A 72089-nucleotide genomic window follows, 5' to 3' on the forward strand; every position below is an offset into this window, starting at 1 on the left:
ATTATTTAATACAAGCTAAAAAAATTCTGTAAAAGTGAAATCATTTGAAAATATTTATTTAATGCAGACAGCCGAGAAATATTATTATTATTTAATACAGGCAGTTAGAAAAAAAGTGGGCCGTGTCAAGTAGTAACACCACACTTAGTTGACAGTCACTGTATGTTGCAATGCTGACAGAACTGCACATCAGCGCGGCCGGAGAGCAAAACGGTAAGAGTGTCGCTGTCCTCAGCCAACCAGAGCAAATGAACAAGTGGCAAACAGGCAGCAAACACTCGTTTCCTCGTTACATTTGGGTTGTTCTCATCAAGAGAATCTGAGAAAAGAAAGTATAATTACTTATAAAGTTTCAATTAAGTACCGTAAGAAGGTAGCAAAAATATATTTTTATTATGAAATTTGAAAATAAATACGGGACATTTGGGTGTCCCTGAAAGGTCAGTACAGGACAGGGGACAAAATGATCAAATATGGGACATGTCCTGTATATAAGGGATGTCTGGCAACCCTACCTTTAACGTCACTTTTAGCACTGAAAGAACTTGCAGTCTACACAGATTAGATAGTTGCACTTATACAGAATGTTTGACTTTTAATTTCATTTAACAACTTTAAGAAATTTAGTGACTTTCACTAACTACTGAATGTACATCAGTGTAGAGACTTTCATTAATTAATGAATTTAGTTATTGACTTTTAGGACTTTCAGTAGATAATGAATGTCATGTCTATCTGTTACAGTACCTATAAAAAGAATTCACATTTTAATGTTATACAGCTTTGAATCACAATGGATATTTGACTTTTTTGACACTGATCAACAGAAAGAGTCTTTAATGTCCAAGTGAAAACAGTTCAAGATCAGATATAAAACACAGAATAACCGATTGCATAATTTTTCATTCCCTTCAAGTCAGTATTTAGTAACTGTCCCTTGGTAGCCATGACATCCTTCAGTCTGTGTGCTTTGCAGATCTGGACACTGCCATTTATCCCCATTTTTTCTTGCGGCTCAGACTCCCTCAGGTATCATGGAGATTGTGAGTGACGGCCTTTTTCAAATCCAGCCCCAGATTATCACTGAAATTGAGATCTGGACTCTGAGTCGGCAACTCCATGACATTCATATTGTTGCTTTAAGCCATTCATGTGTAGCTTTGGCCTTGTTCTTGGGGATGTTGTCTTGCTAGAAAACAAATCTTCTCCCAAGGCACAGATTTCTTGCAGGCCGCATCAGGTTTTCCTTCAGGATTTCTCCATATACTGCTGCATTTATTTCACCCACACAAGCCTTCCAGGGCCTGCTGCAGAGAAGCATTAGCACAGCGTGATGCTGCCACTGCCATTCTCCATGGTGGACATGGTGGGTTATTAATAATGTGCAGTGTTCAAACATAGCATATAGTCGGATAGCCAATAAGATCAATTGTGGTCTCACCAGATAATAGAACCTTCTCCCAGCTTACTTCAGAGTCTTCCATGTGCAGAGATGTCAGGTGTGTTTTTTTTAACAGTGGCTTTCCCTTTGCCACTCTCCCATAAATCCACGACTGTTGTTCTCTGCACAGTCTCGCCAATCTGATCCACTGTAGCTTGTAGCTCCTTCAGAGTGCTCACAGGTCCCTTGGTGGGTCCTTTGCTAGTCCACTTCTTTCACGGTCACTCAGTTTTTGTGGACAGCCTGTGCAATACTATTTAAATGCTGTAATGATTGATTTAACCGGACTCCAGGGGATATTCAGTGACTTGAATATTTTCACGTTACATGCTCTAACTTGTGCGTTTCAGTCACCTTTTCACAGAGATTCTTGGAGTGTTCTTTTGTCTTTACTGGCACCATACTGACTTACCACAAGTTGGACCTTCCACGTTCTGCACTTGAAACCCCAGACAGGTGACTTCCATTGAACTAATTCTGTGACTTATGAAACCAATTGGCTGCTCTGGTGAAGATTTAGTAACGTCATCAAAAAAGGGGGTGAATACTTATGGATCATTTTTTAAAATATATTTTATGTTTGTAATTATTTTAGACTTCTTTGCAGAGATCTGCTTTCCAATTGACATTGAAAAGTCTTATTCTGGAGATCAGTGTTAAAAAAAAACATATTCAATCCATGGTGATTGAATGTTATGTAGCAACAAAATGTGAAAACTACAAAGGGGTCAATACTTTTGCATAGGCAGCGTATTTTCTAAGTGGCATGCAGCAAAGTGTGAAGATCCTTAGAGTAAAATAGCACACAATAATCAGTACTGTCTACAACAGCAGTGAGTCAGGCACGAAGAACATTTGACAAATGTTATGCTGTTCTTCAAGTCAAGCAGCTGCCAGCTTGGTATCAGCACATAGTTGTCCACTTGTCATGATGTCATATAGGTGGACACTACTGCGCTTACATAACATAACACAACTCATTTATGCTTTACTTTTGCTGACCTTTTAAGTATTCAGCACCTTCCTGACAAGAAATGAGAAGTCAAAATAAGAAGCGAGGAAGGTACTGAAGAGCAAATGCTGCAGCAGGCAAGTGAATGGCTCACTCAAAGCAGTTAGAAGGTTTATTCCCTCTTTTGTAAAAGATCCTCTTTTTGTGGTTTTTCCATTGTGCTTGGGTTGGCTTGTGTTTGGTTAGTGGGAGTGTGTGCGTGTAAGTGAGTGGGCCCAAATACTGCTGTGACAGGCTCTGGTACCCCCAGCCAATATGGGCCCTGAATTGGATTAGATAGATTTTAGAATATTAGATATTACTGATTAATTCCTCTGAAAGGCTCTAAATAGTTTTTAGTGCTCCATAATGATCTATCCATGATACAAACCATGTCCTAATGATTTAGTTGGGCTAGCTGTTACTTTGGCTAATTATTGTAATACTTCAGGGACACGTGCAAAACTAAATTCATAAATTCTTTAATTAATTATGACAACAGACACACGCCTTCTTTGGATGATGGTGATGGTCTACATAAGCTTGTAGCAAACACTGTGTGCTCTGTTAGAGGTAACGCTTCAAAGGGCCTCTGAGCATCTTGTTGCCGTGCAACTACTGTGTTTGTTTTCATCTCTCATTTCAAAATTTAATTACAGAGGCTTAAATCTGGGATGCTTTAAAGATATTCTGGTCTGATTCTGAACATGCAATGGGAAGTGATCAAAGACATCTTAGAGCGGCTCTTCTTTTTATTTATTTGTTTTTTATATTTATTTTGGTCATAGTGGTTTTCTGACTAAAGTCATGCCTCCCACTGAGGTGGCCTGCTTGAAGTGATTTGAATGACATTATCCTGAAGAACTATGGGAACCTCGGATGATCAAACAGCATCACTATGCACAACCTCACGCACGAAGCTAGTTTTGTCAAAAACAGGCCATTCAGCCCAATATACTTTGTCAGCTAAGTTTCCCAAATTTAAAAGTATCTATCTATCTATCTATCTATCTATCTATCTATCTATCTATCTATCTATCTATCTATCTATCTATCTATCTATCTATCTATCTATCTATCTATCTATCTATCTATCTATCTGACTGCCATTCATGTCTATGTATAATATAGTGCCTTTCCTATCTATCTATCTATCTATCTATCTATCTATCTATCTATCTATCTATCTATCTATCTATCTATCTATCTATCTATCTATCTATCTATCTATCTATCTATATATCTATATCTTATAGTGCCTTTCATTTCTATCTATCTATCTATCTATCTATCTATCTATCTATCTATCTATCTATCTATCTATCTATCTATCTATCTATCTATCTATCTATCTATCTTATAGTGCCTTTCATTTCTATCTATCTATCTATCTATCTATCTATCTATCTATCTATCTATCTATCTATCTATCTATCTATCTATCTTATAGTGCCTTTCATTTCTTTCTATCTATCTATCTATCTATCTATCTATCTATCTATCTATCTATCTATCTATCTATCTATCTATCTATCTATCTATCTTATAGTGCCTTTCATTTCTATCTATCTATCTATCTATCTATCTATCTATCTATCTATCTATCTATCTATCTATCTATCTATCTATCTTATAGTGCCTTTCATTTCTATCTATCTATCTATCTATCTATCTATCTATCTATCTATCTATCTATCTATCTATCTATCTATCTATCTATCTATCTATCTATCTATCTATCTATCTATCTATCTTATAGTGCCTTTCATTTCTATCTATCTATCTATCTATCTATCTATCTATCTATCTATCTATCTATCTATCTATCTATCTATCTATCTATCTATCTATCTATCTATCTATCTTATAGTGCCTTTCATTTCTATCTATCTATCTATCTATCTATCTATCTATCTATCTATCTATCTATCTATCTATCTATCTTATAGTGCCTTTCATTTCTATCTATCTATCTATCTATCTATCTATCTATCTATCTATCTATCTATCTATCTATCTATCTATCTATCTATCTATCTATCTATCTATCTATCTTATAGTGCCTTTCATTTCTATCTATCTATCTATCTATCTATCTATCTATCTATCTATCTATCTATCTATCTATCTATCTATCTATCTATCTTATAGTGCCTTTCATTTCTATCTATCTATCTATCTATCTATCTATCTATCTATCTATCTATCTATCTATCTATCTATCTATCTATCTATCTATCTATCTATCTATCTTATAGTGCCTTTCATTTCTATCTATCTATCTATCTATCTATCTATCTATCTATCTATCTATCTATCTATCTATCTATCTATCTATCTATCTATCTTATAGTGCCTTTCATTTCTATCTATCTATCTATCTATCTATCTATCTATCTATCTATCTATCTATCTATCTATCTATCTATCTATCTATCTATCTATCTATCTTATAGTGCCTTTCATTTCTATCTATCTATCTATCTATCTATCTATCTATCTATCTATCTATCTATCTATCTATCTATCTATCTATCTATCTATCTATCTATCTATCTATCTTATAGTGCCTTTCATTTCTATCTATCTATCTATCTATCTATCTATCTATCTATCTATCTATCTATCTATCTATCTATCTATCTATCTATCTATCTATCTATCTATCTATCTATCTTATAGTGCCTTTCATTTCTATCTATCTATCTATCTATCTATCTATCTATCTATCTATCTATCTATCTATCTATCTATCTTATAGTGCCTTTCATTTCTATCTATCTATCTATCTATCTATCTATCTATCTATCTATCTATCTATCTATCTATCTATCTATCTATCTATCTATCTATCTATCTATCTATCTATCTATCTATCTTATAGTGCCTTTCATTTCTATCTATCTATCTATCTATCTATCTATCTATCTATCTATCTATCTATCTATCTATCTATCTTATAGTGCCTTTCATTTCTATCTATCTATCTATCTATCTATCTATCTATCTATCTATCTATCTTATAGTGCCTTTCATTTCTATCTATCTATCTATCTATCTATCTATCTATCTATCTATCTATCTATCTATCTATCTATCTATCTTATAGTGCCTTTCATTTCTATCTATCTATCTATCTATCTATCTATCTATCTATCTATCTATCTATCTATCTATCTATCTATCTATCTTATAGTGCCTTTCATTTCTATCTATCTATCTATCTATCTATCTATCTATCTATCTATCTATCTATCTATCTATCTATCTATCTATCTTATAGTGCCTTTCATTTCTATCTATCTATCTATCTATCTATCTATCTATCTATCTATCTATCTTATAGTGCCTTTCATTTCTATCTATCTATCTATCTATCTATCTATCTATCTATCTATCTATCTATCTATCTATCTATCTATCTATCTATCTATCTATCTATCTTATAGTGCCTTTCATTTCTATCTATCTATCTATCTATCTATCTATCTATCTATCTATCTATCTATCTTATAGTGCCTTTCATTTCTATCTATCTATCTATCTATCTATCTATCTATCTTATAGTGCCTTTCATTTCTATCTATCTATCTATCTATCTATCTATCTATCTATCTATCTATCTATCTATCTATCTATCTATCTATCTATCTATCTATCTATCTATCTGTGTGTTGCTCGATTAGTGCTGCCTGGGGTGGGCGTGTTCGAGTCGTGGGAAGCCGACGGGCGTCGAGGTCTCTGTGTAAGTCTCTTACTTTTTCTCCTTTTTCTTTCTCTTAGTTGTTTTTCTTAGTGTTTTGTCTTAGAATTGTTTTTTTTGATAGCTTTTACTGTTTAAGACGCGGCTTTGGCGGTTATCGCCATGGCCGTGTCCAAAGGCAGGGCTCCTGGTTTGTTACCAAAGGCATTTGAAAATCTTTCACGCCGTCATGGCGCAAAGGTCCTGGTGGACCCCCAGGTTTCTGCCGAAGCATGTGTGGTGGGAGTAGGAAAAGTTGTCGGTTATAAAAATGTCCTATCCGCCTCCAGAATGAACAAGGCTGTGGTTGTTTTTTTTAAACGACGAGTCTCTTGTAAATACACTCGTTGAAGAAGGGGTTGTTATTAATGGCGCATTAGTTCCTGTCCTGCCGTTATCAGCGCCTGCGAAGAAAGTTATTGTTTATAATGTTCCACCTTTCTTAAAAAATGATATTTTACTAAGGGAATTGAAACGTTATGGGCAGATAATGTCTGATATAGTATTGATCCCACTTGGCTGCAAGATGCAGGAATTAAAACATGTGGTCTCCTTTCGGAGACAAGTTTATATGATTTTAAATAACATGAATGAGGAAATAAACGTGGCGCTCAGGTTTAAGGTAGAGGGCGATGATTATGTAGTATTTGTCACTTCAGATACAATGAAATGCTTTAACTGCGGCAGAGCTGGACACAAGGCGGCACAGTGCAAACATGAGCCTGGGGTGCTACCGGGCGGCTCCGCTCAGATTAAGGAGAACAATGACGGGGTTAACGATGAAAACTGCGAGTCTGAGTATGAAAGTGAGGTGGACGATATGGAGGATGATGGGTCTGAGTGTACTGATCGGTTGGAGGGTGCGGGTGTTGTGTGTGATCGGCCTGCAAGCTTTCTGTCTGTAGACGCTCCAGAGAAGAGCGCGCTTCTTGTTGCCGATGAAAAGCCGGCTGAAGCCGACAGTGCAGTGTGTAAAGTAAGCACAGAGCCTGAGACCAGTAGCAGTGAGGGGACGACATTGAACGCTCTTTCCGAAGGAGTTGCGCCAGTCGCCACTGCTGTGAACGAGTCTCAGGTAACCGATGAAACTGCACAAGTTCAGGCCGCTGAGAACGCACTGCTGACGAAGCAGAGCTCGGCGCAAGTCGTGGAAAGGCAGATGAGTGAGAGGCCGATGGACGAGGTGTGTGCCGTGGAGAGTGGGAGTGCAAGTGTGAGCGAGAGGGATGAGAGTTTCAAAGTGCCCCGTCATAAGCGAAAGAATAAATCGGAGAATACGAAGTCTGCAAAGAAAAGCCTTGTGTCCAGCGAGCCATCCAGTGAACGCAGCCACTTGTTTAAAAGTTACAGTGACTGTGATGTGGGCGACAGGGAGGATGAGGGCAGTGACACTGACGCCTCCGTGAGAAGCGAGTCCTCATCAAGGTATACACTCGGAGGCGGATACAGCACCGCAAGTATTCGGTATTTCTTGGAATTTATTGAGGGCAAGAGAGGAGTTAAAGTGGAGGAGCACTTCCCAGATGTTCAGCTCTTCCTGGTGTCAGCACAGAGGGTGATGCGCAATGCCGTACAGCTTGGTATGGACCAGAAAGAGTCCGTGAGATTAAAGAATCTGATCAGTAGGGTTAGGAAATCACTGCTTTAATCATGATGGAGGTAGTTCTACGTTTCTTTTATTCGTTTGTGTTGTGTAATTTATTGGTCACTCCCTTGTGCTTTGTATTAATGGACTCTTTACATATTGGGAGTCTAAATGTAAATGGGTGTAGGGGAGACGCAAAAAGGGCTGCTGTTTTTGATTATTTAGGGCAAAAAGGCCTTCACATAGCACTACTTCAGGAAACACACACCGATACTAGGAATCAGTCGGACTGGCTACGTGAATGGGGGGGTCAGGCTGTGCTTAGTCACGGATCCCATATCAGTGCTGGGGTTGCTGTGCTGATTTCCAAAACTGTAAATTTACAGATCACTAATATTAGTGAGGTGGTGGCTGGGCGCCTGCTGATGGTGCAGATTAAAGATGGCGATCAGGACCTCGTGTTCATTAATTCCTATGCACCAACAAATGGTCGAGAGAGGATCTGTTTCTTTGATTCATTGAGAAAGGTGGTGGAATCGTTTATTAATGGAGAAATTCTTCTACTAGGAGGGGATTTTAATTGTACAGAAAATGCTCAACTGGATCGAAATGGTACTGAGCCTCATCCAGCTTCTGTCAGAGTATTACATACTTTATTACAGCAGTCAGATCTGGTGGATGTATGGCGGAATAATTTTCCTACAGATAGACAATACACCTGGGTAAAGGGGGGGGGGGGGGCGCATTTCAATGGCACGGTTAGACAGGTTTTACTGTTCAAGGCATCTTCTGAATACAATCACCACTACTTATATCTGTCCTTTCGGTCTTTCTGATCACTCGCTAGTAGCATTAAAGCTCACCTTTTCTAAAAAACTTTTATTCAAGTCTTTCTGGCAATTCAATGTTTCCCTGTTGGATGATTCGAACTTCCTTCAGTGCTTTGAATTTTTCTGGCAGCAATGGACCCTCACTAAATCCAAATTCACTTCCCTCAAACAATGGTGGGATGTCTCAAAAGTACAGATCAAAGCTTTTTGCCAACAATACACCAAGCAAGTGACGAAGAGGAGTGTGGATCATATGAAAAGCCTGGAGGGGGACATCACTGAACTACAGGCTACTCTTCAAAAAACTTTTGATAAGGATACCTTTGAAATTTTAACAGCAAAAAAACATTCACTGTCTCAGCTTCTGGAGTTGCAGGCTCAGGGGGCTTTAGTGAGGTCTCGCTTCCAGAATCTGAATCACCTGGACGCACCCACAAGGTTTTTTTTTAGTCTTGAAAAGAAGGAAGCACAGAGCAAGACAATCCATATGCTCCGTGACACCAATGGTCAAGAACTGTGTACTACAGGGGAGATAAGAGACTTTGCTGTATCATTTTACAAGAATTTATTCAAGGAGGAAAGCATCGATGAGGCTGCAATGTCTGAGTTTTTGGATGGTGTGCCAACAATTTCGGAAAAGTTAAAATTACATCTGGACACCGAGATTACTCTGCAGGAACTCTCCGACTCGCTGTCTAATTTAAATGTTGGAAAGACTCCGGGGATTGACGGGATTCCAACAGAATTCTATAAGCAGTTTTGGCATCTGTTGGGACCAGACATGATTACAGTGTTTCTGGAGAGCATTACGGTTGGTGAATTACCACTGAGCTGCAGAAGAGCTGTCATCGTTCTGCTACCAAAAACAGGGGACTTGTGTCAAATCAAAAACTGGCGTCCTGTGAGCCTATTGTGTACAGACTACAAAATCTTTTCAAGGGCCTTGGCCAACTGCCTGAGGAATGTAATGGACTCCATAATTCACCCGTGTCAATCATACTGTGTGCCAGACCGGTCAATTCATGATAATATTTTTGTATTGCGGGATGTTATCTCAGCATGTAATCTGTGTGGGGTTGATTTGGGGATTCTGTCCCTAGACCAGGAAAAGGCTTTCGATCGAGTAGATCACCGATATTTGTTTAATACATTGAAAAGTTTTGGTTTTGGGGACAGTTTTATAAATATGATAAGGCTATTATATACTAATATTTTTGGAGTTTTAAAAGTCAACGGTTCGTTGAGTGCCCCATTCTCAGTAAACAGAGGAATTTGACAGGGCTGTGCTTTATCTGGAATGCTATATGCTTTATCAATTGAACCATTTTTACGTCAGGTCGCAGACTGCAGGGTGTGGGTTTTCCTATGTGCCCAACTGTTAATTTTAAATATTTGGCCTATGCTGATGATGTTGTCATCTTTGTCACATCAAATGATGACATTAAAATGTTAATTTCATGTCAACAAGTATTTGAGAAAATATCGTCAGCAAGAATCAACTGGGCCAAAAGTACCGCTTTTTTGATTGGCTCCTGGACAGCATGTTCACCACCAGATCTGCCCTTAGAAATGAGGTGGGACAGAAGGTGTTTTCGATATCTCGGGGTGGTGATGGGTGCTGAGGGGGTGGACAACAGTAATTGGGAAGGATTTTTAGATAAAGTAACTATGAGACTGAACAAATGGAAGTGGATTGTGTCTAAGCTGTCTTACAGGGGACGTGTGATTGTAATTAACAATTTGATAGCCTCTATGCTCTGGCACAAACTTGTGAGTGGGGACCCTCCTCCTGGGCTTTTACACAGAATCCAGAAACTTCTGGTTGATTTTTTTTGGGTGGGCCTACACTGGATTAAACAAAGTGTACTGTTTTTACCTTTGGAAGAGGGTGGTCAGGGGCTCATTGATGTTGTCTCTAAAGTTGCACAATTTCGACTTCAGGTTCTGCAGAAGGTTTTTTTTGTTTCTCACCCTCTGAGTTGGAGAGAGATGGCGATGGGTTTCTTCCGCCGAGTGGGAGGCTTCGGTTTTGATAAACAACTTCTGGTGATGAACATTCACAAAATGGACCTGTCCAGCCTACCCCATTTTTACAAGGGAGTCTTATTAACGTGGCACTTTGTTTTTAAAAGAAACTTTGCTACATCTGGTTGGTTGGCTGATGAGCCTTTAGTTTTCAACTCTGTTTTTTCATGTCCTGTGTTGTTAAGTGATAGTTTTGTTAAAACACTCATCACACATCAAATACTTACACTGTCCCAAATTTATGATGACAGCAAGAAGTCCTTTATTGACCCAGCAGTGCTATCTTCAATACTGGGGGTCAAGTCAGTCAGAATGCTTCAGAGTTTTTTATCATTCATGGCCAAAGATTATCATCGGCTGAACAACTCGATTAGAGCAGCAAACACGGAGATGGAGGTCTGCCCTGCTGTTGATCTGTCCTCACTCACCGATAATACGATCATGACATTCCATAAAGGGGAAGTCGTGAGTTTTAAGTCTCTGTCAAAGGGGGACCTTTATAAATATTGTGTAAAAACTGTACACTTTGCAGCACTAAAAACAGCATGTGACACACCATGGAGAGAATATCTGGGGGTGGAAGGTGGGAGTGCACCTGCTTGGAGGGAGCTATATAAGCCCCCGAATAAGAAAAGAACAGCAGACTTAGAATGGAGAATTCTGCATGGGATTGTTGCTACCAATTCCTTTTTAAAAATAATTGAGCAGAAAGAGGATGATACTTGTGTATTTTGTGGACAAAAGAAACTATATTCCACTTATTCTTGAAATGTATGAGACTTAGTTTTTTTTTCATTTTTTTTAGTGAAATATGTAGAAGGTTAATGGGGAAATTTAACATTATCATGTTCATTTATGGAACAAAATATAATAAGGAAAATCGTCAAAAAGTTCAGCTATTAAACTATTTATTGGGTGAAGCAAAATTAGCAATTTTAAAGAGTAGAAATAATAAGCAATCTGGGACAGGGGCTACTGATGCTGTGATGATTTTCAAGATAAATGTACGCTCCAGAATAATAATGGAATATACGTATTATAAATTGATGAATACATTAGATTTGTTTAAAAATGTGTGGGGGATTAAAGGGTTGCTTTGCTCAATTGATGATGGAGAACTAAAAATGAATGTATGAGACATTATTGAAGTTCTCCTTTTTGTGTTTTCTTATAATGATGTAAAATAGATGAGCTAATCGAACGGTGTAACATCATAATGTTTCTGTTGAAGTTATGATTTGGGACTTTTAAGTGCTTGTTTGATACGGGCTCAGGGGGTTTAAATTGTAAATTAGAAGAATGGAAAAGTTTTTTTGGATCATTTCAAATTAATATAAGAAATAGTATATCAAATACGGACTGCAAGGGAATTGATTCTCATTTGATGCAGCAGCCTGTAAAATTTGGTTATATGTTACCTGTTATATATTAATTTGATTTATTGCTATTTGATCAATAAAGGTCTTTTTAAAAATAAAAAAAAATATCTATCTATCTTATAGTGCCTTTCATTTCTATCTATCTTATAGTGCCTTTCATATCTATCTATCTATCTATCTATCTATCTATCTATCTATCTATCTATCTATCTATCTATCTATCTATCTATCTATCTATCTATCTATCTATCTATCTATCTATCTATCTTATAGTGCCTTTCATTTCTATCTATCTTCCTGAAGGTGCTGAATGTATTTTTGCCACTCCACTATACTGCCTTTCAGGTTTGCCTCCTTTCCTAAAACTACTGGTGTGAGTGTTAATGAGTCTTCACCGATGAGCCGGTACTGTTTTGCCACAAAGGAGAAAAAAGAAAAGCGTCACCCATTACTGTACCAACATACCACCCAGCCAGACCATGCCCATATCATGTGTCTGTTCTTACATTTCTGAACTTGCTTTATCTATTATTGGTTCTTGAGGAGCTGAAGACTATCCCAGTAACAATGGGTATAAGCAGGAATCAGCTGTAGATGTGACACCAGTACCTAACAGTCCACATTCCAATGGACACTCACATCAGTGAGTATGTGAGTGTGGAGAGAATAATAGAAACACCTCACAATATACTAAAATCAAGATCCTAGTAAGGAGCAAGGCCAATCTTTGCCTTCAGAACTGTTTTAGTCGTTTTTGGAATGCTGTCAAATTAAGTCCTCAGCTGTGTGTAGTGGGAAATGCTTATAGAAGAAAAGACTCTTCAAGGGATGAAAGAGGTAGAATTCTGCTTCACACTGTGCAATCCAGAACTTCCAATTAAGATTTAAAAGAATGCATTTGAGTTCATCCTGGTGTTTATGAAGCTACGAACTCAATTCGTTAGCAAGGGCTGGTTGTAACTCAAGTTCGTTGTAAGTCAAGACTATTTTTCCCATAAGAAATAATGGAAATACCCGTAATGCGTTCCGAACCTCCCACAGCAACACTTACTTAACCTTTTCACAATAAAAAGGGTTGTATAATGTACATAATTTACCAAAACACCAATAATTTTTCTAATGTACTAACCAAAAAGTTATAAAAAGTGCCTAGTCTACCAGAAACAACAATTTCATACTGTACTCACCATTTAAGTTTACATCTTTGGGCTGCAGGAAGGGAGGAGGAGGAGAATGAAATGGAAGGTGGTTATTGTTTGGAAGGAACCTCCTTATACAAATCTTTTCTTTGTAAAATTGTCGAGATGGTGGATTTCGACATGCTGTACATATTAGCGAGATCGGTCACACGAACACCACTCTCATATTTCCTCACAATTTCCGTCTTCGTTTCGATTGTGATCGCTTTCTTTACCTTTGTTACCTAGTCTTCCTTCCTTAGCAATTATAGAAAAAAATTATATAAATCACTGCACTGACCGAAATTACGTCCACAAACACATGTATCTGGGCTCCGAATGACGCTTACAAATGCTCACGGCTGTTTGTTTACAATCGTGCAAGCGGATACACGTGACCGCATTCAGGTCGTAACGCAAGATGTTGGTCGTAAATCAAAACAAAAATTTTGGTCGTAAATCAAGTTTTTCACATGTCAGGCCGGTTGTATATTAAGGGTCAACTGTATTCTTGAATTTGTTTATTAGAGTGCATGGTGGAGTATCATCCTGAAATAGGCAAACATCATGTAAGAACAGCCATTGGAAGTACTTAGTCCTATAAAAAAGTCCTTGTATGACCACGGGGAGTGAGTCATCAGCAGAACAAAAGATTGCTGTCAATACCATTATGATCAACTGTTAAACTTCTACCATGTTTACCAGTTGGTAACAACATTGTTTACTCAAGGCATCGTTCTCTAAACATCAAGTTGACTAATCTATCCATTGCTCCATAGTCCAGATTTTGTGCTCCTCAGTCGTACATTTTTGTGCTTTGGCTGAATGGCCAATTGCAGCTTTGTTGAGTCCAAGATGTCCAAGATGTGGACATGATGACCTAATTCTGTGCTGTTTCTGAGACAGTAGTTTTATTTTATTTAGAAACTATCCTGGAAAAAGTATGTGTATCTCTGTTGGTGAGTTTTGACCTGTGACCACTCTTTGTCTTTGTTGATGCAGTTTGTCCATGTTTGTCATATGCTGTCAGTTTTATAAAAAGTTCCCTTTGATGCATGACATCATTTTGCATCTTTCAAAACAGATGCATGTTGAATTCAGCCATAAAGTATATAGCCTTTTTGGAAAGTCACATATTTGTCAGACATCTTTATAGTTAACACATACTTCTAACTGACAATCAGCTTCTTATGCATCACAATTTCCACTTCATTTTTAATTGTGATTTAGTTCCTTCAAAGTTGTTTTTTCACATGGTGTTTCTTTCATTTTGTCCACCCTCTGTACTATTCTCAACATAAATACATTTGACAAATGTTTAACATTAACCTACAAAAAATATTAAACCAGACTGTAGTCTGATGTTCACTGCCAGGCATAAAACTGCTTTCAGACATTCATGTGAAGAAACTCCACCCTGCCTTTGCCCCTCCCATTATATCGTCAGTCAGATGACACCAACATGTATAGTTCATTTATAATTAGTACTGCTTAAAGTATTCTGTCAGTAGGGAGAGCACAACAAATGGGGTAAGTAAATGGTGGAGAGCAGAAAAATGTGTTGTAACATTAGAACCTGTAAAAAAATATAGCAAGAGGTAAATGGATAACACTTAAGCCCAGGGAGCCTTTTTAAAGCACATTATAAGCCTTTTTAACCAGATGTAAAACAGTGAAAAACTGTAGGAACATACTTCAAGGGTCTTATGTATTATCAATATCATTGGATGAACTAAACTACAGTACTTGAAAACTATTCTACATGTGAAGTGTTTCTCTTACTGTATGTTCTGCATTTAAAGGACTAATATGCTTGCTAGTATATTAATTGGTCTTTTAAAATAACAATCAAAGACCAAAGTCTGCATTATGAGATATCAACACCACCTGAAACCTATGTTTGTCTTGTTCATTTTGTTTAAATTACTCTGTTTTATTAAAGCCTACCTTGGTGTTGGTAGCATATGGCACACGACACTAGTTGGCCTCGCTCATGTGCTCTGCTACTAGTCATTCAATATTCTAATCATGAAAAAAGAAAGAGAAATGCATGGCTAGTAAAGCTGACTATTACAAATGATCTACTAAAGATGTAATAAAGAAAGGGCTACTAATATGAAATTGTACATTTTAAAATAGGATGGGTATAAAATACTTAACTTTTTCTCTGTTGGATATTTCCATCTTATCTATTTTTAATAAGCCATCTGAATTACTGCCATTCTTCATTACTTTAGGTAATCCATACACTCCTGTACTTACTTTTAATTCTCTAAACTTTTAATTTATGAAAGAATACTTACAAAAGTACTGGGAACTGTTGGGACTTGTGTCATCTGACATCTTCATATTTACTTAATACTTCATGAAGGCATTAATGTTGACCATTCTATCTATCTATCTATCTATCTATCTATCTATCTATCTATCTATCTATCTATCTATCTATCTATCTATCTATCTATCTATCTATCTATCTATCTATCTATCTATCTATCTATCTATCTATCATATAGTGCCTTGTGTATTGATCTGCATACTATGTAATACTATTTATATATATATATATATATATATAATATATATATATATATATATATATATATATTATATATATATATATATATATATATATATGTATGTATTAGACAGTGTTAGACCCCCCACCCCACCCCATTGGGAATTTTACAGGGGATATATTTGGCCGTTTTACACTGATAAAGACTCTTTAATGTGAATGTGTAAAGTGGTCTAACTTAATTACAAACTAATCGATCACAGAAGTGTTCACACTCTTCAGCTCAGTTTTTAGTACTTGTACCTGCACCTTTTGCCGCCATTTCAGCCTTCCGTCTGTGCGCATAGGTCAGCTTTGCACAGTTGGGCAATGCCATTTTGCCCATTCTCTCTGCAAAACTGATTAAATTCTCTTAGATTACATGGGGATCATGATTGAACAGCCTTTTTCAAGTCTAGCCACAAATGTTCATTTACAAGTAGATTGAGATTTGCACTCTAACTTGGCCTCTGCAGGGCATGAATGTTGTTGTTTTTAAGCCATTTCTGTGCAGCATTGGCTTCATGCTTGGAGTTGTTATCTTTCTGGAAAACAAATCTTCTTCCAAAGTGCAGACTTTTTGCAGACTTGCATCAGGTTTTCCTTCAGGATTTCCCTGTGTTTTGCTGCCCTCATTTTACCTTCAGAAACCTTTCAGGGCCTGCTTCAGAGAAGCATCCATCCCCACAGCATGATGCTGACAACATTACACTTCATGGTGGGGATGGTATGGTTTTTAAAATGTGCAGAGTTTGGCTTACATTAAACATGGCATTTAGTTTGAAGGGCACAAAATGCATTCTGGTCTCATCAGGCCATAGAACCTTCTTTCTGCTGACTAGAGAGTCTCTCATGTGCATTTTGGAAAACTGACCCGAGTTTTTCTACCAGTGGCTTTCCCTTTGCTGTTCTTCTTTAAAACTGTGACTGATGAAGCACTTGGGCAACAGTTGTTGTCTGCACAGTATCTCCAATCTCAGGAACTGTATCTGGGAACTACTTCAGAGTTCTCACCAGTCTCTTGGTGGCCTTCCTCAATAGTCGTCTTCTTGTATATTCACTCAGCTTTTGTGGATGGTCTGCTCCAGACAGATGTACTGCTGTGCCATTCTATCTCCCATTGTTAATGATTGACTTAACTGGACTCCAAGGGATATTCAGTGGCTTGGATATTTTCTTGTCTCAATCCAGCTTCTATTTTTCAATCTTTTCTCAATGTTGCTTGGAGTGTTCTTTGTCTTCATTGTGTAGGTTAGGGCACCATACTGACTCCCTACAAGCTGGTTGTTCAAGATGCAGTGCATTTATACTATGTGGTCGAATGAGGAACAACAAGTCCAACGGATATACGTTGGGGCTGTCCTCATTTAATTAAAGTCAACAAAAAGTAAAACAAGCGCTCAATTAAATGGAATAGAAATCAAACGGTAACAAAACATAGAGAGCAGATTAAAGCTTACGGAAATTTTCCTTCCTGGAAATCACAAGATAGGAGCAACATGATGCCTCCTTACAGCGACTCCGTGCTTTATAGGTGGGAGACCTGAAAAGTTGGATTCACTTCTCTGCACTGTGGAGGGAGTAGAAGAGGACATGATTAGTGTCAGTGCCCCCTCTCATACCTGAGTGGTACTACATACCTCGGATGAGCCCGTGGGAGCAATCCACTGACACACATGCATGACAGTGCAATGAATTGACATCTCAGACAGGTGATCTCCAGTGAGCTAATCATGTGACTTCTAAAACCAGTTGGCTGCACCAGTGATGATTTAGGTCTGTCACATTAATAGGAGTGACCACTTAGGTCAGGTCAGGTTGGGGAGCATGCACTGGTACAGTGCGTTGCCACAGCCACCACATGATGAAACAGCTTGGGATCCTGGTTGACAACCCCTGAGGCAGACATGTGGTCTAGTCCCACCCTCTGGAAATGACCCTCTATCTTCTGCAGCCAGGTGTTACGTGTGCATCTCCTTGGATTGGTCCAGCCAATTGGGTCCTCAACAATGATGATCTTACGAACTGGATCACGCTCGGGGAATTGCTCCACATGGCCATTGTGCCATAACTGACGCTCCCTCACAATGCAGGTAATGGGCCTCATTCAGGACTCCATGAGCAACCGCTCATTCGACGCAAAGTCAAACCAACGGTACCCAAGGATTTTCCGAAGAGACACAGTACCAAAGGAGTTGAGTCTTCATCTCAGGTCACTGGATAGCGTCCAAGTCTCGCAACCATATAGCATGGCAGGAAGCACCAGGACTCTAAAGACTTGGACCTTCGTCCTTTTGCATAGATATAGGGAGCACCACACACCCCTTTCCAGCAACCTCATGACCCCCTTATTAGATGTGAGAACTTCCACAAGGTGAATACATTTTTATATGAATTGAAAATATGAGACCAAGAAAGTGAGCATGACTCACAACTGTAGTGACTTTGACTGCATTATTATAATGGTGCTTGATATTCCAGCATCAGCCACAATGCCAAAGGAGTTTTCATGAATCCCAGTGTTGCATTTGAATAAAGAGTGAGCCATCAAAAACAAAAATCCACATATAGCACCCTTTTGGTCAGAAAACAGATTGTTGATGAAAGGTACTGATAGAATGTGTATGACTTTACCTGTGGAGTAACACATAGTACAGTATTGGCCAGAATGTACAGTACATACAGTTTTTGTCATAGCTTTTCATAGATGAAGTTATGTAACATAATTCCAAAATAAAAGCATGTTTAAAGTGTGCCAAGAAATACAAACACATGACACTGGAGAATGAAGTACACATTTCATGATCTGATGAGCACTCATTAATGGTGAGGGGAGGACCAGGATATGACTGAAAACCTCAGGGCCCATCCAGGGAAGACAGCAATGTAGGATGGCGGTAGTAATGTAACAGTGTGTGCCTTTTTCGTGGCACTTTTTGGTCCCCTTGATACATGCAGATTAACATCCACATTCCTAGACATCGCTTTGCCCCAGCGCCTCCTCCAGCTACTCCAGGTGGATACTTAGATAGATAAAGTATCTATCTATCTATCTATCTATCTATCTATCTATCTATCTATCTATCTATCTATCTATCTATCTATCTATCTATCTATCTATCTATCTACTCTATCTATCTATCTATCTATCTATCTATCTACTCTATCTATCTATCTATCTATCTATCTATCTATCTATCTATCTATCTATCTATCTATCTAATCTATCAATCTATCTATCTATCTATCTATCTATCTATCTATCTTCTATCTATCTATCCTTCTATCTATCTATCTATCTATCTAACTATCTATCTATCTATCTATCTATCTATCTATCTATCTATCTATCTATCTATCTATCTATCTATCTATCTATCTATCTATCTATCTATATCTATCTATCTATCTATCTATCTATCTATCTATCTATCTATCTATCTATCTATCTATCTATCTATCTATCTATCTATCTATCTATCTATCTATCTATCTATCTATCTATCTATCTATCTATCTATCTATCTATCTATCTATCTATCTATCTATCTATCTATCTATCTATCTATCTATCTATCTATCTATCTATCTATCTATCTATCTATCTATCTATCTATCTATCTATCTATCTATCTATCTATCTATCTATCTATCTATCTATCTATCTATCTATCTATCTATCTATCTATCTATCTATCTATCTATCTATCTATCTATCTATCTATCTATCTATCTATCTATCTATCTATCTATCTTCTATCTATCTATCTATCTATCTATCTATCTATCTATCTATCTATCTATCTATCTATCTATCTATCTATCTATCTATCTATCTATCTATCTATCTATCTATCTATCTATCTATCTATCTATCTATCTATCTATCTATCTATCTATCTATCTATCTATCTATCTATCTATCTATCTATCTATCTATCTATCTATCTATCTATCTATCTATCTATCTATCTATCTATCTATCTATCTATCTATCTATCTATCTATCTATCTATCTAAGGTGTTCCCAGGCCAGTCAAGAAATATAATCTCTCCAGCATGTTGTCAGTCAGCCACAAAGTCTCCACTCAGTTGGACACAAGCGAAACACCCCCTACCCCCTAAGGGAGGCATCCAGAAGGCATCCTAATCAGATGCCCGAACCACCTCAACTGGTCTTGGCTCATGAATCATCACCTTATCGTGGTGGAGGGGTTCATGTGTTCCAGTGATCCTAGGAGCTATATTGTCTGGGCAATTGCCCCTGGTAGGGTCAGCGAAGGCAGATTGGTCCTAAGTGAGGGGCCAGATTCATTTATTGATTTCTATGAAAATTGAAATCAAGGATCTGGTGATCAATTTTGTCACCTTCTCCTGTAACACGTGTCCCCAGACAGTCCCACTGACTGATGTTTACTTGATTATGTTGACCTCATTTGTAAATCACTTAGGACAGAAAAGCTTCTGCTTAGCAAATGAATGTAAGGACTCAGAAGGCTGAATGGAATCATCTACTGCACTCTCAAAAGGAGAGGAAGAATGCAACTGGGGCATTGAGGCAGACTCATCTTCACTTTTTAAAACCCAATTTTTAGAATCATTCTCTCTAATATACATGCAAATTACCTCCTATGCATCTTATCTGCCTCGCAGTAATGAGAACATGAGTTTGCGTCCCGGATCCTCTCTGTAGGGAGAACACTTTGAGTAGTGAGAAAAGCACTTTATAAATGTAAAGAATTATTATTATTACTCACCCAGATAAGGGAAACGGGACACTGCCCTGGAGCCAGACCTGGGTGGGTGGGCCCAATGGTGAGTGCCTGGTGGTTGGGCCTTTACCCTATGGGACCCGGCTGCATACTGCCTGAAGGAGCAACAGGTGTTGATTCTCCAGTGGGTCCACCACTTGCAGGAGACGTCATGAGGGTCTGGTGCATTGTTTATTTGGGTGGCAGTAAAAGGCAGGTGTTCATTTCAGGAACACTGTGCATTCTCCCAAACATAACTCTGGTAAAGCAGTTGATTATTGTTTTTGTGCTTCATTCTAGAAGATTTGATGGTGGCCACAGATTATTTTGATCAAATGGTGGTGGTACAGAAAACTGGAAAACAAATAAGAACAGAAAAGTATATCATACTGTGATACATAATACAAAAAAGTGGCTCATCTCCACTGAGACGACTGCATTACGTGGTGAAGAGAAAAATGATTACATTTGGTACTTCCATGTACAGAAGATGCTGAAAGTGATTTCCTTGTGCGTGAATACATCTCTGTGCCTGTTTCAGCATGTTCATGTACACTCTTTGCAACGTCACAGGATCAATTCTCTGTATCGCATTTTCAACGATCAACTGTAAACTTCATTTACAGTCCGTGGATTTGTCACATACACGCAGTCCTTTAAATAACCCCACAAGAAATAGTCGCAAGTTGTTAAGTCAGGCGATCATGGTGGCCATAAACCCTTGCTAATAATCCTTTCGTCAGGGAAATGCTTCCGAATAGTAGCCATAGATATGCAAGAAGTATGGCAAGTCGCACCATCTGCCACGACAAAAGTGGCTTCCAGGGGTCAGACAGCAAGGAAACAAGGCAGGCGACATGACCGCAGCTGCCTATCTGCCGGCAGACGAGACAGGAGTCGTCTCGGTGGAGGTGGGCAACCCTGTAGAATGTACTAGAGCTGGTGCTAAAACACAGCTATGAGAAAGCCAAATTCAAAAAACTGGGTTTTTAAGGAGCTTTTTAAAATGTCCTATGGTATTAGCCTGGCGTATCTCTATTAGTAAGACATTCCAAATTATTGGTGCATAACATCAAAAGGCCACCTCACCACATGTATGCTTAGCTCTTAGAATAACAAGATCTACGAATACAACTAGGAATACAAAGGGAAAGGCACCCCAAAATATAAGTAGGAGCAAAATTATTGAGCGCATTATATAATATTAATGGTACTATATTTAAATTTTTTTTCTAAAGGTAACACAGGTAACTAATATAAATGATGCTAAGACAGATGAGATGTGCTCTGGTTAAGATTCTTGCTACTCTATTCTGAATTAACTGCAATTAATTCATGTCTTTCTCAGGTAATCCATTACAGTAATCTAGTTGGCTAAAAACAAAAGTGTAAGTTCGTTTTTCTGCATCTTGTGATGTTATGAGAAATTTCAGGTTTTTTTATTGGTTTAGCTGGTGAAAGTTACTATTCATTCATTCTGAAATGCAAGTAACAGATTGAAGCTGAGGGCACAGAACATTAGGATTTTGAACTGCTACAGATACGTAAAGCTTCATGTCACCTGCATAACTCTGGTAGTTCACCTTGTGTTTCAAGATAATCTGTTTTATCGACTGAAAATAACAGCAGGCCCAGAATAAGATCCTTGTGGTATACCACATACAGTAGAGTCAGACAGTATTCAGACCCCTTTACTTTCTGCATACTTTATTGTGCTGTAGATGTTTTACATGGATATATTTGCCATTTCTGCCCATGAATAACCAACAATCACAAAGAGAAAATCTGTTTTCAGAAAGGTCTGCAAATTTACTACAACTCCACACCTGACCCTTTATTATGGCACTCCAAATTGTGCTCAGGTGCATCCTGTTTGCTTTAGTTGTCCCTGAGATGTGTCTAGAACTTGAGTCCACATGTGGCAAATTGAGTTAATTGCACATTATTTAGAAAATAACACACTCGTGTATATAATAGTCTACAATTCACACTGCATGTCCAAACATAAACCAAGCCATGACGTTGAAGGGGGTCACTGTAGACCTCCATGACCAAATTATAGTTGGGCATAGATTATTGCATGAGTAAAAAACATTTCTATAGCTTTGGCTGTTCCCAGGAGTACAGTGGCCTCAATAATTGTGAGACAAAAACATTTGAAACCATCAGGATTCATCCTAGAGTTAGCTGTTTGGCCAAATTGAGTAACCGGGCAAGAAGAGCCTTGGTCAGGGAGGTGACCAAGAACACAATGGTCTATCAAAGAGGGTTTCAGAACTCCTCTGCTGAGATTGGAGAACCTGTTGGAAAGAAGAACATCTCGGTGGCAATCCATCAATCAGGAGTTTCTGGTAGAGGGGCAAATGTGAGTAAAATGCATTTGACCGCCAACTTGGGAGTTTGCCACATGGTATTTAAAGGACTCTGGTCTAATGAGATAAACATTGAAGTCTCTGGAAGAAGCTTTGTGCCTGGTACAGGCCAATACCATCCCTACAGTGAAGTGTGGTGGTGGCAGCATCATGCCTTCGGGGTGCTTGTCAAAGACAGGGACAAGGAGACAGATCAGAACTGAGGGAAAGATAATTACAGCTAAGAAAACCTACTCCAGAGTGCACATGACCTCAGACTAGGTGACAATTTACCTTTTATCATGACAATAATAACATGAAACATATAGCCAAGACAAAGCTGAGGGACTTTGTGACAAATCTCTGACTGTCCTTGAGTGGCCCACCCAAAGCCCAGACTTGAACCCCATAGCACATCCGTTGTAAATGTTGTTGAACAATATTTAATGTGAAGTTCATGATGCAGATTATTGATTTATGATGGGTTACATAACTTCATAAATACAGTATATAGTTTAAGTTTAAAATACCTTAATTTAAAATGTGATGTGTATAGTAAAGTTGCATGTTATAATTCGTTTGTTATTGTTAAATGACTTTAATATAATATGTATGTAAAGTAATGTGTCTTGCGAGAACGCACTTAGGAGTTTTCGAGAGAAAATGAGAAAGACCATGGACTTCAGGTGAGCAGATGTCTCTCACAAGGCTCTGCCATGTTACATTTAAAGTTAAAACTATAGATGTCTGAAGCTAAAGCAGACAACCAAAGTGACTCAAGGATTTAAGGACCTCTTTCATGACAAGTGGCCAAGGAGGTATTTTATTTGTAAAAAGTCTTTTGTTTCATGTTTGCACTAAATGTTTTGTATTTCATCGCATGTGCATGCAAGTTACTGTGTGTTTGCTAATGTGTTTTGTACTGATTACTCACCATGTAGTTCTCATGCCATGGTGGCATGACTGTGTGAGTAAGACAAGCCCAATCAATAAACACCCGTTTCAAAGAACCCAATCTGTGTCTGTGTTATTGTGAAGAGAGCTACATCCGTTGCAGAGACATGAAACTGGTATTTTATGAATGCTTCCCATTCAGTATGATGGACCTTGAGAGGATCTGCCAGATAGAATGGAATAAACTGCTCAAATCCAGGTGTACAAAGTTTGTAGCGACTTCCCCCAGAAGACTCGAAGCTGTAACTGTTGCCAAAGGGTCTTTTACAAAGTACTGAGTTAAGATTCTGAATACTTCTGAAAACATGTTTTCTCTTTTGTCATTATGGGTTATTGACTGTGACAATAATGGCAAATGTCCATTTAAAATTAAATGTTAGTACAAAATGAAGGAGTCCAAATGCTTTGTGAATCCACACTGTAAAATATCACAGACCCCTGATTTACAGTCACTACAACTAGCAAGATTTTGTTTGCTAACACTTCTCTTCATTTCCTTACCTTCTATTTCTTTTTTTTGTTTTTAGTAATACGTCATTGTTCAAAGCATGGAGATGGAAATTATACAGCCAGACCAATACTGCGGTAGTTGATTTTGGATAAGCGAGTGGGATCCCTTGTATGATCTTGACTGTTTCAGCCTCTTTGACAGACACAGAGAGAGGGAGAGGAGAGCGAGAGAGGGGAGGGCCGCAAGGAGAGAGTCCAGCCCACAGGGTACACTGCCTCTGTCTGATGTGCCTGCCTTCTGCTCCAAGGCTTCAAATAATGCTCAGATTGATCACAGGCAAGCAGTCTTTGTTGGCTATTCCCACATCACACCATTTGAAAGGAGAAAAAAAGACATCTAAAGATTAAAGAGATACCTGCTTCTGATCAAGACCTGCTGCAAAAAAAAAAGAACAGAAAAGAAAACAGCATTCCCTGAACAGCTACTGAGAGGGGAGACAAAAGACTGGATGACTTTATTATTGAGCTTAAAAAAAGAAGTTGACTTTAAAGTGAAATTCAACACTACTGAAATGGACAGGAGCTAAATGACAGACTGGTGCAGGTGCTGGATACGTCTGTTAATGGGAGTGTTGGGCACAAAATAAAAATAATACTGATGACAAAACAGGTCCTCCTCCTGCTACTGTTTTCAACTCGCTTGTCGCAGGATTGTGATTAAGACACACATCGGTGCATCTCTAAGGTATTAAGCTCAGTTGAATTATAAGACGCTTTGGGGAAGGATTTGACAAGGAATAAGGTAAGAAAATCACAAGTTCTATTTTCATTTCATGTTTTGTTACTCTTTTGGCATTAAGCTAAATCTTTATGAGAATAGTCACCTGTGGCCACTGTGACTGACTGGACAGTACAACTTTTCACTTATAATAGTTATTGTGATTTATAAATAACAAATTTAGGAAAAATCACAGATGAGTAGAGTTACAATCCTGTGTTGGTATGTGTCTAAGTAATAAATAATAATAAGGAATAGTCGCAGATTTACAACAGAGTGGTTGGTTATTTAGAGCACTAACGTATTTTAAGTACAGCTGGATATGTTACATAGCAAAGCAAAAAACAATGTTAAGGCAGAGCTATTTATAACGTGACCCAGATTTGCCGTATACGATATGATGAAGAATTTTGGAGCAGCTGGATCCTTTCAGACTGGAAGGACATATACAGTAACTCACTTTTAATGTTCACTGCTGCCTCTGCTTCTTCAATGAAAAGCTCTAAAGCAGATGTTTTTTGATTGCCTCATAAAGTAATTAGATATGAGTTATTTTGAAATATTATTTGATTATATGAATCTAGGAAGCAAATAAATTATCTTTATTTTATCCATCCGATTACTGAACCTGTTCAATTCAGATTTGGGGTTATGGGGAGCCTATCGCAAATTAATCTGCGCTGCATCCCAGACGGGATGCCAGTACACGACAGGACACCCTCAATCACGCGACCACACCAGGCCAGTCTGGCAATGCTAACTAAACTAACCTACAATTCTTGGAGATGGAGAAGGAAAACTGGGGCATCCAGAAGAAAACAGGGTGAAACTGCAAACATCATGCAGAGGGTGAGCTGTCTGGGGTTCAAACCCCATCTTGAGGAGCTGTGGTGCAGCAGAGGTAACTACTGTGGCAGAAATCTTACTGCATTTGAAACCCATTAGTCTATTCTGACTGGGGCTTGCTCCAACTTCCCCAAATCCCTACCCTGGATTAGTGAGTTAGAAAAATGGACGGATGGATAGTCTAATCTCAAGCAACATTGTGTCTAAGGCAGGACGCACCAATGGACAGTCCAACATACCTCACACACACCACAGAAACGCCAATATTAACCCACACCAAACTGAGAGTAGTCAATAAAGCTGCTATAATCCACATACCTGAGGAAAATCCCCAGTGGACAAAGTGCAAATGTGAAAAATCCACACTGACAGTGACTGGGCTGGGATTTATACAGAAGAGCTGCAAGGCAGCCATTTTATTCTGCATCCATCCATCCATCCATCCATCCATCCATCCATCCATCCATTCATCCACTTTCAAGTCGGATTAATCCAGTTCTGGGTGCTGTGATGTACCATTAAACATTTGATCTATCTTGTCTGTTTTTCTGTCAAATTAATCAAGGTGGTTGATGGTTTGCTGGAGCCCACCTTTGTGGCATCAGGTACCAAGAAGGCCCCAACCATGAATGGGGTACATCGAACAAAATCAGAATTGAAACTGATGGAAACCCACATGGACATGATTAGAGAGTGCAAAGTTCACAGAGCAGGGATTTGAACCTGTCTCTCCGAAATGTGAGATAGCACCACTGTGTTGGTCATCTTTATTTTAGATTTACAAAAGTTTAAATTATGGATGAACCCTTGCCTTCATTATGTCTTGAATGAAAAACAATAGGAATGAGATGTTATCTTCATTTAGCATACTTTGCTGTTTCTTGTTCATTTTGATTGTGATGGTGACCAGAGTTCAAGTCCTGGGTTCACGCTACATGGAGTATGCATGTATGGGTGCTTCCCCCACAAATCCAGGGCCTGTAGATTGGGTGGACTGGAGTTGTTAAATTGGTATGTGTGTTGCTTGCACTGTGATGGGCTGTCTCCCTGTCCAAGGATTGCTCCTACCTTGTGCCTAATGCTTGCTGGGATGCCCCATGACTCTGTTATAGATAATAATCAGGTTTAGAAATGGATGGATGGATGGATGTGATCCCTAAAGGCAGTTTGTTTGTGAACAGTGGAGCATACAGACAACACTTAAGATGATCAGATGTGCATCATGCAGGCCCTCAAGGGTTTTAATTCTGGTTCGTTTTTTGTCTCCTAATTATTATTGATCACTGCTGCCTTTCAGAAACAGTTGGCTGGATAGGCTCAGGTCCCCAGTATCCAAAATTGGATAAAGCTAGTTATATCTTGTTATTTCCCTGTTCCATCGTGGGGAAGAGGTCAAATGTGTTGGCTAGCAATGAACTTGAACCGATGGCCAAAAAGGCCCCTAGGTTTACTTTTTGTATAGCTTTATTGTTTTAAAGCATGTGTTCTGCTTGATAAGCAGGTGAGGGCAATGGATAGATCGATGGATAGTTCTTTACCTTAACAGTTAGGAATCTAAAACAGCTGAGGAGCAGCACTCTATTATCCAACATGTCATACAGAAGGTAGCTTGTTCTGTTGTGTACAGCTGGGAATTTGCATTTTTGGCACATAGGCTCTTGTTAGCAGCACTAGTTCATATTAAATTTTACTGTCTGACAGCTGGGTGCGACAGTGGTTAGTACTGCAGGCCTCACAACTCCTGGGTTCAAATCTGGGCCGACTGGCTTGTCTGCACGTTGTTCACGTCCTCCTGTTTCCTCCCACATTCCACAGGCATGCATGGTAGGCTAGTGGGAGACTCCGACTGAGCCCCTGGTATGAGTGAGTGAGTGTGCCCTGTGATCGACCCCAGTGATGAATAAAGCAGGTTCATAAAATGGATCTTTGATCAAATGTCTTTAGAGCCTTCACATATTTAATACATCCGTTCCTATTTTTTACTGATTGGATTCTTCTTATTGTTTTCAAGTTCAGTCGAGTCGCCTGTAGAGTGACACAGTAGCTCATCTCCCGGCCCTCTGATTATAATTACAGGACGGTGACGCGTTGTTTTTCATTGCGAATTAAATGCAGTTACCAGAATAGCAGTGCAGTGCAGCCTTGGAATCAAAATAGCTTAAGATGGCCTCACAAATTTTCAGGGTTATCTGGAGAAAGCAATGAAATCGAGAAGGACACTGCAGAGAAGGAATGAACCAATTTGCCAGAATAACAAGATAATGTATCAGAGTAATCCAAAAATGTGAAGTATTTATGAAAATGAATGTTTACTTTTCCTTTGCCTTGGTTAAATAAAAATCATACTGACCGATAAGAGACTTGCTGCTCTATTCCCCGCTGTATCATTTAAATAGGATTATGCTTAAAAAGGAAATGTGTTCTTTTAACAAAACATACTAATCCAGAAGTACATCTGATTTCTCGCAGCTAATGACAGCAGGCAGTAAACCTCCGTAAGTGTGCTGGCAGCCCCCTCAGCCCGTGCCATGTTTGAGGTTGCACATAATGGCTGCAGTAACTCATCTGTTAATCACACTCATTTGTGTTCACAAGAATTACTTACGAACGCTTTGAAATCACTTCAGTTTTTTTTATTTTCTTGTTTTTGTTCCACCACCTCCTGACTCAGCGGTACAAGAAAACCCCTACATATGATGTACCATTTGACATGTCTTGATGCCTAGTTATGCAGTTCCAAACTTCATTTTTAGACCAGGAAATTACACCCTTATGATAAAAGAGTAAAGCAATATGTTGTTCATGTCACATCAACCGACCCCAGGGGTTCAGTTTCTAATTGGGGTCGAAGTTACTGCTCTTTAAAAAAACTTTGAAGAAATGGGGATCAGTAATATGGGTATTTGTGGTGTTGCTGTTTCAAGTTTGCTGATCATGAATATAATTATATTTTTGATATGTGATTCTTTCCTGGTGGTCTTGTCCCTATGAGAGCCACTCCCTAGTAGGTTACAAATTACAAATTTCAAACATAAGCATGTGGGGTATTGTTTAAGATGATATTCTAGAACAGTGATGACGAATATGATGTTATTTTTGATTTTTAATCTTTTACTAGTGATCAGGCCCTCTGTGGACGACTAACAATAATGACAAATTTCTATCACAATCGAGAATATTTAGACTTCAGACATTTAAATTGAAGTATACATTTTAATTTTTCAAATATTTGATGCAACTATTCTTGTTTATTGTTTACTTCTACCCCATGAGGTAAATCAGGTATTGTTTAAGACGATTTTCAAGGACAGTGATGATGAATATGATGTTATTTGTGATTTTTAATTCTTTACACGTGATCAGGTCCTCTATGGACTACTAACAGTAATGACAAATTTCTATCACAATTGAGAATATTTAGACTTCAGACATTTAAACTGAATTATACATTATAATATTTCAAACATTTGATGCAGCTATTCTTTTTCATTGTGTACTTGTACCTCATGAGTTAAATCATTATATTTCTTATGAACACACCAAATTAGACTGGTCTTGTGCTAATTCAGGCTTTTTTCACATTCTTTTCATGGCTAACGTTATTTATAGGCGCAACCTGATAAACTCTTTTATAGCAGAGGAAGGGCCTTCTTTATATGCACAACAATGCACAGAGCGATGCTAAATAAGAGTTTCCAATTTGGAAAGTCCACGTGAACGCCCTACAATCTCGAATCCATGTGTCAGACAGTTTGGAGAAAACAAAGCTTACCTGGATTCTATGACTTGTGACATAACATTGACCTTTCACCTTAAGTCAATTGGATAAAATATAACAAGAACTGCAATTGTACGTGGTCGAATTGCATTTGGAGTGAAGTGATAAACATTTACTTCATTTTATTTATTTTTTTGTTCCATGAAAAAAACAGTAACGAATCAACAGCGAGCTCGCACTTTAATGGATAATCCGACCGGAAATTCACACGAATACTCTCAAGTGGGAAGGTGAAATGTCACAAGTTGGGACACCAGAAACCTTTGTTACGACATGAATGCAAGTTGGGTTGGTGTTGATGGCTCCAGCCCACCAGGGGTCTTGCTGTAGATAGTGAGCTAAGCCAGCAACTTCACTTACTTCCAACTGATATTGTGATTATGGTGTCATGGCACATAGTTTTATGTTCATGATAAAATGGATCCCTCCATCCATTCTCTTAGCACGCTTTTTCTCTGGCAGGATTGCCAGAAGTCATGGTCTACACTAGTAGCAACGGAACTAATCGTGGATGTGATGCCAATCCATTTTATGGCACGCCCCCACCCTTGCCCACCCTCGTCAGTTTAGATTTTCCATTTAATGTAACACATGTGTCTTTGGAATGTGGGAGAAAAACTGTGAAGCAAACCCATAAAGATAAGTCAGTGGATAGAACCCGATTCCCAATAGATTTTGGGCAGCAGACTTTACAAACTTTATTCAGGCTAATGTTTTGGGGAGTGCATTTTTATGAAAATAATTTAAAAAATAGCTCTCTGTGCAAAGAAGGTAGATTTAGATTATTATTTTTTTTGCAGTTGTTTTCTGACATTGCACAGGATAGAATGTAGAGTCTGCTGTAATTACAAAGCTGAATGTAAGAGGGGAAGTTTCAGATTAATTTGTTTTAGTGCTGGCACAGGCTGAATCTTTAGCTTCACACACTGCTGGTTTCAGTTTGTGCTTTATTAAATCAAGATTTGTTTTTGTATGGCTGGGGGTGGTTAGGAAACAGTGCTTCTGCAGCATTCCTGTGAAATACCAAATGTCGCCCCCTCACCTGGCCCACGTGTATTCAAAACAGTCCATTACAGAATTAGGAAATGGATGCTGCTTCTCGTCCACAAAATCCATGAAAACAGACACCGCTAAATTCTTAGGGTAATGTCAGTCAGCAACCTTGCTATCCCAATGAACCCCTGCAGTCATCTTTATAAAGGCTCATTCAGCTTTCTGGTGCACCATCTCTAGTCTACAAGTGTCTGTCAGGTAACCATCCATGTTCTAATCCTGCTTATTTAATACTCAACAGGGCACCGGTCCATTGAAGGCCATGCTGTCACACTTAACGTTACCACACTTAGTCATATGGAGCCAATTTAGAGACGTCAGTTAACCTGACCTACACGTCTTTGGGATGTGGGAGGAAAACCAGAGACACTTGGAAGAAAACATGCAGTCGCTATGAGAAAATGAAAACTCTGTCCAGACAGTGGCTAGGCTAGGAATCAAATGCAGTGTCCTTGAGCGGTACAGCGTCACTGAACACTGGGCCAACACACTCCCACCTGTTAGTTATAATCTTTCATTTCCATTTGAAAATATCGACCGAAGCCTCCTCTTTTTCTGTTGTATTTGGAGACAATATAAATAATGTTTAGTATGGTTCAAATGGAATTAATTGTGGATTTTCTTACCTGTATCTACTAATATGAATAATGAACATACTAATGTTTGTCCATTTGAATGTTCCATTCATCTATCCATTCATTTTGAACCAGCCAGTTCAGGGTCATAATGAGCTTCTTACCAATATGTTATGATTTTGCACCATTGTTGTGACACAGCATCAGTCACTATGGAGCGCGTCCCAGAAATACCACAACTAACATAATCGACATGACGATATAAACAGTGGCATAGCAGCAGTGGCGGCTCGCGTATAGGCACTGTGGAACTGCAGCACCCCTTATTTCCACTTGATATTATCGATAACATTTAATATAATGAGTCCTTTTTTCTTTAATTCTTTCTTTATACTTGTACAATATATAATCCTTAAGCTTAATGTCAGCAGCCATCCCCCAGTTTATGAAAAAGATACAAAAATTTTGTATGGAACTGTGCGCCTCACAGTTCCAGCGGCGTGGTGTTTGGCTGTTGTGTGCATGTACACATAGGAAGCAGCACGCGAGGCTGCGAGGGAGAGAGAACACCGTCGCTCCCGCAGTGCCAACCCCTGCTTTCAATTAAGAAAAATTTCCTCAGTTGTCATCCAGAGATCAAGGAGAAAATTATTGATCTTTTCGCACAAATTAAAACAAGAAGAATGGATTTCATTTTTAAATGAATAGATCAAGCTTGAACTGTAACAATTTAGGATATAATAAGTAAGAAATGTTTGATTTTGTTCTTTTAGGATTTTAGCAAGTTTCTGAATACATTTTCTTTTTATACATGTTTGTTTCCTTTTACACAATTTTAAAACAAAGGCTAAAAATTTTCTGGAGCAGCACCCCCACTAATTTTAGCTACGAGCCGCCACTGCATAGCAGACATGTCATTTTCAGAGTTTGCAGATAATCCAACAAAAAGCAACCTTTGTGAACACATTACGTGTGCTGTTTTGACTCTGGTTCTTGAGTTTTGCTTTGATTTTCTTCACTGTGTTTTCTTGATTAACGAGCTGGCTCAGTTGAAAGGTAGAACTGCTTTTCTGGTTTCGATTCTGATATTCTTAGTTTTATCTCTTGCAGTCATCCCCTTTAAAGCATTGTGACCTTACCTGTAAGGTGTGGCGGGCGGCCGGGTCCCATGCCTGGCTGGAACGCCCCTTCTACATATGTTCCGGGGGAGCAACTAGGGACTACTCAATACCTCCCCCGGGACACTTAGTGGCAGTCTCCTTGGCTGATGATGGTGCCTCAGTTTCCCGCAGGGCTCCATGGGAGATGGAGTCCTCCACAGCCCGGTTGGGAGCTGGGGTGGCTGCCAGGGGGTGCTGCATGGATTCCACAGCCCAGCCGGACAAATCTACAGCCCCACCCGGAAGTGCAATTGAAACCAGGTGGCCAAGCACCTGGAACACTTCCAGGTGGGCTATAAAAGGGGCCAGGCACCACCACTCAATGGTCAGAGTTGGGAGGAGTGGACGAAGCTTCAAGGGAGGAGGAGAAGGAGGAGTGGTGGTGGTGGTGCCAGAAGGGCGTGTTTGTGTTACTGGTGATTTATTTTGTGTTTTATTTGGGACTGTGTTGTGGCTGGAGGGATTATGGGGAAGACGCGCCCTCCAGCTGAAGAAAAAATAAACTTTTGTGTTGTTATTATACGTGCCTCTGTGTGAGTCTGTGCTGGGTCAGGCACTATATAGCGCTATTGTTATTGACACATTAAAATCAAGTTGTGGGTTTATTTATCTGTTTTTATTTGATCACACATAACAGACGCTGTAACCTTAAAACAAGCAACGGAAGCTGATCATTCGGGCAAGTTTACACGTAAAGGCGTACCAAAATTATAGTTGTTGTTATTGTTTAGATCTCAAAATTTGTAACAGAACGTTTTTTCAAACTCTTTTCTTCAGAGCAGGGCTCTCCATCTCCAGTCCTGGAGAGTGACTGTGACTGCAAGTTTTCATTCTAACTCTTTTCTTAATTAGTGACCAGTTTTTGCTGCTAATTAACTATTTCCCTTTATTTTAATTGACTTTTCTTGAGACTCTGACCGCCGAATTGATTCTTTATTCCTTAAATGGAACCTAAACATAAATTTGATTTGAAGTGAGCCAACAAATGGGGCCTCAAACTCCAACCAACTTCACTTTATTCAGTTTCTTAATTTGAAGCCAATTCTCATTGCTAATTAAACCCATTATTTAATTCCATGCCGCTCATTCTGCCATGGCAGACATTTGCAAAAGTGTTGATTTTTGTTTTTTAAGAGCGCTGTCAAAATATTTTGTGGACCTCAACAGATCAACATTACTGAGGCCTTCACCTTTCTTTATTTTCAGTTATTATGTGATGGACGCAGGTTGTTTTATGTGTTGGCTCATTTTGTGTCTTAACTTTGTTTGGTTGCTAATTAAGGAAAAAAGAAATAATTAAGGGGCTTGAGTCTTAAGTTGTGCAACAATTAAAATTAAGGCAAAGAGTTAATTAGCAGCAAAATCTGGTCACTAATTAAGAAAAGGGTTTCCCATTGGGATTAATAAAGTATCTATCTATCTCTATCTATCTAGCTCTCCAGGACTGGAGTTGGAGACCCCTGCTTTAGAGAGTCTGTTTTCAAACTTTTTCTCCAACTCCTTTTCTAGAGTACACACAAGTTTACTGTACAGTATCCCTTAAATGAGATGGTACCAGAAACACCTCCAACTAACACATTCACAGTGTCAGGCTGCAACAGGATGGATACGTACAGTAATGTAATTTGAAAAACAGAATAACAACCCTGTAACTAAAAATGAACAAAATCAATGAGCAAAATTAATTTCAAAGAAACAAAATGTGGAAAAATTATCTAGAATAAAGTAAAACAAATTCAACCCACCAAAGGTCCTAACCCATATGGTTCAAGGGTTTTGCTTAGTATTTTCTTTTGACAATGAAAACTATGAAAGGCACTGTATTAATCTGATAGGCTCTGTTTTATTATTGACCATTGCCACTGAATATTTAACACATTTGAATCCCTCATGTTTTACACATGTATTGCTTTAGTACTCTTTCAATGCTCACTAATTTCTAAGAAACACCAGGCCTCATTTGTAATATCTGTGTATGCCTTTTGAAGTATTTTCACACGGTCCCATTTAAAGTTCTAAGCAAAGTTTGGAATATTGTAGCATAAATAATAATTTGGAGGGATGGCTGAAGCTAACATTACCAGCGAGAGAAGCACAGAGCGTGCTGTTTTCACATATAAATTACACAACAAAGCAAGTTTTGTGGAGCTGGTGCTTTGGCACTGAAAGCAGTACAACCATCGTGTTAGACTATTTACATTTGCAATGTCTACACCTGCTAGACAGCTGTACTTTTCACAGAGTCAGTGACCTGAGTACATTTTGCAAAGAAATTCAAGCAAACAGTGCATTCAGAGTTGACGAGTTGTATAAAACATGTCGTCAGCTTTTTTATGGGCTTTACTTTGTCACCTCTGAGAGAAGCTATTTACCTCTGAACTGTTAGTTAAAGAAAGCTCCAGATGTGATGAGCTCACAGGGAAATTCTTGAATAAATAGCTAAGGACCATAAAGAGTAGCATTTACATTCAAGAAGATAAAAAGTCTTAACAGGGTGAGAGTTCTGTAACACAACACTTCAATGTATTTGCACATAAGTGCAAATGGCACACGAAAAAATTAAAATAAGCATAGATAGACAGTACTTTATCAGTAGTTTCTTAGGTGGGCTTGTCATATATAGGATCTGGGAAGATGATGCATATATCCAAGGAATATTAATAAATATTGGTGAGAACCAACTTTCAAGAAAGTGCCTGTCTATCACAGGGTATACATTTCTGGGATAATATTTATTTGTCATAGAATATAAAATGACAGTGGGAATGCCAGGTCTGTAATTAATAAACATAATGCCCGATTGTGATGTTCCCTCAAACTTAACCTTCCAGCTACAGCAATTTTTTAACTTGCTGACCGCCCCCCACCATTCAGATTTCACCTACCCAGCAGCTCACTCCACCCTACCCTGGAGGCTGTGCCTTATTACAAGGTTGGTATTAGCAAATGAAGAAGTTAAAAGGAAAGAACAAGATGGTGTCACCTCTATCCTTTCTGTATTGTGCGGCCAAGTCACATCTGTTTTCTTGATTGGTTTTAATTGAAATGCCCTTCTGAGGAGGTTGGGACCACTCCTGTCAAAGCTTTCTGCTTCGAGGCTAACTAGGGTTTAAATGTCTAGAAAATATCACTTTCCTGAATAGGAGTTTAGGAAATCATTCTTTTTATATGTGCCCGAATCAAGCATTCCTTAAAGGTATAGCCAAAGATCGTTCAAATATTTTTGATGAGCATCTGTTACTGTAATTGTTTTATTTCATCTTATATGGTAATTGTTAAGGCACAACTATTAAATTTATGTTTATTATAACTTATATGGTAATTATTAAGGAGTACTTTTTAATTTTATGTTTAGTGTACATCTTGAATGCTAATTGCTAAGATCTCAATTTATTTAGATTTAATTTGTTAAGGGAGGCTTAGTGGTGGAGTAGTTAACTCTGTTGCCTCCTAGATCTAGCAAGTCTGGTTGGAATTCCAGGCCCGGTCACCATCACTGGACATGATGTGCATTCTCTCCATTTCTGTATTGTTTTTTTGTTTTTGTTTTTTTCGATTGGTAATCTGGTGATTTGTGAGGTCAAATTAGGTCTGAAAAAGTGAGTGACTGGACTATAGATGGATTGGAGGCCCATCCAATGTTTGGTTTCTGCGTTGTCCCCTGTGATAAAAATGAGGCCTATGAAAATTTAGAATTGGATTAAGAAGGTTTTAGAAAGTTATTCCTTAATGTTAAGAGTGTTTGTTTGTTATTGTTAACAGACCGGTGGTTTCTGTTAAAGAGATCTTGATGGCTCCCTCTTTTGATATCAAGCATGTGACGAGTGGCTAAGAATTGTTAAAAATGAAAGAGTAAAAAAGCATCTTACATATTTAGTGTTAAAGAGAATGCTGCAATTTTATTTTTTATGGAGCATTTCATTTTGTACAGAGCATTTTGTACAAAGAACATTTTTTGTGTTAATCGCTAAAAAGCTTCTCTCAGGATTATCCATCCATCCATCCATCCATTTTCCAACCCGCTATATTCCTAACTACAGGGTCACGGGGGTCTGCTGGAGCCAATCCCAGCCAACACAGGGCACAAGGCAGGAACCAATCCCGGGCAGGGTGCCAACCCACCGCAGGCTCAGGATTATCTCTCTATTATAAAAAAAATCTTGTAAGGAGACAAGACGTGATTTTCTCAGAGAGACACTTTCACGTCCCGCGAGATATTGTCAGACACATTTCTTGTAGAGACAAAGAAATGATATTCACTCATGGGCAGTTATACGTTGCGTTGTCACAATGCAATTCCAAACATGGAATCAAAATTCAATTCGATATTGATGAAAAAGCAAAAGCGAAACAAGATCGAATATATTGACATTGGTGACATGACAGAAGTGCGCAGTGCACAACAGAAGCAGCAATCCAGCAGCTGATCGAGCAAAGAGGAGGTAAAAAAAAAAAAATATTTGTTTCCCATTGTATCACCGTTTAGGAGGAGCAACCGCGTCTCCTTGGGGTGCCTTCAGCCCCCCTCTTCACAATGCAAGCAGCAGAGATGCGAAGTGGTTGTCACATAGCGCAGGCCAGGGGTTTGGCTAGCAAAGCGAGCAGGGGGCAAAGCCCCCTAGTTATTTCATAAAGATGGTTCTAAATAAGCAGGTTAATGTTAATCCACTAGCATTGCTGACTTATGGCTCCAGAGTTCTCGGTTTAAAATGCTAGCCAAGGCGGTACCTGTGTGGAGTCCGCATGTTCTCTATACCAGTGTGGATTGTCGAATAATTACGTAGGCTTTGTTTGCACAGCCCAAAGACAGCATCTTAGGTGGCATTATTACCTTCAATTGGCCGGAAATTAATTAGTTATAATTATTTTATTTCATCTTATATGGTAATTGTTAAGGAGCAACTTTTAATTTGATGTTCAATGTACATCTTATATGGTAATTGCTAAGACTGCTAAGATGTCCAGGACTGCTTACTTCATCGTGCGGCCGTGCCCATTACTGCTTGTGTAGACCCTGAGTCGCTGCATCCGTAAATGAGACAGATTAGAAAACGTGTGGCAGAATCTTAACATTATAACAGCTTAAAAGCACCAAATAGTGTTATTTTGCAAAGATATTTTACTCAGTTGTAAAGATGTAACGGTTTCTGTTAAAGAACATGTGTCACAGCTTTGTAAAAAGATCTTGTATCTTTGTTGTTAACGTTTTGATGGTTCCTGTTACAGTCATTTTAATGGTTATAGAGAGAGCGCATGTCATTCTTAGAGCTTACCCTCCTGCATTAAGTTTTCTAAACAGTTGCTTTTTGTATGGACAGATCATGCCAACCTCTTATAGATTAAAAGAGTCATTTGTAGTGATGAGTGAAATGATTTCAAATTTGAATTGGTAGTGAAACTTCACAAAAAAAATGTACAAAATAAATTTTGTTTCACTTCCAATGGAATTCCTCCCATTCACACAACGAAAAATGCATTTCGCTTGTGTCTGGAAGTGTTTTCATGCATTAATTTGCATTTGCCTGTCATTTAGCATTTAAATATAAAAATACCCTGAATTAAAGTCACCAGAAGTGTGCCTCATAATCCTCATTGCTAGGTGAAGGAAGATGGGTTTGGCAGAGACGACTTTCAATGTACTGAGTTTTCCTCTGGAGAATTCACACTGCTACTTGCAATGGTGAGTCTTATTGTGGCCTTGTGTGGACATTTACACAACATGTCACATTTTTAAAGCATTCTGTAAACAAGTGTCAGAACTACAAAGGGGGGCCCAAAAATTCCCAGAACTGTTCAAAAATCCTCTATTATAGATCTTAGAGAAATTCCATTTTAGTCACTGCCAAAATATTAAGCTTGAGATGCCCTACACTTGTTCCAGCACTTCTTCCATTCCTGGAAACACTTCCTGTATTCATTTTAGTTATCATATCTAGAGCCCCCTGAGATTTTTTTTTCTGGATTTCTAACACGGTAGCTAATTGTATTCCCTTCAGCTTCAAATCTAATGCTGGGAACATAAAGAAGTCACAGTGAGATCTGATGAATTTGAGGAGTGCAAAACAACAACTCGGTGTGTGCAGGTCACGATACAAAATGCAGTTTTTCATGCGCCACTGCCTCTGGACATTTTTTCCTGATGTTTTCCTGCAGATGCTTCAACAGTTTATTGTGATGTTAATAATTAACCATCTGTTCATGGGGAATAAACTCTTTATTAATAAGTTTGCAAAAACTAGATCAGCATTGCTTTGATGGTTGATAGGACCTGTGTGCTTTAATCATCCATCCATCCATCCATTTTCCAACCCGCTGAATCCGAACACAGGGTCACAGGGTTCTGCTGGAGCCAATCCCAGCCAACACAGGGCACAAGGCAGGAAACAATCCTGGGCAGGGTGCCAACCCACCGCAGGATACACACAAACACACCCACACACCAAGCACACACTAGGGCCAATTTAGAATCGCCAATCCACCTAACCTGCATGTCTTTGGACTGTGGGAGGAAACCGGAGCGCCTGGAGGAAACCCACGCAGACACGGGGAGAACATGCAAACTCCATGCAGGGAGGACCCGGGAATCGAACCCAGGTCCCCAGATCTCCCAACTGCGAGGCAGCAGCGCTACCCACTGCGCCACCGTGCCGCATGCTTTAATCAGCTTGGAGAAAAAAAAAGTAGTAGAAGTCACATACACAATTGTAAAATAAATGTCACAAATATGCACTTGATCAACTTAGCGCAATATAAGTCAGAGGACTGATTAACAAGACTGGGGGCAAACAAAACCTAGGGGGCATATTTGGAAACTGCACCCTACTCCCATGCTTTTCTGGGAATTTTTGGGTCCCCCCTCGTGGAATTGATTTTACCAGTTTTGGTATGGATTACATGCTTCATGCAGCTGCAGAAAAGAACACACAAAAACATGGAAGTGTGAATGAGGTTTCAGGGGGCAGAATTCTTTGCTTTGTTAAAATCCCATTTAAATCCCCTTTAAAACCCCCATAAAACTCTTCAGCGAGATTTGCGTTTCACAATTTCAATGAATTTTAGTTTCAGTTTTGTGAAACCCTATGTGAATCAAAACTTGGATGCTTTCTCATTATGAATCATTATTGTCACCTATACAGAGTAATGTGAAATTCTAACGTACTGTATGCCCTAATCAAGGCGCAACCTGTCACCACTCTCCAGTGCCATGATTAGTAATTGCTCATACATGACAACTCATAAACATGATGCACATATCTTTGAAATGTACCAGAATACCGAGAACACTGGTAGGAAACTATAATGGTGTATAGTGAACAAGAAAGAAAGAAAGAAAGAAAGAAAGAAAGAAAGAAAGAAAGAAAGAAAGAAAGAAAGAAAGAAAGAAAGAAAGAAAGATGCAGTCAGTCAGAATGAACAATAATGTGAAAATGAAAGAACCTACATTATTAAAATCTATATGATATCAAAGGATAATCTTAAAACGTTAAATGAGGAGAAATTCCAAATTCAGCTTCTTTTCACCCAAGAGAGCTTTTCCCATGTTTTGAGCGACTGTTGAGGAGAACTTACATCTCCCAAATGTATGCTCAGAAAGACTCCCTTGCAAGGTCATAGCACGGCCTGCACTTATCACATCAATGCTGCCTTTTTCAGGAATGCAAACACTCTTTGCTTTTGAATGGCTCGTCTCTGTTTGACTCGTAGCACAGCTGCAGTCCTCCTAGTTTTAGGACCTGAGGAGAGCCCCACAGGGCATAAAGAACTTGGGCTCAAACACTGATCACTTTAAAACCAAGGAAAGAGGAAAATGTTTTTTTTAGGTATGCAGGAACATAAGGGATATGTTAAGGAAATTTCCAAACAAAATGTATGACTGGAATTTGTTTTTATATTGGAAACATGAGAGTCTATGGGCAGAGGAAGTATTCTGTTTTTTAACAGATTACCACAAAAACTAAAAAATGAAAGTTTTTAGACAGTTTTGATGACAAACATTGCCAAAATATGAAAATTCCTGTGTACTTATTCAAAAGAATCTCTTGGCAAATGTAATAAGTATGTCCAAAAGGAAATTTCTTTATAGCTGTCAATGTTATTTTCTTAAGAAATACAGTATGTTGCAGTTGTTTCATATTTGAGTGAGGCATACAATACTTGATCTTACTCAAAACTGAACTGAACTGCAGAGACATACAGTATGGTTAAAGTGTAACACTGAGCAACGTATTCTTAACAAATGTAACTACTTTTGTTACACAGGTTTCAGATTACCAACATAGAGTTAAACCATATCTAGTCAATTGTATATGATATAAAACCATAATTATTTAATACTAGTAACGGCGCATTGCATTGAATTCACTTGACTTGAGCATTCATAGTTTTCGTCCTCTTTTTTTCTCTGTACGTTTAGCATTCGTTTGCTCAGAGGTTGATGTGCTTGCTGTTTCCTGAGCAGCTCTTCTTTTCTCCACCCTATCAGCCCGCTGCTTCTCTTCTTTTGTCGGCATTTTTTCACGTTAAAACTGATTGTTAGTTTTTGTGTTGCAATTACTTGGTATGTTTTTCTTAATTTTTCATTTAAGCTAGCACTTAAGTCATCAATTTGCCTCAAGAATGATTTAAGATATGAAGGGGAAGTGACCACGAAGGTAGTAGGGAATGAGAATGGCCCCTGTACGCATGCGCCACACGGCCACCCTGCTGCACGTTGCCGAGAGTTGATTCTACAATAAAATAAAAATAAAAAGAGTAGTAAAAATCATCACCCCGAAAGCGGATAGTAGACGTCACGTAGTATATGTGTACCAAATTTCAGGTCAATAGGTGAAACGGTTTGCGAGCTACAGGTGATTTAAAATCCTGGACGGACAAACGAACAGCCATGGTAGCATATTATATACATCTAGCTGTGTAAGCCTGTGCTGCAAAAAGCCTGGGGTTCTAGAAACTATCAAAATCGTCAGAAAAAAAATTGAAATGTAGAGATGTCAGGTAATTGAAAGGAACTACTGTACTCTGGGCATCTCTCTCCTAGGAGGATTCATTTTACAAACGTGCTTGCATCGCTTGTGCATTTGCGGCTAAGTGACTGTCTCTTTCTTCAGTGGTTTTGTTTGGCCGATGTGCTAGCCTCGTTTGTGTATTAGCGGCAGGAGGAAAAGTAAAAAGGATACCATTTGGCCGATGTGTTTGCCTCACTTGTGTATTAGAGGCTAAGCGAGTTTCTCTTTATTTGGAGGTTTCATTTTGCTAACGTGCTCACCTCGCTGTGTATTAGAATTATTATTATTATTATTAGCGGTGGGAGGAAAAGTAAAAGGGATACTGTTTTGGCAATGTGTTTGCCTCACTTCTGTATTAGCGCCTAATGACTCTTTGGAGGTTACGTTTTGCTGACTTGCTCGCATCGCTTGTGTATTAGCAGCCAGGCGACTTTGTCTTTCTTATGAGGTTTCGTTTTGCTGATGTGCTCACCTCGCTTGTGTTATTAGCGGCTAAGCAAGTTTTCTGTTTCCTCGGAGGTGGAATCCTTACCCCAACTCCACCTGTCACTTCCGGTCCGGACAGACAGACACACACACTTCCACAAGTAGATGTTTACATCTAAGATTAAACCATAATTAGTCAGACCTATCACATGCTATTTAGAAACTCATGAACTGGAGCATAAATACACCATTATGTAGCTTCTGACTAGATATTAGCATAAAGTTCATAAAATATTTTCAAAATTTAAATGCCATTTCACATTACACAACCTTTCCAGCAATTTTCAGCCACAGACTTCATTTCCTCTTCTTCTTCTTCTTCTTTACTCATTTGGCTTATTTTATCTAAGGTGACTTACAACATTTGAAATAAAATTTATATATTATTTTGTCTTTTTCTAAGAGGCAGGTGAAGTGACTTGCTCATAGTTTACAACTACACATGACCCCAGTCGCATTGTCTGACATAGCCAGCAAGTCTGTCAAACCAGTCTGTGACTTGCCCCAAGTCATTGGTCAGGCTCCGCGTGCATGAGAGCTGATAACCCAATGAGAGTTCACCCATAAGTATGATGCATATAATGCAAGGATGAGGAATAAAGAAAGCAGGTGCTTGACAAACAGAAAAGAGGCTTGTCTGTCTGTGTGTCACATATTTTATAGAATGGAAAAAAGGTTAGACAGAGACTTTAAAAGCCTTTGCATGGGTACTGGTTACATCAGGCACCACATTATTGGCTCTCAGGAAAAGGAGTGGGCTCAAGAAACTTTGGAAAGGTGAAACTGTGCTAGAAGATCCTCTTGTTTGTCATACATTCTGAGTTCTAGTTGCGTAATCTAATGTCCTCCAGTGACATGATCAGCAACTCGATCGTGAAGTTTAGGATCCTCTCTGACTAGAAATCACATAATGTGGCATTGGTGTAAAGTAGCACAGTGAATGGTGCTGCTACATCACAGTTCTAGAGTTCAGGTCTCTCTGCCTGGACATTTCGTGTATGGAGTGTGCAAGTTCTCCCTGTGCCTGTGCAGTTTTCATGCCAAGCATGCACAAGTTTGAATTGGCTCAGTAAAGGCGGATATATTGACATGTTCTGAGATGGAGTTGAGCCACATTCAAGGCTGGTTTCCATCTTATTGTGCAATACGGCTGAAATAGGCATTCCCCATGAACTTGAACTGCATATACGGACTGGAAAATGAATAGAGCAATGAATTTTTGTACATATGTTCCTTATTATAACACTGACAATACTCTTCACCTATGGTTGACTTCATACTAGAAATGCAACTGATGATTCATAAGCCAGTAAGTGGTTTGACTGGTAGGGGGCACTTGGCAGCCAAACTCAAAGCTTTTATTTCACTGTTCAAGACTCAAAGACCTTTAAATGTTTCAAAGTTAACACAGAGGCCTTCTGGAAGTAAATAAAATATGCTTACAATCAAGCCAAATGTCTTGTGTCCGCTCCCTAGTTGGCCGTGTGGAGCTCATAAATCAATAGTTCTGGTTTTTGTCTAGGTCACAGGCACACTGACCTTCTTTCTTTCCCATCCCCTTTTATCTTCTTTGTGGGGGTCACGTGACTGAAATGACCAATCCTGTCTTTCAACCTAACGACCTTAACGGATTGGCTTGACTCTCACCACACATCTGGCCCATATTGGAAAAGAAAGGAGAACAAGCTCTGAAGTATCTACAGCTTTCAACCCTCCTCTTAATGGTGTCTTCTGTCAGTTCCACTCAATCCGCCCAAGGAGGTGGAATGAACTCTGATAATGGGTTGTGTAGACAGAGACCAGCTCAACTCTATATCAACAATACTTCATGAAAAAATGTAATTTGCTTTCTATCACCTTATAGCAGTAGTAGCTGGCAATAATTTCTTACCACTTTGGACTGTGCTTCCCAGCAGTTTCTACTTAATGGCTCACAGCCAGTTGACGGGAGAGTTGGAACACAAGTACTGTACAGTATATTTCTCGTATCTGTCTACTCTGGTTCACCTCCCACTCTTATTCTATCAGACAGTCATTTACATTCACAACTAAAAATGTGATGGTTATAGTATCAAGCCTTTATTAACTTGGAGGTCACTGGTGCCTGCTCTCCTTGAGCTTCCGCTGATACCGGGCAGCTTGACATGACTGAGAGACCATCCTCTACAACAGGATAAGGCATCTATAATGAACTTGTTGTCTGGTGAACACAATGACCTGAGGTACAGAGGCTTAAAATAAAGATGAAAGTACATGTGATTGATGTATCAGTAAAACAATCAGATCAGTGTTAGTAATAGTGTGTAGCCTTTAGCACATGGTAAGCCAGAGACCTCTTACTGGTCCAGGGAAAAAGATAGTAAACTGTCTGCCTTCTCTACCCAAAGTTCTGTCCTTAAAAATTATTCCAAAACCGTCAATTCTACAACGAGTTCCAGGCAGATAGATTTCGAGCTGATGACTATACACCATAAAGTTCGCAGTGGCCCTGCACCTGACTGTGACATCAAGGTTCTCATTGACAGCATAAAAAGGCCCATCATTTTAAGGTTTCCTAAAAATTGTTGAAACCCACCACACTTCGCTTTTAAAAATCTCGTTCTGTATTGGGATACCAGTTAGAGCCAGTCAACTAACCTGATAACAAATCTTGGCCTGAAAACTCGAGGGTGCAGAAACAAGTTTCAGTTATCGCAGTACAGTTGACACGTTTCTACTTTTCTTGCATTTTGTGAAGGGGGCACATCTGTGTTCCACCCTAACACATAGCCAAAATTCTTGTAAAAAATTCTTGTAAAAAATAAGTTTTTATATAAAATAATCACCAGGAAGTGAGAAACAATGGAAGAACACAGAGTAGCAAAATTATAGACAGAAAACAAAGCCCTGCTTTCCCTTAGTATTCTGGCGCAGAAAGAACTGAAGCAGATTTTTTTATAGAACAGGGTGCAAAATTTGGTAACCAAAAAATTAAAGTAGGTAAGTATTTCCAAAAATCAAATTCAAAAGAATCAAAAAGCTCATAAAGGAAATCGATAACATTGATAGTTTGTTTCTGTCGACAAACTTGAATAACCTGGAAGTTATTGAGCTGACCTGTATAACCTCTGACCTCTGACATCATGGGTCACAACCTCCACTTGTCCTGCATAGCTACTTGGCTAGCAGCAGTACTTAAACAAGCCCTAAATGGCTGTGCCCATGAAAGACTATAAAATATGTACTGTCTTTAAATAGGCATTTTTTTCAAAAAACTGTTAAAATAGCTTTCTAAAGCCTTAAATGAACCAAAACGTCCAAGAAAAATACAAAATAAAGATGAAATGAACTTATAACAAAAGCAAATCATAACACTTTGGGCCTAACAGGGTGGATTTTTAGTCCCAGTCTGCTCAGTTGGGTGGCCGGTCAATTTAACCCACTGTTTATAAGTGCCCAGACAGCTCTCCAAACTATGTTCCCAAACTCTCACACACTCTCCTAATCTCTCACCTCCACCTTTGGCCACAATACCTCTCTGGTACACTAATTACTTGCCCTACCTCTCCTCAACTCCAGGGCAGGGACTGGCATTTATTCCCTGGAGCCACTTTTGGAGTCAGGAGCACCCAATGGAGGTCCAGATGTCTTTCTCACAGGTTGCCTCTGGTTCTCCTGTATATTAGTGGGCTCAGTAGCTTATTTAAATTGTCAGTCCTCCTAGTCCAACTTGGCCTTTACTGTCCCATGTAAAAGGGTACAGAGCAACACCTGTATAAGGAAGGTGGTCTGTACTGTAGTATGGGGAGAAACACCTGGACACCAACTCCCAATAACCTTCCAATTAGCTGTGTGTCCATGGAATAGTTACAGTACTTCTATGGCACTCCAGAAGCTTCCAGAGCACACATCAATTTAGTGACTGTCTAACAACACTGTGTGCTCCCCTACCACGTTCCTAAGAGTTAAAAAAGAGTTGCTGGTCAATTCGCTGTTGGCCTTCTGTGTCTTGCCTTTCTTATCCTGGTACCACCTTGCTAACCTGGCACATCTACATAACAGCATTTAGAAATACTAAACACACCAAGGAAACTTCAATGTTTTTTTTGGGTCATAAGCACCTTCAAGGTCATATTTCATAATGTATTCATGTCGGACGTTGGCCTCACTGCACATACAGCACGTACTTGCAATTTAAACAAGGCAACAACCTTGGGAATAACTTTGATCAGAGGGCTGCAAATCTTGTTACTTTGATTTACAGAAGAAATGCTTAGCAACAATTCATCATGCCTGGTGAGTATGGCTAGTAACAGCTCCTTATTTTCTTCTGGCTCTAAACTGAGGTGCCACTCTAACTACTCATTGTAGGTAGGTAGGTAGGAAGTTTGAATAAGTAGGTAGGTAGGCAGAAATTAGGTGGAGTGGTGAAGGGATGGATTAATGGATGAAAGGATGGATAACTACTTGTCTTGTGGAAAACCATCAGGTAGGTAGGTAGGGCGGTAGGGAGGGAGGCTTGTTTATTCTGAAAAATCATTCTGCGTAGGTAGGTAGGTAAGTAGGTAGGATGGATGGATGGATGGATGGATGCTTGTTTATTCTGAAAAATCATTCTGCTATCCAGTTAATAAACTATAGTGGGTTGGTATTCATCTGTGACATCCCTGGGGAATGACTTCTCGACATCTCAGTTGTGTGTAGAAGATTGAGTCTGGGCTGTCTCCAAAGTGAATCACCAATGTAGCTAATATTAGGTCTACTCAACCCCATTGTACAGAATTATCAAATCTGTATTTGTGAAATTTTACCTTTCATGTATTCCTGTAGAACTGATCTCTTTTGTTTGAATGCAGTTAAGAAAGTTAGATGAATGGTGATGATTCGATGAAAACTGAAACACAGCATCACAATATAAAATGTAAGGAACTCCTTGACATTATAAGAAATTGTTCTTAATAAAATAATTTAGCAGTTTTAGACATGTTAAGATTAAGGATCTAGTGTCTAATTTTAATACGGTTTAGCTTTTTTGTTACTGTGAAAATAATTGTGAGTGAAAGGCACACTAAAAACAGTTTACAATGTCCCCTACCTGTAATGGAGGAGGCTGCAGGTTAATCCAATTAAAAGTTTACTTTTTTATCCTTAATTTTTAAAATTTGCCTTTTTTGGTATAGAGTTTTGAGCAGCCAGAGCATTTTTATCTTACAACAGTTGCTTACAAGTTTTTTGATGAAATAATATTTTTTGATAATAATCTATGTAAATATGTGAAATGGTAAGGGTTGTGTCGGTCTGTCACATGACTGCTCACTAACCACTGGAGTTAAGACATTAATGCTGGTCTTAATCAAAAGTTTATGACATGATACAATCTGGTGAAGCAAAAAATGTGGCTACTGCAACCTCCACAAAAATTATTGGGGTTTGCTATATGGGTTTACTACAGCAAACTACATAGGGAAGCTATGCATAGGGAAACTATGATTTTGGTTTAATCTTTTGGCTTATGGTTACAGTTGCATGTTGTGGTCTCCATTAAAACTGAAGCTTCCATCCACCTTCTTAACACACTCATCCAGAGCACGGTGACAGTACAGCAGGAGTCCCAGCAGCCACAGGGCACAAGGCAGGAACAGCATCTGGACAAGGTGCCAGATCATTGCAGGGTGATCTCTCTCTCTCTCACACACACACACACACATTCACTAGGACCAAGTTGCTTAATTTACGAGTCTTTGGACAGAAACTGGAGCGCCTAGAGTAAACCCACCTGAACACAAAGAGAACATGCATGCTCCATGCAGGGAACACACAGGATATAAACCCCAATCTGTGAGAGCAGTACTACCACTAAGCCCTCAAGCCAACCATAAAACTGAAACTACTGCTCTGAATTAAAACAAAAATAACTAGGTCCATGCCGTAAATAGAAACAAGTTATTAATTGTTCTTTCCAGAGCTTTGATGCTCGCCAATGCATGCCATCATGTTAATAATGTAATAAGGGTGACAGTGCATGTATACTGACATTCAATCATGTGAACAACAACTGTGCCATTACTAGCAACAATATGGCATCAGTTGCTAGGGTTAGAATGAAATCTGCAGCCACTGGAGCCCTCCAGGACCGGAGTTGGGGAGCCCTGTTCTAGCATGTGTGTAGAATCTACGTGCACTGATGATTTAAAATAGCATGACGGTAGTAACTGCTGTGTATGCTAGTGAAACATGGAGGGTGACAAAGAACATCGTCTAGCACTTCGATGTGTACATCTCGTATCACAACCACATTACCAATGAGGAAGTGCTACAGAGGAGTGGATTCCCGAACTGGAAGATGTTATTTGTGGCAGTCGAAAAGTGCCTAATGTGCATGCCCTCAGTCACCCAGCACACCACAACCCCAAAACATTGATAAATCAGACACCCAGAAATGGAAAAAGCAGGCAGGTGCCCTTTCAAGACATGACAAGCAACCTGCCAAGAAGATCTCAAAGCCGTTCACATTAAGCGGGAAGAAACTCAATTCATTGCATCACTGGCAACAGCTCATTGCCCAATGTGCATAACAGTGTGGAAGAAATTACGATCTAAGGCTAAGGTTCGCAATTCTGATAACTGGTATGGAAAAAACATACTGTAGGAGCACCAAAGGACTAAAGGGCATGTCATACCAAATACCATAATATTCTGATGAAATTTGTGGAGATAATTTGAGGACCTAATCCAAGAACCTACTCCTGTTTTATCAAAGACATTAATATTAAACAATGTACTTGAGGACAACTACTTAATAAAAAATTGAATACGATTTTACAACAATTTAACCCTTCGCTACCAAAAGGGAATTTAACGGACTAAATGATCTCCAATTATTTGTAAAATGTCTTCTCATATTTTTTAACAAGTAAAACCGGAACAAAAAAATGATTAAGTTTACTCTGGTTTTAAAGAAATACATTTTTAAGGTAGGGCCTTGATAAAGCTTGCAGCTTTAAAGTTGTTTTTTAATTCTTTTTGAACTGTTTATATAAACACAGAACACATTCTGCAACACACAAAGATCATTCTGAAGGTCAGCATGGCAGTAACACTTCATTACATTCCTCAAGTGTCTTGGCCGGGCCCCGGAGCGCTCTTAAATGCACGTGCCTTACATTCTATTAAACCGACTAAATTTAGATCTGCTATGCAGGAGGCATATTAGAGGCTTTCAGACATGAGAGGTTGTACCACTTGATTGAAATTTTTTTGTGAAGCCTCTTGCCACAAGTTTAAGTGCGATTTTAATATAGACTTCTTTGCTGATAAAGTCCAAACAAGATATCTGAGTGAGAGTTTTGCACTTCCGTTGTTGTACACGTGTACCCATTAAGATGAGCCTTCAAACCTCTAGTACTGATAAAATTCAAGGGAGTTGAACGTTCTATTTTGTTACTAAAACAATCATTTTGCATGAAATTGTTTGATTTATTACAAATGAAAATAAAACATTTATGTAGACTGTCACCACACAGACAACAGTGACTGGCCAGACCTCAGAGTCATGGACTTAATAACAAGCAGACCACAAATCATAATACAATACAGAACAATACAATTTATTTTTGCATACCCCAAAATCACACAAGGAGTGCTGCAATGGGCTTAAACAGGCCCTGTCTCTTGACAGCCCCCCAGCCTTGACTCTCTATGAAGACAAGGAAAAACACCCAAAAATAAACCCTTGTAGTGTAAAAAAAATAGAAGAAACCTTGGGAAAGGCAGTTCAAAATGAGACGCCTTTCCAGGTAGGTTGGGCATCAAAAAAGGGGGTAAATACAATACAAGACACAGAACAGAACATAAGTAATCCTCAATACAATTTAATAGTGCAATAGAAATATTACAAGTACAGAGTAGAATTCAACAGTAGATGATGTCACAGAATATGATTTGGAATTGTTTAGAGTCCTGGAGACCTCGGCCATCAAGCTGCCTCCCCCTAATGGCCATTCCACAGCTGAGTCAGCACTGGGCCAGCCAATCCGATTAAAGGACCCCTCTACCCGATGATTTCTGTGATGCTCCATCAGAGCTGACTTTACTTTAGGCAGGCAGAACAACTTGGCAGTAGGGCAGTGACACCAAGTGCCACATTTGAGTACCGAGAAGAGAAACAGAATAGGTGAGGGTGCTGATAGTGAAGGTGATCTTATTAATGACACCATGGTGAGGCATTCATTGTGTAACATATCATTAACCTAACAGTGGATGTATGCCTGACAGCAAACATACTGAAAATCATTATTTTCTAAATACTGTGTATAAATACTTCTTCATCCTCTAATTTTCCAACCTGCTTTGGCCAACCTCAGCAAACATTGGAGTTAAAGAAGATGGAGTGCCAACTCCTCATAAGACATGCTCACTCACAGAGGGTGAAGTTAGAGGTGCCGATCAACCTAACATTTACAGTGTGGGAAGAAAGTGACAGTACTTGGAGAACAACCTACACGGTCACAAGTTGATTGTGCAAACTCCACATAGTAGGTGACTAGACCAGAATTACACTCAGTTTTGTAACTGGAATTCAATGAAGTATCTTTACACTGAATAAATAAAAAGAACATGTAGAGAGCACAAAGTTTTGGGGTCCTAAGTTGAATAATTCCCAATTTAATAAGTGATTTGTTGGCTTGGTGTTGTGACCATTGATGCAGCCATCAGTGTGCTTGCACAGATGAATGATCTTCATTCTGTTGTCAGAGAGCAAGCTGAGGGGCTGGGGAGCTGTGGACCACTGAAATGGGACAATGAGGAAGAGCTTAGTCAGGGTCACTGGTCTTCTTCTAAACTGACTAGCTCCTGGCTCTGAAAGAGAAACAAATAGGTGACTTCTGGTGCCACCTCAAACACTGTCCCCACTGTAATCCCTGTCCAATTGGCCCCCGTTAATGCGAACAAACAGTCACATGCTGGATATGAGTGAATAAACTTAGAATGAACACATCAGGGAATGTTATGTTCTGCTATAAAATCTAAATCCAAGTCACAAAAATGTAGTTACAGTCTGAGGAATATCATTTATATTTCTAATGGATATGTGGTGTGATGATCAGCACTGTTTCTTCTCCGCTCTTGGGACCAACACTCTTAAAAATAAAGGTGCCAAAATGGTGACATAAGAGGTTTGCAAAAGAACCATCCACATGTAGGCTCCAGAAAGAACTTTGATTTATTTAGATCTGTAACAGGTTTCATAAATAGCCATGAATAGATGATAACAAATTTTGAGAGATACCAGTGGACTCGGGATTTTAAAACAACTCTTCCTGTTAAGCTCAGGTATTTGTGGTATCCTGCTAGGTAGCCTTCTATACATTAACGATTTGTGTTTTGTCCATGTAGTAGGAGCATTTTCAAAGCCTAAAGAACAAATTTAATATGCTAAGAACCCTTCCCAGAATTAAAAAGCTTTTTGTCACAGAGTGATTCTACAAGAACCACACAACCCATCACAGTACCATTCAAGAACCAGGATTTTTAAGAGTGTACAGTAGGCTCACTCCATAGCTCAGTCCAGTCGCTGTCTCTATAGTTTCTGAATGTGTATACGTGTGTTCTCTCCAGAATCACCTGTTAGAGAAAATGAGGGTGTTTCAAGTTTTTTCGTATTGGTTTAAGTAGCCTCTATTCAATCAGGCAGGGAGGCAGGCAGGCGGACGGGCAGGTAGTTCATTGGATGGGTGTGATATTGTAGGTAGGTAGGTAGGTGGGTGGTTGAGTAGGTAGGGGGGTAGATGGGTGGTTGGGTTGGTAGGTAGGTAAATAGATAGGCGGGTGGATAGGTAGGTAGGTAGGTAGGTAGGTAGGTAGGTAGGTAAGCATGTGGAAAATAAGAAAACCTCATGGCCAAATTACATACTTTGTTCACATTTGAAGAGCAAACAGACGTAATGTCGTTTTTATGAAAATGTTAATGTACAGTTACAATTTATTTGGTGAACTAAAAAGTTATAAAAAATAAAAGAGTAAATGCGTCATTTGCAAATATTTGGGTAACCTACTAGGTTAGTATTTAGTAACATCCCCTTTGGCAAGCTTGCAAATATTTTGTTGTTGCTAGCTACAGTATGTGTCTTTAAATCTTTGCTTTGCATGTTTCACCCCATTCTTCCTTGCTGATGACTTCCAGCTGTGAAATATTCTTTGGCTGTCTTGCAGGTCCAGCATATTTAAGATATATATACAGATTTTCATTGATGTTCAAGTCTGGGGACAGTGAGGGCCATTCCAAAACCTTCACCTTGTTTTTCGTGATGTACTTTATTGTATAATTTGGAGGTGTAGAAGCCGAGTAGTGGGTTCCGAGACCTTACAACTGCAAGGGTGCAAAGATTTTGCAAACATCACTTTTACTCTTTTTTCACTTCATCAAATAAATCACAACTGTATATTAACATTTTCATAAAAAATGCCAAAGTTTTAGTTTGTTTGCTGTTGCAAAGTTAATATTTACTGTTTTTTTACTTCAAATGTCAAATATGTTATTTGGCCAGTACTGTTCAAACATCTGCATAGATGACTGTAGATGATATACAGTGCATACATTTTTACTACAAATGTGATTGACACTATTTGTTTTTGGAATCTATCTATCTATCTATCTATCTATCTATCTATCTATCTATCTATCTATCTATCTATCTATCTATCTATCTATCTATCTATCTATCTATCTATCTACTCATAGTCCAGAGATCTTACCATAGTCTACCAGTTCTTTCTGTAGATCGTCCAGTTTCCTGCCATATCTCGCAATCATTCAAGTTTGTTGTTTATGGACTCTAAATTTTCTTGATGTCAATATCAGTATGGTCTATGATGAACTAGCACCCACTCTACATTTAGCTCTTTTAATGTTCCCAATGCTGCCACTACAGTTTTACGACCTGTTGATTCCCTAGAACATGCTGTATATGGACAAATTAGGTGTCTATTTGGGGGGCTTTAGGGTCAAGAATTCTAAAAATAACATCAGGTACCCATTTGAGGATGATATAGAAAAGTTGCAAAGTATTGTCATTATGCTTCAGGTGCTCCCATGGCAATCACCTCCCAGAATTATCTGAAAAGCGCAACAAATGTGACATCATCATTTCGACCATATTTAGATCAGTATGGACTTTTTATCCCTTATCTGAGATTGATGGATATAAACCTTAAAATGCATGTATGAATAATTCTTTCTCTGTCCTACTTGGATTAATATTCTTTTCTTCTGTTATTTGGTCTTCAGTGTTTGGTTTACAATTTTAATTTACTCCTTCTGATCAGTTTCATTTCTGACTTTGATCTTTGCTTGTTCTGACAACTTTATCTCACTGTTCTACTCATTAAATACGGCACATACTGTCTCACATCATAAGATATGTTATGGCTTTCTGCTAACCTGTAACACAGAATGTGCTTTATAATAAAAATGAAACAACACAGGAAAGGGGTTGGGATTTCTAAAGGTATGCCCCACAAAATAAGGAAAAAATAAAGGGTAGTTAAACAAAATATACAAGGGACTACCATGTACAGCAGGTGAAGCACAAGTCTCAAAGGTTCACTCTTGATATAACAAACCACACTTCGATGCAGGTGCTACAACTGCACATCAACTTTCAGTTCAGAGTTCTTTATATTGAGTCCTGAGAGGAAGAGGCAGGACTTTGGGGTGAATGGCCAAAGGAAATGATGTCAGTGCTCGAGAGAGGATTCTGTCCTGGAGGCAAAAAAGAGGAGAAGCTCTTAATGACAGCGCCCTCTCCAGCTCAGCAGTGGTATTGCGCATTTTGTAAGCCTGCCGTTGCTGCCTTGTGCCTAATCTCTATACATATAAAATCCAATGATTGTCTGTCTGTATGTCTGTCCTCTTTTCATGAGAGAACTACTTAATGGATTTAGATCGGGTTTTTTCTGTAATTTGCTTGAACATTCTTGTTTGATTTGCGATTTCTCTCATTGCGCTATGTATCATAGTCCACTTGCGTTACTGGTTTATTTGCGTGAATCCGAGAGACATGCAGCGGGCCAAGGGGAATGGTGGGGAGGGGGGGACCTCCTCACTCACACCAGCCTCAGGGCATGTACCTTACCTCCGCTTAGCTAGCGAATGAGAGACCTACTTAACGGATTTAGATCAGGTTTTTTTCTATAATTTGCTTGAACATTCCGGTTGATTTTGCGACTCTTCTCATTATGCTAAGAATCATAATTTGCTTACAGGAGTGATACAGTATGTTCACGCTACTCTGAGACAGAGGCTGCAGGCCAAGGGGAGGAGAAGGAAGCATGACGTCAGGAGTGGGGAGCCAGGCGGGTCCCTCCTCGCAGTCCTGTTTCAGTACTACGTGGGAGGAGCTGCGGGGGATGGCTAGTACCTTATAAATGGGTAAATTGAGAAGATAATGTCTCTGCATTTCTGTTATATCAGAATTGTTGGCTATCTGACATGTGAATCCTCCCTGTGTTTAAATTCACAGTATGCAACAATAGATACATCACGATTCATTTGTTTCTGCTGGGTACTCCAATTTTCTACTCATGTCCCAAGCATGTGCATGCTGTGTTAACTATTAGCTAAACTAACAGTGTGGTTGTGTGCCAGAATGTGCCCATCCTGTGGCCAATGGTCTAGCACCCCATCATCCTGAATTGGTTGGGTCTCAAACCAGATGGGGTTTTTTATTTTACTAAATTTCACTTTAATCCCAAAGTCGTTCATCGCATGAACATTTTCTGCCTCAGCATCCTGATCCTAAATCACTGATGTAACTAAATTCAGCCTAAACACATCTAGTACTGCACTACATTTTATCACTAGCTATATCCATAAATAGTGACAGTTGGAATAAATTTCCTTACAAATCCTGTACCCAGTAGTAGAGCAGCATAAACATGTTTCTTGCTTACAAAGTTATTCAGAAATCTTAGCTGTAAAATAATATGTTGTAAACTCTGAAAATAATGCATTGATGGCAAGTGTGGAAGAAGGGTGTCCAGCAGGTTCAATGAATTAATTTATTTGGTTTGTTTTTAACTTGTGTAATGGAGGGAAACGATAACATAAGCCTAATCTCGAAGAAAGAGTTGCCAGTGGCATTATAAATTGTTTTCATAAAACACCAGTTAGTGAGCCATGAAGGACTGTTTAGTGATAAAGTGTTTCTTTCTTTTCCATTTAGGCTTCTCACAGAAACAGCACATGGGATTTACTCCTTCTAAAGTTTCATTCCCTACAAGAAAACATCCTGGGCTGTGAAAAAAATAGCACTACAGAGTTTCTTCCATCTGAGGAGCACAGGGTTTGCCCCAAGACGACATTTGCAAGTGTTGGTCTACAGAGCATTTGTGCCATCCAAGAATGTGAAAGAAATGGTAACCCTAAAGACTGTGATGTAAAGAACTGCCTGCTTGTCAAGAATACGTGTTGTATTATTTCTTTCCCTGAACTGTTGCAAATTCCCAGCGAGGATGCCTGCGAAAACACCCATCTATCTCAAAGTTTCCAACAACAAAAAGGGCAAGAAATGTAAACTGCGCGACATTCTATCTCCTGACATGATAAGCCCTCCACTTGGTGATTTCCGCCACACTACTCACATTGGAAAGGGTGGCGGGTGCGATGCCTTTGGCGATATGTCTTTCTTGCAAGGAAGGTATGAACTTTTGCCGGGTCAGGTGGAAATAAAATCTCAGAAGTACAGCACGCATGAGGAGTTTTTAAGGGATAACAGTCTCACAGATACTTCTTTTCCTGAGACGCCCTCACCAGTACTCAAAAATGCCATTTCTCTCCCTTCAATTGGCGAATCCCAGGCTCTAACTCTGCCCCTCCTGTCAACTGTTACGATTACAGATCCCTTTGCACATTCAAAGTTCACCAGCGGTAAACCAAAGGAGCCACAATTACTTGAAGAAAATGACCTCCTCCTCTCAACTATGACTTTTCCTTTAAATCATGATTCTTTGGAGGAGATTATTCAATATCCGTCTTCGTTTGAGAAGGCAAAGGAGCCTGTCCCACAACAGAATAGCACACCAATAGAAAATGGCAAATCCCACTTTGGGGAGAATGGATTTACATGGTCTACTTCACATCAGCCTATCAAAAATGGCAAGATTCCACACTCTACAAATTGCAATGGATCTTACTCTGAATGGTTTAATATGAACACTGCTAATGGCAACCTCGCAGACTTACGGTTTGAGTTTACAAAAACTAAAAGTGACTCAGAGGAGTCGATTTCAGAAATGACTGGGTCCCTCTTGTCACTGGAACTTGATTTAGGACCTTCCATTTTGGATGATGTCCTCAATGTCATGGATAAACCCAAATTTACTAATCAGCAGTAAATGTCATGCTGGAAGCACAGCTCAGTTACCATTGTAAAACCTGCGTTCATCTTCTTCAATAAAAGGGAGTAGCAATATGTACAATTTTTTGGTACTTTGATTATTATAGTAAGTTATATATATATATATATATATATATATGTTAAAATATTGATAAGCCATTGAGTATGTTTAGTTATCAAAAACTGCATTTGCTAAGTCAGTATGCAGCCATAAAAGTGTTACGTTTACTTTTCCCAATACTTTGCAGCTCTTGAACAACTTTATTTATAAGATTGTTCAACTCAGTGCCTACCGTTAGATATAGTGAGACATATGCAGTATTATTTAAAGCACATGTGAGCAATATTCTAATTTTCAATAGAATTCTCACTTCTTCATCTCTATTCTGATTTTCTCAGCTTGTCTGTTGGCTTTGTTTTTATTTTTCATTTTATTTTTTTTACAGTACACTTAACTATAGCTGTAAAATGCAAAGAAACTCAAGAAAATGTACCTTATGTTTTATTTTTGATGTTGGTAACATCCACATTCATTTAGAATAATAAATAAAAAAACAATTTAAAATGTGTTTGTCTTTTTAAATTTTTTATATTGACTAAAATGCACAGCTGCATGTTCATAATAATGAGGGTACAATTCATTCGAGTCACCTAAAATTGGATGTAACAGACAGAACAGCAAAAGGAATATGGATGTATAGTGTCTAGTCTGGAAATCCAGTTAGGTAATCAGGCTCGGATTATAACTGAGAAAAACAGAAAGTCTATCTATATTATATAATAAAACACTAAGGTCTGTGTGTCCAGCCCTTTGAGCAATCTGATTGGTCAGTTTAGCTTTGGTGTGATTGGTCAGTTTGGCTTTGGTGATGCAACAAAAGAGGAAGTTTGAATGTGAGGTGCATGAGGAGGAGTAAAGGCATATGAGGCACACTGAGAGAGTCGCCTTCAAAGACGGAAAGAATAAAAGTGGACAGGAGGTGAGAAAGACGTCTTGAAAATTCTATTAACTGTCTGACAAGTACCATGGCTTGTCTATATATAAACACAGGGCAGCAGTGTGGTGTAGTGGTTAAGGCTTTGGACTTCAAACCCTGACGTTGTAGGTTCAAATCCCACTACTGACACAGTGTAACCAGAAGCAAGTCACTTGACCTGTCTGTGCTCCAAAGGGAAAACTGAAAGAAATGGAACCAATTGTATCATAAATGCTGTAAGTCACCTTGGAGAAAGGCGTCAGCCTAATACGTAAATGTATAAAAGGTCAATGGCTGTGTGTCTGTCATGCAAATGCCTGGCCAATAAAGTTTGATCTTGGCCTCAGTTGACAACTTGAGTTGTTATTTGAGCAACACAAACCATGAATTGGACATACAGGCTACAACACTTTTTTCGTTAATGGGTTATTGTAAATTTATTTTTTGTAAATTACATCTATAGCACAATATCATGTGCTGACTGAATCTACTGTAGATGCACAAAACATTTCACATTAACATATTCAACTTTTTATTATCCCCTCCAACATCCATCCATCCATCCATTTTCCAACCCGCTGAATCCGAATACAGGGTCTCGGGGGGTCTGCTGGAGCCAATCCAACATTTTTGTACAAATATTTTTAAACAGATAAACTAAAATGGATTAACAATAGGTTGATCTAATAAGAATGTTAAAAACAAGAAAGTACAGATCATGTGGCATAGTAGTTTGGATTTCTGCAGGTTCTGTCACAGAAGCAACTGATTTTGTAACCCGGAGTCTCATTTAAAAAAAAAATCAACATAGTTACTCAGAGGCTTTTTTGGATTAAAGGTCTCAGTCCCTACATGTGATCAACCTGAGGTTTGAAGATAATCAAGTTGCCAGTGAATACGGAGTCATGGCACTGATGTCAAAACAGATAATTCCAATTATCGTCTGGATGGCCGTTTGTTTTCATGGTTTGGGTTTGTGTTTACTGGAAACAAGCAGCAAAAGGCTCAGATGTCAGGTGAGTGTTTACCTTGAAGCAGGTCTTTTATAAGCAAAATCTTCACAAATACTGAAGCCAAGATTTGACCTGATAACATGAAGGCATGGGCACAGCTTATCAAGGGTCCCCCACAAGCTAAACTCAATTACTCGTAGCTGCAAAAATCATGAGCTTCAAAAAAAATTATTATAGGGGCACAGTGGTAGCACTGCTGCCTCGCAGTAAGGAGACCTGGATTCACTTCCTGGGTCCTCCCTGCGTGGAGTTTGCATGTTCTCCCCGTGTCTGCGTGGGTTTCCTCCCACAGTCCAAATACATGCACGTTAGGTGTATTGGTGATCCTAGATTGTCCTTAGTGTGTGCTTGGTGTGTGGGTGTGTGTCCTGTGGTGGGCTGGCGCCCTGCCCGGGATTTGTTCCTGCCTTGTGCCCTGTGTTGGCTGGGATTGGCACCAGCAGACCCCCCCTAAACCCTGTGTTAGGATATAGCGGGTTGGAAAATGGATAGATTGACAAACTATTATAGTTTATTTAGGCAAACATTTTCCGTGAAAACACAATAAGGAAACAAATTACTTATATTTAAATGCATCTAAATTTTTGCCTTCATGTTGTACCTGGGATAAGCGCAAATTAGGAATTTTTGCAAATTCACTAAAAAGTTGAAATATCACATTTAGACAAGTATTCAGACTCTGCTCCGACACTTGAAATCTGGCTGAGGTACATCCAATTTTATTGATCATCATTAAGATGTTCCTATACCTTTCTGGAGTCTGCCTGTGGTCAGTTCAATGAACTGGACATGCGTAAGAAAGACACAGACCAGTCCATAGAAGGACCCACAGCTGAGTAAAAACCAAGCCATGAAGTCGAAGCAATTGCCTGCAGAGCTAAGAGGCAGGATTTTGTCGAGATACAGATCTGAGGAAAGCTACAAAACGTTTCCTGCAGTACTGAACATTGCCAAGAGTACAGTTCCCTTCATAATTCTTAAGAGGAAGAAATATGGAACAACCGCCATTCTCTCTAGATGTGACCAAAGTGAGTAATCTTGGGAGAAGAGGCATGGCAAGAGAGTTGACCAAGAAGCTGTTAGTCATTCAGGCTGAGCAAAATAGAAACTGTGTATAGATGGGAGAAACTTCCATAAGGACACCCATCTCTTCAACACTATTATTAAAAATAAAAATAAAGCTTATTATCGTGAAGATGTTTCTATACCTTGTGCAGTTAATTCTATTTATTGCACAGGATTAGGGAAGGCACACACCTGTCTATTTAAAGTCTCACAACTGACAATGTGCATCAGAGCAAAAAATCAAGCCACGAGGTCGAAAGAATTGCCTACAGAGCTTAGCGAAAGAATTGTGTTGAGGCGCAGATCTGGGGATGGCTACAAAAAAACTCCTGCAGTGTTGAAAATTCCCAAGAGCACAGTTGTCTTCAAAATTCTTTACAGGTGCTGGTCATAAAACTAGAATATCATGACAAAGTTGATTTATTTCAGTAATTCCATTCAAAAAGTGAAACTTGTATATTAGATTCATTCATTACACACAGACTGATGTATTTCAAATGTTTATTTCTTTTAATGTTGATGATTATAACTGACAACTAATGGAAGTCCCAAATTCAGTATCTCGGAAAATTAGAATATTGTGAAAAGGTTCAATATTGAAGACACCTGGTGCCACACTAATCAGCTAATTAACTCAAAACACCTGCAAAAGCCTTTAAATGGTCTCTCAGTCGAGTTCTGTAGGCTACACAATCATGGGGAAGACTGCTGACTTGACAGTTGTCCAAAAGACGACCATTGACACCTTGCACAAGGAGGGCAAGACACAAAAGGTCATTGCTAAAGAGGCTGGCTGTTCACAGAGCTCTGTGTCCAAGCACATTAATAGAGAGGCGAAGGGAAGGACAAGATGTGGTAGAAAAAATGAGTACAAGCAATAGGGATAACTGCACCCTGGAGAGGATTGGGAAACAAAACCCATTCAAAACTGTGGGGGAGATTCACAAAGAGTGGACTGCAGCTGGAGTCAGTGCTTCAAGAACCACCACGCACAGACGTATGCAAGACATGGGTTTCAGCTGTCGCATTCCTTGTGTCAAGCTACTCTTGAACAAGAGACAGCGTCAGAAGCGTCTCACCTTTGGACTGCCGCTGAGTGGTCCAAAGTTATGTTCTCTGATGAAAGTAAATTTTGCATTTCCTTTGGAAACCAAGGTCCCAGAGTCTGGAGGAAGAGAGGAGAGGCACAGAATCCACGTTGCGTGAGGTCCAGTGTAAAGTTTCCACAGTCAGTGATGGTTTGGGGTGCCATGTCATCTGCTGGTGTTGGTCCATTGTGTTTTCTGAGGTCCAAGGTCAACGCAGCCATCTACCAGGAAGTTTTAGAGCACTTCATGCTTCCTGCTGCTGACGAACTTTATGGAGATGCAGATTTCATTTTCCAACAAGATCTGGCACCTGCACACAGTGCCAAAGCTACCAGTACCTGGTTTAAGAACCATGGTATCCCTGTTCTTGATTGGCCAGCAAACTCGCCTGACCTTAACCCCATAGAAAATCTATGGGGTATTGTGAAGAGGAAGATGCAATATGCCAGACCCAACAATTCAGAAGAGCTGAAGGCCACTATCAGAGCAACATGGGCTCTCATAACACCTGAGCAGTGCCACAGACTGATCGACTCCATGCCACGCCGCATTGCTGCAGTAATCCAGGCCAAAGGAGCCCCAACTAAATATTGAGTGCTGTACATGCTCATACTTTTCATGTTCATACCTTTCAGTTGGCCAACATTTCTAAAAATCCTTTTTTTGCATTGGTCTTAATTGATATTCTAATTTTCCGAGATACTGAATTTGGGACTTTCATTAGTTGTCAGTTATAATCATCAACATTAAAAGAAATAAACATTTGAAATACATCAGTCTGTGTGTAATGAATGAATCTAATATACAAGTTTCACTTTTTGAATGGAATTACTGAAATAAATCAACTTTGTCATGATATTCTAATTTTATGACCAGCACCTGTAAACGGAAGAAGTTTGGAACAACCACGACTAGAGCTGATCACCTGACCAAAACTGAGCAATCTTAGTAGTAGGACCTTGGTAAGAGAGGTGACTAAAATTGGTTACTCAGGCTGAGCTTCAGAGAACCCACTTTGCCTTTCAGCCTTCCCAGAATACACTTCACTTCTGCTGAGCATGACAAGACTTTCAGGCTTTGACCTCGTACCTGAAATCTGTCAATTTTAAAAAATGAACACAGACGTATGAACAAAGCCAGACATGTGAACAAGGCTTTAGTATTCCAAGTTTTTCAGGAGCAACCCCATAACTCTGAGTTTTCACATTTTGCAATTGCAAACTGCCTGCAAAATGAATTTGGTACCAGTTTTGTGATATTTTATACAAATTGAAACTTACCTGTTTCGCATATCTCTAGTGATAAAGTAACAAAAACTGCTGAAACTTTTAACTCAGTTAACTAAGTACCTCAAATGCAAATGAATGTTACTCCATGCACACATTTTCTAACTTGTTTTCTCTGGTAAAACTTTTTACACAGAATCTTGAGGTAACATTTTTTTTAGTTTGATGGATATGTAAGATTTACAAATCTGCCTTCTGTTGCACAGGGTCCACAATTAGTTTCACAAAGTATTGAGTTTCCTTTACTTTCTGCACACTTAACTGTGTTGATTTAATTTTAAATGGATAAATTGGTGATTTCTGCCTATCAATCTTCACTCAACTATCTCATAATAACAAAGAGGAGAGAGAGAGGTTAGGAACATGCACTGATACAGCATGTTGCTGCACCCATCACATGACGAACCACCTCAGGATCCCAAAATAGGACCCAAGTGCGGTCGTGCAGTGGGTGACACCTCAGCACCACACTTGTTCAGATGGAGTGGGACAATGTGAGTTTTTTTTTTTTTACCGTGGCTGGAGTGCCAATCCTGCCACCAACCCCCAAGTTTTCCCTGCAAGCTGGAGGACCATAATGACAAAGTGAAAACATATTTTCAGAAAGGTTTCCAAATGTATTAAAAATCAAAAACTGAAATCCCTCATTCATATAAGCATTCAGACCCTATGTTGAGGCTCTCCAAATTGAGGTCAGCTGAATCCCGTTTCCTTTAGTTCTCCTTGAGATGTATCTACAACTTGATTGGAGTCCACCTTTGGCAAATTGAACCGATTGGACATCAGTTAGAAAGGCACACACCTGTGTATACAAGGACCAGCAACTGACACTGCATGTGAGGACAAATACCTAGACTTGAAGTTCAAGGAACTCTATGTAGACCTTCAGTGTAAATGCAGGGACACAGTCCCAGGGGGTACAATCACACATCCTCCCACACTCAAGTGAATTAACCAAACAGGCACATCTTTAGTATGTAGGAAGTATCAGAAGAACTTAGAGAAAGACCCACATGAACATAGGAGAAACATCAAACCTTACAAAATTACCAGGGCAGTGTTGCCACTGTATTACTGTGCCACCTCTCTGTTTTTATAACATAACATCCTTGAACCTGCTGAATCCATTTCAGGGTCACAGGGAGCCTCACCAGTCAACAACAGGTAAGAAATGACTATGAATGGGCACCGGTCCATGTCTGGTCCCACTCAAACACTTAACAGGCCAGTTTAAATTTGTAAGTCTACCTAACCAGCACTTCTTTGGGGATGCTGTAGGAAAACCAGAGTACCTGGAAGAAAAGTTATGCAGGCATGGAGAAAATGTGCAAACTCCCCCAGACAACACCCTGGCACAGGATTCAGAATGAATAAAGCAGTAGCATTAATCACTGTACTACTGTGTTGGCCCTCATTCATACTGTATGTTCAACTTCTAACAATCATAGAATATTATTTGGAGTAAGTGGATGACACACATTCATTCATCATCCTTATCAAGCACATTGAATCCATTTGAAGGTAACACGTATTCTGACAGCAATGAGCAGAAGGCCAAAAACAATCCTGGGTGGAGTGGTAGTCCTTTGCAGGGCACACATTCATACCCACAGTCACTCATTAAAGGTCAGCTTAGAGCTGACAACTAAATTTATGTGCACATCAGTGAGATGTACAGAGAAAATGTGCGTACCCAGAGAGAACATGTTAACTTCATACAATTACCGTCATAGGACTTTGGAACTATAAGGCAGCACCATTGTGCCACACCAACATTTATCTGGTGCTCTTCACTGAAATCAAGCTCAGAGTGCTTACCCACATTTACAGTAACAATAAGAAAAGCTAGATATTTACAATCATACAGCTTAGGACTACTGGAAGACCCCAGATGGTTAGAGAAAACTCATCCGGAACTGGGCAGCACAAGAAAATATCATCCAGATTGTATGCCTGCCTGAAGTCCAAGTCCTGTGAGGCAGTAACTCCACTGGTCACACCACCCAGCCTTCCCAGTGTTAAATAAAGGCAGCTAATCTCAAGCACAAAACTGAGTATAACCAAGCTCAATGCATTTAAATGAAACAGAGAAAACCTGGCCATTTTGTCTGTTTTTCTTTTTATATTGCCCTATGGTAATGGTCAGTCATAAGAATTTTTCAAACCAGCAGCTGTGAGATGGCATAGCTAATTTAGATTTGACTGATAGTCCCTGCTGCTTCTCACATTCCCCACATACCAATCATCTGCATCCCCCAGCAGGAGTTCTTTGAGGTGCTGGGCCCATTTGTTTGCACCGTTACAATGCTTCTCTAGATGCTACATTGAACCACTTAAAATTCCCTAAATGCCTGCGTCATGCTAACAAATTCCTTACGTCCAGTAGTGACCATAAATCAATTTTGAAACTCAATGGTTGCAAGAAGATGGGAGCCATGCCATGAGCTCATCACAGTGTACAAGGTAACTGCTTCATTTACAATTTGATTTTCTGGATGTACTGAAACATTTCAAACAGCAAAAGGATGCAACGTTTTAATGAGGAATTGTGTGAAGATGTGTGGGCAACTGGCAACATGGAATGGTGGAAGGCAAACTGATGATGAAGACATTTTAAGAGAAAAAAAACAAAATACGGAGCCATGATTAGCACTTCTACCGCTCCATTAAAAAAAGACAGTGCCTCTAATTTACCATCCAGATGGTTCCTATCTTGCTCCCAGAATTTCCCCTGGCTTTCTGTGACTCTACGACGGCAAATGTGAGTTTTAATTTAAAAGTTAGCTGACAACTTCTGAATTAGGCAATTGACCATCATGAAGGAGCATTCCTATATCTAGTTCAAAGTAAGAGCTTGAACTCAGATGTGTCTGTGATAATAACTTTAACATTGGCGCAAAGAAATGGTAAACCTGTGCAGCGTTTGTGGGAAATTATATGGTTCACTAACTAGGTATCATACTGTCATTGAAGAAAACAGGCAGATAAATGAAAAGACAATGCCAGAAGGAAGGGCTAGCAGTTCAGCGAAGATGGAACTTGCAGCATATGCAAAGCCCACCTGTTTTTATTTTAACCCAGACATCCCTGCTATGTATAGAAGATGACAAAGAAGAACCAAGAAATGAATCATTACCCAGAATGTAGCAAAATTCAAAACCAGAAGATCAACAAATACCACAAAACGCCAGGCAAAATTTGTAGTCGTAATAGGCTTGCTATGATTCTTAAACTGAAGATAAATGAAGAGGCAAACACACCGGAAACTAATAACAACTACCTCAGATTCTCCATGAGGATGCGGTGCCACCTTTTAATTCGCTACGCCCCTGAAGTCACATGATGTGACTTCTGGGGTATTTATGGCTTAACAAGTGGGACCCACATCCTAGCAATAGCTACTTAAAAAGGCAACGCCAATGAATAAACAATGAGCACATAACACACAATAATAATCAACAAATGCTAGCAAGACAATAACTTACAAAACTAGCCATGCAGGGAGATTCTATGATGTTCTAAACTTTCCAAAATATCAAAAAAATCTTTAAAAATGTATTAAGAGCAAAATAAATTATTTTTTTGAGAATCAAAACAGGTGTGAAGGATCCACTTAAACCTTTACTATATCAGAAAGATACCCACACAGAAAGTATTTAGAACTCTTTTCTTTTTTCACATTTTACTATGTCACTGCCTTCTGCTGAAATCATTTACGTTTTTTCAATATCCTGGAATGACAAAATGAAAACGAGATCTTAGTACTTTTTCAAATTAATTAAAAATAAAAGTTGAAATATCACACTAAGACAAGTATTCAGGCTCTTTGCTGTGACACTTGAAATCTGGCTGAGGTGCATTCAATTTTATTGATCATCATTGAGATCTTCCTACACATTTCTGGAGCCAACCTGTGTGGTTAGTTTAATGGGATGGACATGATTAGGAAAGACGCACACACCAGTCTATAGGACCCAGAGTTGAGCAAAAAACAAACCACAAGGTCAAAGGAATTGCCTGTAGAGCTAAGAGATGGGATTTTGTCAAGGTACAGGTCTGAGGAAGGCTACAAAAAGATTCCAACAGTACTGAACATTCCCAAGAGCCCAGTTGCCTTCAAAATTCTTAAGATGAAGAAGTATGGAACAACCACCATTCTTATTAGAGCTGAAACTGAGCAATCTTGAGAAAGGGCCATGGCTAGAGAGGTGGCCAAGAAGATGTTGGTCACTCTAGCTCAGCTCCAGAGAACCTGTGTGTAGATGGGTGAAACTTCCAAGAGGACAACCATCACTTCAGTACTTCACTGATTAGGACTGAGTGGCACAACAGAAACCTCTCCTCAGTTAAAGCTACACAAAAGCCCACTTGGAGTTTGCAAAAAAGCACCTGAACAACTCTGAGACTGTGACAAATAAAATTTTTAGGTCTCAAGAAGATTAGCCACACATCTGGAGGAAACCAGGCACCACTCATCACCTGAACAATACCATTGCAATGATGAAGCATGATGGTGGCAGCATGGTGTTATGGGTTTGTGTTTTAGTAGCAGGGACTGGGGAATTAGACTGGGTTGAAGGAAAATTGGACAGAGCAAAGTAGAAAGATATCCTTAGTGAAAACATGCTCCAAAACACTCTGGACCTCAGAATGGGATGAAGGTTCACCTTACAATAGGATACAAAGCAAAAGCAACACAGGAGTGGCTTAGGGAAAACTCTGTGAATGTTCTTGAGAGGCCTTTTCAGAGCCCAGACTTGAAACCCAATAGAACATTTCTGGCTGTCCAACACTGGTCTTCATCCAGCCTGACAGAGCTTGATAGGATCTGCAGAGAAGAATGGCAGAAAATCCCCAAATCCATGTGTGCGAAGCTTGCCAAGGTTAGTCCCAAAAAGTCTCCAGGTTGGAGATGGCGTGCTGAGGTAAGGTGCTGAATACTTTGTTAATGTTATGATTTAGCATTTTATTTTTAATAATTTCTTTGAGAGAGGACATGCAGGTGATGGGTGTGACAGAGCAAGATGGAGAGGACAGGAAGAGATGGAAAAAGATGATCTGCTGTGGCAACCCCTAATGGGAGCAGCCAAAAGAAGAAGAAGAAGATTATTAATAAATTCTCAAAAATTCCTGTTTTCGCTTTGCCATTCTGGGGTATTCAGTGTTGCTTGATGTGGGAAAATGTTAATTTAAATGATTTCAGCTCAAGTCTGCAACATAACAAAATGTTACCACTGTATCTATCTAGAAATGTATCTGTTTATACCTATCTATATCTATATGTTTTTACATGTCAATTTACACAGAAAGAAAGCACAAATATCAGAATAAACATTGGCTGATTTGTTTCGAACCTAGTTTTGTTAATCTTGTCTTGCTTGTATGGAATGATATTTGATTGTAATAAAATCAATAAAATGCAAAAAAAAAAAAGAATACAGAATTGGGGGTCTCAAATGGGCAAAATCCAATTTGTTGAATTGTATGAAATTAAAGAGCATTTAAGTGTAGCATTTTCAAAGACTTACCGCCATTACCACAAGTGACAAGGTTGCTACTTTAATGCAGAGCAAGCCAAAGGGTGGAGTCGCGTGGAGATCAAAGATCATCTTTCAGGGCATCGACTTCCAGACTGTGAAGGAAACAGACAGATATGTCATTCTTCCATTATAAGCCTCAGCCCCTTCCTTGATACAGTCCCTGTAAGCAAAGTTGAATATTTATAAAGCAGCATGCCACAGAGTCAAATATCATGATTATATAAAGCAAAAATGTAATGCATTGTTTATAAAATCATAAAGTCATACACAGCTATTTACATATAAACTAAAGAAAACCCTACTCTTCTGTTATTTCCATTGATATGTTTATCCTAAGAAATGCAGAAATTACTTGAAATAAGCTTTTTTCCCAAGATCCATTTTTCCTTTTAATGCTGAATTAGGCAAATATAAACATGACATTTTTGCCTTTCGATAATAAACCATTCTTAAATCAAACCGCAGACTGGAAGCTCATATTTCAAAGACACAAAGAGCCTTATTTTACAACTGTGATGAACAATAAAAAGCTTTAATACCCTAAAGACCTGTAAACACTCCCAACTTGACTTTGAAATTTTATGTTTGATTTTTCTACAGGAAACAAAAATCTTTATGTGCCCCTTTTATTTTGTAGATTTATAAATCAATCATCTTGTTTTATTCTTTTTTCACTTCAAGGAATATAGACGTGCGTATCCAATCACACAGATTTCTGAAAAGTCTGTTATCCATCCATCCATTATCCAACCCGCTATATCCTAACTACAGGGTCACGGGGGTCTGCTGGAGCCAATCCCAGCCAACACAGGGCGCAAGGCAGTAAACAAACCCCGGGCAGGGAGCACACATACACACCAAGCACACACTAGGGACAATTTAGGATCGCCAAGGCACCTAACCTGCATGTCTGTGGACTGTGGGAGGAAACCGGAGTACCCAGAGGAAACCCACGGGGAGAACATGCAAACTCCACGCAGGGTGGACCTGGGAAGCGAACCCGGGTCTCCTAACTGTGAGGCAGCAGCGCTACTCAGTGCGCCACCATGCCTCCCAAGTCTGGTATTTTAAGTGTTAATATGTTATATTAGGTACTTTTTACTGTTTTTTCGCATTAGAGTTCAAATATCACAGCCATAGTAAGGTGTAAAACATACTTGCTTTATTTCAGGCTGTCACGGTTCAGTCGCTTTTGGGAGAGTGGCACCTTGCATGGCCGCCTCATAGTTTGTATTCTCACACAGCTGTTGTCAGTGTTGAGTCTGAATGTTCTCTTCATGTCTTCATGGACTCTGCCATAGCTTTCTTCTTTCCCCTTAAAGATGTGCAGGCTTCCTTGTCATCCTTAAATGGGCTAGCAAACCTTATAAGTGGACTTGTGTCCCATCCATGGTCGGTTGCTTAGAACTAATGCTGTTGGTGACACTGATGTGGAAAAAGTCATTTCAGGAACAAGGTGGATGTTTACCTATCTGTGTATACAGCACCTTCAGAAAGTATTCAGACCCCTTCAACTTTTTTTTTTGGTTTTTAATATTTTGTTATGTTTCAACCTTGTGCTAAAATTGTTTAAAACCATTTTCTGCCTACATTATACAATACTCAGTAGTGCAGAATGACAAAGCAAGCAGGATTTTAGGAATGTTTGTGAATAAAAAAACAGAAATACCACATTAACACAAGTATTTAGACCCTATGCTGTGACACTTGTTATTTCAGTGATCATTGAGATGGTTCTACACCTTGTTTGGAGTCCAGCTTGGGTCAGTTTAATTGATCTGACCTGATTAGGAAAGACACACACAACTGTCTATAGAAATTCTCACAGATGACAATGTGTATTGGAGCAAAACCAAGCCATGTGGTCAAAGGGATTGCCTGCAGAGCTTAGAGACAGGATTGTGTTGAGACACAGGTCTGGGAAAGGCTACAAAAACATTTCTACAGCGTTAAAGGTTCTCAAGAGCACAGTGTCCTTCATAATTCTTAAATGGAAGAAGAGCTCTTCCTTAAGCTGGCGGTCCAGCCAAACTGAGCAATCAGGGGAGAAGATCCTTGGTAAGAGAGATGATCAAGAACTTGAGGCTGACCTTCAGAGAACCTGTGCGGAGATGGGAGGAAGATTGAGAAGGACAACCACTACTGCAACGCTCCACTAATCTGAGCTTTATGGCAGAGTGACCAGACAACCCATGAATGCTGCTTGGTGCTCTCAAAAAGACAACTAAAGGATTCTTGGCCTATAATAAACAAGATTATGTGGTCTGATGAGACTAAGATTGAACTGTTTAGCTTCAGTTTTAAGTGTTACACCTGGAGGAAACTATGGACTAAACATCAAATGTTTAAAAGCATTCCAGTTGTGGTGCATGGTGGTGGCAGCATCATGCTGTTGGGTTTTATTCCAGCTGCAGTGTCTTGGATAGTAGTCGTGGTTAAGGAAAAGCTGAACAGAGCAAAGCACAGAGATATACTTAAGGAAGACATACTCCAGAGTGTTCTGGACCTCAGAATGGTAGCTTTCCAACAGGAGAATGACCCCAAGCACAAAGCAGTGGCTTACAGTCAATTCTGGGAATGTTCTTATGTGGCTCAGCCAGAGCCCATACTTGAACCCCATCAAACATCTCTGGAGAGACCTGAACAAAGCTGTCCACTGACAGTCTCCAACCAACCAGACAGAGCTTTAGAAGATCTGCAGTAAGAAATGCCAGAAAATCCCCAAATCCAGGTGTGTGGAGCTTGTTGTGTCCGACCCAAAAAGACTCCAGGCCTGAATCGTTGCCAAAGATACTTTAACTAAGTAGTAAGGAACGGCTCTGAATATTTTTGTCAGTGTGATATTTCAGTTTTAATTTTCAACGACTGTGGTGGGCTGGCGCTCTGCCTGGGGTTTGTTTCCTACCTTGCGCCCTGTGTTGGCTGAGATTGGCTCCAGCAGACCCCCATGACTCTGTAGTTATAGCGGGTTGGATAATGGATGGATGGATTTTTAACGAATGGACATAAATTCCCAAATTCTTGCTTTTGCTTTCTTATTCTGGGTATTGAGTGCTGTTTGATGAGAGGGAAAAAATATTTTATAATAATGCTGCAACATAGTAAAATGACTGAAGGGGTCTGAATACTTTCTGAAGGCACTGTAAAAGGCGGCAAGGTGACATACAGTACAGTACATGGCCAGCAGTCACAGTAAGGTCATAAGGCCATCCAGTCTCTGTTAAAATTGCTAGTCTCTGTAAACTTGACCAATTCTTCTTCTTCCATTTCCTCACAAGTATGTTAGAATTCCAGATTAGAAACTATAAGGTGAAGTGCAGTTTTGCTTGCTGGTTATGATGAACCTTTCGATATGTTTTGATATGAAAGCTTTCCGTTTAAGGTAACACCAGTCTGTGTGAGGAAAAGGTCAAGAAAACTCCTGCCAAATTGCTTCAAAGCTCTTAGTAAAACAGTCAAACTGCAGGTGCCGAGTCCACCCATCTCGTACCAGATGTGCTGCTACAGCAGCTACTTCAGGACTAGAAAGAGACTTACCGGCTATGCTCAAGTCTTGAAAACAACTTAACCCTGAGAAACTTTTCAAAGGAGATAATAAGCATCAGGAAATAGAAACAATGCCATTTTTGTGAGCCTCATGACATAAAATGCTCCATGGATATGAAATAAATCATTAACCAGGGCATGCTTTAAAGCTGTCATGCATCACCAGAGGGGCTCAGTACTATAACTGGAGCACACAGGAAAGTGAATGGTAAATAATTTGAAATGCATTGCTAAGTTAGTTAGATGGAAAGCAAAGTTCATTCACCCATTGTTTGTCTCATTTCTCATTACAAGGTGCCGGGGAGGCTGGAGGAAAATTTGGAAACATGCTGTGCAAGCCAGGATGAAGCAATAGCTCATGCACACTTTTGCCGGGTCAACTTAGAATAATCATATATCCAGTATGAAATAAGACAGTTTTCCTCAGAGAACATTCATGTAAATCAAGCCAAGACAATGAATAGACTGAGAATGAAATTCAGGTCCCTGGTGATGACAGCTCTAACCATCACAGAAAAGGTGAGTGTACATTCCTGAATGTGCATTCCTCTCCCAGAAAAAATCCAACTTAATTAAAGGATACATGTATATGCATCTGTGTGTCATTCCAACAGATGGTGCATCACAAGCAGTTGTAATAATAAAACACATCACATTTGTCATTCTAACAGATGGCGTATCACAGACATTTGTAATAATAATGGGGGATATGCAAGTGAAAAGAAAAATGTTGAAAGAGTGTTATCTGTTGTTAGAATGTATGTGTTTAAGCTTAGATAAACTAACCTATTTGTAAGAAGATGTGAAATAGGGGCTTGGGATGTTGTTGTTTACTTATCTCTCATAATTAGATGCAAATAATTTTATTGACAAATAAATAAACCATGGAAATGTTTCAGTTGTCCTGTTTTTAAATGATGTAGCCTTACTTAAAATAGCCATCAAGCCACACTATAGGAGAAGACACCACTATAGACTTGATGGAAATGGCACACAGCTTTAGATCCGAGAGATGTGTGCTGCAGTGTTTGGTAAGAGCAAGAAAGAGATAGTTTTGAAGACACAATTAAACATCATGTTGTCAAAGGATGAAAATACAGCACGACCTACAAAATGAAAATGCACCCCAGCAGTGGAGAAGGAAAAGTCTATGCAAAGGTGTGTACATGTAAAGAATGCCTTAGCTGGATGAAGGAGAAACAACTCTTCACTCTTCTTCTTCTTCTTCTTTCGGCTGCTCCCATTAGGGGTTGCCACAGCTGATCATCTCCTTCCATATCTTTC

General features: G+C 39.1%; 1 protein-coding gene across 2 annotated transcripts; it reads left to right on the top strand.

Moving 5' to 3' along the window:
• Window positions 1–24333: 24333 nt before the first annotated feature.
• On the top strand, window positions 24334–56859 carry cdc42ep3 (CDC42 effector protein (Rho GTPase binding) 3). Of its 2 annotated transcripts, none has more exons than XM_028820654.2 (2): window positions 24334–25036; window positions 55118–56859. In XM_028820654.2, exon 2 carries the CDS (start codon window positions 55407–55409, stop codon window positions 56286–56288), a length of 882 nt encoding a protein of 293 aa, XP_028676487.1. In that variant the 5' UTR covers window positions 24334–25036; window positions 55118–55406; the 3' UTR covers window positions 56289–56859. The 2 variants fall into 2 exon arrangements, with proteins under 2 accessions (XP_028676487.1, XP_051775280.1); XM_051919320.1 differs by lacking the exon at window positions 24334–25036 and adding an exon at window positions 38082–38104.
• Window positions 56860–72089: the final 15230 nt, after the last annotated feature.

Source organism: Erpetoichthys calabaricus, chromosome 15 (genome assembly GCF_900747795.2).
Source record: "Erpetoichthys calabaricus chromosome 15, fErpCal1.3, whole genome shotgun sequence".
Taxonomy (NCBI): domain Eukaryota; kingdom Metazoa; phylum Chordata; class Cladistia; order Polypteriformes; family Polypteridae; genus Erpetoichthys; species Erpetoichthys calabaricus.

Excerpts from the sequence above, each read along its gene's own strand:
- cdc42ep3 (XM_028820654.2), top strand. The coding sequence starts at position 55,407 with ATGCCTGCGAAAACACCCATCTATCTCAAAGTTTCCAACAACAAAAAG.